General features: G+C 37.0%; 2 protein-coding genes across 4 annotated transcripts; one reads left to right on the top strand and one right to left on the bottom strand.

Moving 5' to 3' along the window:
- The first annotated feature begins 16046 nt into the window (after positions 1-16046).
- Positions 16047-19141, top strand: LOC127449487 (actin-binding Rho-activating protein-like). The gene is made up of 2 exons (XM_051712957.1): positions 16047-16701; positions 17728-19141. Exons 1-2 carry the CDS (start codon positions 16114-16116, stop codon positions 18163-18165), a joined length of 1026 nt encoding a protein of 341 aa, XP_051568917.1. The 5' UTR covers positions 16047-16113; the 3' UTR covers positions 18166-19141.
- A 142-nt stretch (positions 19142-19283) lies between these two features.
- Positions 19284-59834, bottom strand: LOC127449493 (regulating synaptic membrane exocytosis protein 4-like). Of its 3 annotated transcripts, none has more exons than XM_051712966.1 (6): positions 59183-59834; positions 35978-36116; positions 27317-27429; positions 26204-26305; positions 25761-25897; positions 19284-23074 (listed from the first exon to the last, which is right to left on the bottom strand). In XM_051712966.1, exons 1-6 carry the CDS (start codon positions 59277-59279, stop codon positions 22856-22858), a joined length of 807 nt encoding a protein of 268 aa, XP_051568926.1. In that variant the 5' UTR covers positions 59280-59834; the 3' UTR covers positions 19284-22855. The 3 variants fall into 3 exon arrangements, with proteins under 3 accessions (XP_051568926.1, XP_051568925.1, XP_051568928.1); XM_051712965.1 differs by having other exon boundaries at positions 25761-25900; XM_051712968.1 differs by lacking the exon at positions 19284-23074 and adding an exon at positions 23596-23933 and having other exon boundaries at positions 25761-25900.
- Positions 59835-72089: the final 12255 nt, after the last annotated feature.

The following is a 72089-nucleotide window of genomic DNA, read 5'->3' on the forward strand; positions in this document are numbered from 1 at the left end:
CCAGGCGTGCATCCTCTCGGCCCGGCTACACACTCCTCCTGGTCACATACCCCCACCGCCCGATTCAGGCCGGGGAAACCTCCGGCAGCAGTTCCTCCATCTCCCGCCGGACAGCAGCGGCGAGTTCTTCCGGACAGCGTGCTCTTCCTCCTTTCCCAGGTTTCGGCATCAGTGTAAAAGTTCAGGAAAGGAGGATGCGGGAACCGGAGGAACAAATAAAAAGACTTTAATTAGACAGAACATCAAACTGAAAACACAGCAGCATAAACACACACACATGTGTCTCTCTGTCTCTCTCTCTCTGGCATCCCTGTCTCCTTCTTTATCCCTCTCCTACTGATTGGGCAACTCAGTGCCGGGCGTGCATCCTCTCGGCCAGGCCACGCCCTTCTCCTCATCACATACCCCCACCGCCTGATTCAGACCTCCAGTCTGACTTACTGAACTCAAATCCCCGCCCTACATTTTTTTCTTGTTTGATAAGCTGTTTCACTTGGAAATACGTCACAATATGGAAGTGAAGTCAGTTGCAACTTCCGTTTCATGCCGACTTTAAAGTGGACATTGAGCAAGGAGGAGAATTTATAGCAAAAAATTGAATTAAATATAGATCTGTTTCTTACCCACAACTATCATATCGCTTCTGAAGACATTGATTTAACCACTGTGATATGGTGATATGGATTACTTTCATGCTGACTAATGTGATTTTTGGAGCTACAAAATTTTGGCACCCATTCACTTGCATTGTATGGACCAAAAGAGCTGAGAAATTCTTCTAAAAATCTTCATTTGTGTTCTTCAGAAGAAAGAAAGTCATAAAAATAAATGATGAGAGAATTTTCATTTTTGGGTGAACTATTCCTTTATCCTTCAAAACGTCATCTGTTTGGGAGAATGATTAACTCGCTTATAGCACCACTCAGTGGACATTTAACCTCAAAACTGCCACAATATGTGTAAAGAACAACGTAATATAATCTGCATAAAAATGTCACCAGTTCAGGCTGATTGAAACCTAGTGATAGCAACAAAATTATCTTTACATTACAGAGGTGCATTTGTGCGCTATATGTGCTGTTGTTAACACCGGTTATAGTGAGGCAAAAAAACGTGTGCATGCACGTATACTGCGGTATTCAATTCATTTGTTACATGTGGTACTTCGATGGTACATACATGGTTATTGCATTCTGTTTTGATAATGAAAAGAGCACAGTAGAGCAGACACATACAATTAAACACGAATGTTGCATACAACTATATATGTTATGTAAACCTGTTATATTGTTTAATTAAATCATGCTCTGCTGCTTTTTTTTCTGGTAGTGTTTACACGTCCCATGTTGTAACAGTAGACATGATACTGTTTTTAAATTTAGCATTTGTCTCCCTCACCTTTCATTACATGTTTCCAATCTGCCGTCCAAGAGGTTACATAGTAAATATATTCCGAGGCTATTATGGGAAGATCGATAAATCATTAGACCGACGCAGGCCCCTGTCTTGGGGGGAGCATGGCTCTGTGATCTCACATATAAACACATACAAACACACAAATGACACAAAGACAAACGTAATGGAGTCTTTCCTTTGATCGATACAACATACATCAAAGAATTCTCTGTTCCATCATCTTGCGCTGCAAAACTATTAGTTTCATGCACTGCATACAGGCCACACAGCTATGTGCTCAGGGTTTTGAGCAAAAGTGCAACACAAGTAAATGTACATGGCAATAACATACAATCAATATTGTTCCAACAGTATTGACAACATCTGTTTTAACAATCATTATGAGTGTGCATTACGCAGTGATTTTAAACAAATGTACTTAAAACAATTATATACAGTATCAGTGACAGTGGCGTTTAATCACTTTTGTTTCAAATGATAACATGTTTTAACCATTAAAATTATTTGTTACAGTCGATTTCTAATCACCCCTCAGACTGTATATACATGATAATACTGCCAGTCAATTTGTTCCGCAGGTGAAGTGAAATAGTTTGTGAAAGTGTCTCGAATGTTTTCTTTCTCGTTGAGCAAATCAACAATAAACTCTTCATCACTACAGTAGCTTGTAGAGAAATCTGTTTTCTTTTTTCGATCTGCTCACGAGAGAACTCAAACACATTTGCTTGTGTTATTTTGCTAACATGTCAAGTGGTTCTTCTCATCGTGATGGGCGAAGTAAAGACCCGCTCAAAGGTGCGTTGAGACACCTACCATACCTGAGTAAGATTGCTTGTCAATTAGCACCACCTATTGTAAAGGCATGAATGTGCTAACGGTGATCATTCGCGTCGCTTTCTATGTGAATGGGCCTTTCATCTGCAATTCAAATCTCACTATCGCATCGCCTTTGGTGTGAAAAGGTCTTTACAGAGAATTTTTGTCTTCTTTTCCAATAAAAATATCTAAACATTCTTAAAACAAGATACATTCACTTGAGAAGCAAAATGACAAGATATTTTTTCTTGTTTTCATAGAAAAGTTCATCCTGAAGTTGCATTCCAAAATGTGTCAGACCGCAATTCATAGCACGATGCAAGTACGTGTTGCATTCTCAACATTGCTGCAAGGGGCGCTATAGCGAGATTAGTGCGAACTGTGTATCTTTTAATTCAACTAGTCATGGCGAAGCAACAGTTTAAAGAGAATATTGCTAAGTAAGTTAAAGTCAATTTATTTAAAGCAAGTTACCTAAAAAAAAAACATCAAGTTTACTGGCACAAATGTTTGAAGGTAAATCTACCACCCCCTTGAGGACTGAGGCTGTTACTGCCACAGTTACTGGACCGCACATGGCAATGCGCTGGTCACGTGCTTACATGCAGTATGCGTACTCATGTTTCTGGCTTAAGTCGTTCAATATCTTAAGATTTTGCTATCACGTACACATTATTACAAGTTGTTATGAGACTTTGTTGCTCCATCCTGTTAGGTAATTCTCTTGCAATTGTGTAAATAATCAAGATTTAATTAATAAAATTATGAAGTGCATGAGCTTGACCAGAGCATATGTCTGAAAGTTAAAGGTACACACTTTTATGGAAGCACTTTCTTAAATTACTGCATGGAAGAGGAACAAACAAGTGATACTTTCCTGCTCTTTTACTTTCTTAAAAACTACTTTGAACACAAGATGCAGATTTTAAGGAAAAGAATCCATTCAGTTATACTCTGAATGAATGGTTGTGAAAAGCTGAAATTTGTTTGCAAAAGAGAAATCTTGTACCTGATAATCTGTCAAATTGTATCAGACGTGCAACAAAGCACAATCAGTGACTTCCATCTGCATGCGGTCGGGGGTCGCGACACGCACCCAATTCAGTCCTGATTGCATCTATTGATATGAGAAAGAACCAGAGAAGAACTCAAAAAATCAATAGACAAAAATGGAATCAGGATTCAAAAAGAGAAGGAGAAAGGTGGGGAGGCGAGAAGGGAAAATATAGAGCGGGTTTATTTAGGGCTGGTGCGTCTTGAGCAGGTGCGGCGGCGTGCTGAGCGTCTGAGGACAGTTTGAGGATCTGATCTGAGTCACACAGAAATGACTCACTAACCACACCAGGCTTATCAACATGCAGAGAGAGAGAAAGGTCTGAGTGTCTTGACACCTTTTGCAGTACCTAGTGACAGTCTCTTATGTAAGCTTTGCATTTCTGGATTAAGTCGAACTCACTGGATGGCTAAATTAAGTGGTCCTGATTAGATATCATGCACACAGTGCTGATTAGAGAGTGGGTGTCTCAATGTGGTAAAATGCCATCTCTTTCATGTGAGCTTGGAGAAAACTGGCACGCCCTCTTAAACAGTTCTGTATAAATGTATTTATGTACTATGGCAGAGCGATGGAGAAGGATATAGCTGCAGGCATTGCTCCACAAAGGGGCAAATCACCATTGCTCCAAACCACCATTAAAGATATAGGGAGCCCCTATACCTAACCCTTTCCGTAACCTTAACTGTGAGTGGAAGTGACACCCCTTTTGGAGTTGGCACATCCCTGTTTAGGATTAACCATGCAATATATATATATATATATATATATATATATATATATATATATATATATATATATATATATATATATATAAACATGGTATTACCATGGTATAAATTCCAAAAACATATGGAATGTCATGGTAGCATGTAAGAAAACCATGGTAATATCATAGTATTTTTTGGTATTTTTTTAGATGTGAATGATTACCACATTCATATACTATAGTATTTACATGGTATTTCAAACAATACCATATTATTACCATGGTATATATACAAAAACATGGTATTACCATGGCACCATTTCCAAAAAACAAAAAAAAAAACAAACATGAAATATCATGGTCCCATGGTAATGTCAGTGCTTTTTAAGTAAGTTTTTGTTAGTGAATGATTACCATATTCGTATACCATTAACATGGCACTTAAAAGAATACCTTATTACTATGGCACTGTACAGGTCCAAAAATGCCATGGTACCTTTTCATACTTTTTTGACATGCAAAAATAAAATGAATCTGGCTTGTAAATTGATATATTCAGTATATTTGTGTGTGTCATCTGCAAAAAGGAGAGAGAGAGAGAGAGAGAGAGAATGAAAGAAAACAAATATAGCTATTAAGGTGACGGCACAACAAGCATGTCATTCCAAAGCTACTGACAAAGCTAGGTAAAATAGTGTGCTGTGAATATACAGTTCAAGGGTGCACTTTGTAGGTTAGACCGTCCATTAATAGAACAGACATAAATACTAAGTGACTTCAACTAGCTGATGTCATTCTAATATTATCAATAAGGTGAATATGTTTAAGTCATAGTAACCCAATATTAATAGAGTAGATTGGTCATGTTTAGAAAAAAAAGAAAATATAGTCTAACTCTGCATTTATGCTGTGGAAACATTTACACATAGTAAATTAACTATTGCTAATGACAACAGAACAAACCTTACAAATTTTTTTTACTGTAAATGTTGGGGTGAATCTCACAAAAACATATAAATTTTCACCACAAAATCAAAAGAAAACATAAGACACAAGGCTATATTTCACATTAAACTCCATATAAAATCAAAATCATTAACCAGCAGCCAAATCACCCTCTAACTCTTGCCTGGTTGCCCACTATAGCTAAGCAGGGTTGAGTCTGGCCAGTACCTGGATGAGAGACTTAGTAGGGAAACTAAGGTTGCTGCTGGAAGAGGTATTAGGGAGGCCAGCAGGGGATGCTCACCCTGTGGTCTGTGTGGGTCCTAATGCGTCAGTAAAGTGATGGGGACACTATACTGTAAAAAGGCACTGTCTTTTGGATGAGATATTAAACCGAGGTCCTGACTCTCTGTGGTCATTAAAAATCCCAGGAGTCTTCTCGTAAAGAGTAGGGGTGTAACCTTGGTGTGGCCAAATTTCCCCCATTGGCCCTTCTCAATCATGGCCTCCTAATAATCCCCATCCATTAATTGGCTGTATCACTCTACTCTCCTCTCCACCAATAGCTGGTGTGTGGTGAGCGTACTGGCGCACTATGACTGCCGTCACATCATCCAGGTGGATGCTGCACACTGGTGGTAGTTGAGGAGATTCCCCCTATACTATGTAAAGCACTTTGAGTGCCTAGAAAAGTGCTATATAAATGTAAGGAATTATTATTATTATAATTAATTATTATTATATAACATTCTACTTATATAAAAGTCTGTATTTGTTTTTTTGTTTTTTCAATTGGAACCCCAAATTTTCATTGCTTTAATATATGCAGATGTTTGACTAAATGTTTTGTGTGTGTAATTATCATTCTTTTTAATAATAATTCTTATTAGATTCTCATTACTGTAAAAACAACTTTAATAATATTTTCATGTGGGGTGGGGGGTTATCTCAAAAACAAATCCAGAATCCCGATTCCAGCCTTGCTGAAGGATCGGTGATGATCTGGGGGTGCTTCAGCAAGGCTGGAATCGGACAGATTCATCTTTGTAAAGGACGCATGAATCAAGCCACGTACAAGGTTATGCTGGAAGAAAACTTGCTTCCTTCTGCTCTGACAATGTTCCCCAACTCTGAGGATTGTTTTTTCCAGCAGGACAATGCTCCATGCCGCACAGCCAGGTCAATCGAGGTGTGGATGGAGGACCACCGGATCAAGACCCTGTCATGGCCAGCCCAATCTCCTGACCTGAACCTCATTGAAAACCTCTGGAATGTGATCAAGAGGAAAATGTACGGCCACTAGCCATCAAACAAAGCCGAGCTGCTTGAATTTTTGCATAAAGTCACCCAACAGCAATGTGAAAGACTGGTAGAGAGCATGCCAAGATGCATGAAAGCTGTGATTGAAAATCAGGGCTGTTACACCAAATATTGATTTCTGAACTCTTTCTAAGTTAAAACATTAGTATTGTATTGTAAAAAATGAATATGAACTTGTTTTCTTTGCATTATTCGAGGTCTGAAAACACTGCATCTTTTTTGTTATTTTGACCAATTGTCATTTCTGCAAATAAATACTCTAAATGACAATATTATATATATATATATATATATATATATATATATATATATATATATATATATATATATATATATTGTATTAAATATTTTAAATCACCCATGTTTTCACTGGTTAGCATTAACAGAAACAATTAGCAAACCAGCTGTGTGCTAATTCTGTGCTAAAATGCATGGCTCAAACGGAGTGTGAGGACACTTAACTGTCGCATCCACGCTGGTTTCTAATGATACCCAAGCTGTAAGACCACCACTGCTGTGTGTTAAAACTAGTTTGCAGTGGCATGTAGTTCTGTCAATGAGACGATTCACTACTGTGCAGCGTTGGCATCACAGAGTAGCACAGTGTTGATTAGCCATTACTCATGGTCAGTTAATAAGATGACACCATTAAAGGAGACGAATGTGAGAGTGAGATTAAAGATGCAAATAGATTAGTAGCCAATGGAAAGAACAAGGAATGTTGAATGTCTGCTCATGCCATTTATTACAAAGAACAAATCTATGTGTTTTGCCTATTGAGAAATATTTTAAGGTGACCAGATTTCTGAAATGAAAAACGGGGACATTTCTAGTTCTGCGGTAATTAAATATGTCATTGAAATTTCACGTTACTTATGTATGAATTAAAAAAGGGGGACAATTCGGATGTTATGTATTTGGACCATGGTGAATGTAGTAATGTCATGAACTCTGTTCAATGTGTCTCAATGAAATTCTGATATGAAGGTAAAGTTGATCATTTTTAATAGTGTTACATATGAGTTCATTCTTTTCTACACTGTATACAGTAGATGACATTGTGGCAGAAATATGAACTAAACAAACATATATAAACAATGATTGAATATAAGAACTATTGCAGCTGACTCCACAGCACAGGGGTCCTGCCCTTGGTCACACTCTTTGCATCACTCTTCTTACTCTCTTCTAAAATTCCTTCTGTTCTCCTCTTTTCCTTCACATTTACCTGGAACTTTCCTAAAAGTAAGACAGTAGGCTGCTAACTTGCTTGCTGGCAAACTGGCAGAGGAATTTCAAAAGAAATGAGCTCACTTGACTACCATTTCCCTCAGTATTACAACTGAAATCATATGAAACACAAAGATTTTCAATATTGTATAATAATAATAATATTAATAATAATAATAATTACATATTATTATTATTATTAAACTGTCAATACAGTACAATACTGTACATTCTATATATATATATACTTTTTTATATATTTTTATTTTTTATTTTTATTGAATAATGTGTATCTATATAGTGCGTATTGTATACTGTACAGTGTATGTTATTATTTGTATACTGTTGAGTGTAATTATGTGTATAACAGATGTTTAAATTGTGTTGTGTTAATTTGATGTTATTGTAAATTGGTATATGTCTCATCACTGTCACGACTGCTATGTTGATCGGAACTGCACCCAAGAATTTCACACACCATTGCACTTGTGTATATGGCTGTGTGACAATAAAGTGATTTGATTTGATTTGATTTGACTATTAAACTATTTCACCCAACTGTTTCTATAAGTTATCTCATATGGTATATCCTATGGACCTGTTTTTCTTAATTCTACCTTTTATTTTGATAAACTCTTATGCATTATGATGGTTCTTTTCACTCACTTCTTTCCCAGCAAAGCGCCATGTAATCTATGCTGTAATGTGCTGACTTACATTTACTGTTGTTCTTTGCAGATTCTTTATTATACATTTCATTTATTTTTCCATGTTATTAATGTCATATTCTTATTTTAAGTGCATTAATTTTATGTAATACATAACAATATAACTTCTTTATAACATAGCTAGTATGTGCCTGACCTCGAAACTGATAACGATGATGATGATGATTCTTTTGCATTTTGCAATTAATTGCGCTTGCTCCCTGGTCCAGTTCTTAATGGCAAAACTGGTGCGAACAAGTAATCAGTAAAGTCAAAATAAACAGCACACGGTAAACCTTGTTGCGGTAGGCTTCAATAGCGGCTTTCTTGCCATGTATTTTCACTTTGCGGACTGTTTTGAATGCGCAGTAAAAACGCGGACATTTCCGGGGACAGCTCCAGTCGGGGACAGACCGTCAAAAACCGGGACTGTCCAAGCTTAATCGACAGCATTTGTGGCATAATTTTGATTACCACAAAAAATCTATCTCACAGTGAGGCACTTACTATGGAAGTAAATGTTAAAATGCTCACAAGTATAGCCACAAGACGTAAAAAAATATGCTGATAAAATCACTTACTAATCTTTTCTGTCTAAAGTTATATCCAATTTTAAGACTTTTGTTGCCATGACCACGTAACACCATTAATCCTAAAACCATAAAAATTATGATATAAACAACTTTACAGCTCAAAATATGCACAAGTTTTAACAGAAGAATTATTATAAAATTGTAAGTTTCACATGTCTGCCTTAAAACCCTTCAAAAAGTGGCCCCATTCGCTTCATTTGTAAGTGCCTCACTGTGAGACCACGATTTCTACTTTTTTAAAGAAATGGAGGGAAGAGTTGAAATTATTTTTGGTGATACAATAATTAACATTACGCCACAAATGCTATCGATTAAGCTTAAAAGAATGTTCGGGTTCAGTACAAGTTAAGCTGAACTGACAGCATTTGAAGCATTATGTTGATTACCATGAAAATTAATTTCATGAGTTCACATGTTCATGTAATCTTTGAAATAAAGAGAAGGTAAACATTTGTGGCTCGTTGTCCATAATAGAGGGCTCGACCCAAGCCCAAGGAATCCCCCATACTTCCTTGTATGATTTAGTGGTAACTAGCCATGAAGGTGGAGTTAGTGTGGCGGAGGGATGCTGGAAGAACTGTCGCAGGACTGAGGTAAGCAGTGGCATTGACTGGTTGGATTTAATGAACATGCTCCTCCCAAACCTTTGTTAAGAACTCCAGATTACAGTGAGGCACTTACAATGGAAGTGAATGTGGCCAATTTTTGGATGGTTTAAACAGAAATTAGAAGTTTATAATTTTATAAAAGCACTTACATTAATTGTTCTGTTAAATCTTGTGTATTATTTGAGCTGTAAATTTCTTTAAATTGACATTTAGGGTTTGTTGGCATTACATCATCATGGTATCGAAGTTGTAAAATTGACTATAACTTTATACAGAAAAGGTTAGTATGTGATTTTATCACACTAAAATCAACGAGACTAAATTAATTTTTGTGGTAATCAACATTATGCCACAAATTCTGTTGATTGAGCTTAACCCAGAACCCGGATTATTCCTTTATTGTTTTAATGTGTTATTTACACCTCAGAGGCCATTTTTATTGCTCAAATGTTGCTCTTTCATAGCTCGCAATTAATGTTCTCAGTTTCTTTTCAGCTTTGTCTCAGATGTTTATCCTGAAATTTAGGTGAAATACAATTAGACACAAAAGAGCCCATATACGTAGAACTGTTCATTTTGCAGTCCTAAAACTTAGAAGAGAATTAGCCTAGCATTTTCGAGCCATGGGTTCCCTCCAAATTTCCATTGATTCAGAGTACCACTTTTGATTTATGAGTACATTATGGTTAATATTTCTTTCATGAGGCTTTCATGTTTTGTTCTAATGTACTTCTTGAAGCCACTAAGTTTTTTAAATTTTTTTAATTAAGTTGTTAACTAAATTTGCTTAATTAGTGTGTTGATTAGCATTGGTCTTGGAGAAACATTTGAGATTTTAAAGATATCTCTTTTGTGATTTTGTTTTCCTTTTATGCAGGAAAACCATTTATGTCTTAGAATGAGTTGAATGTGAATTGTCTGCACATGTTGTTAATATCTTGTTTTTACAGCCACATTATAGAGATGCTGCATTGGCCAGCAACTGAGGCTTTTAATAAGCATTAAAGTGAGCGTGTTGAAGAAGCATTGTGAGCTGATAAATGCATACAGCTGGTGGTGTTATCGCTGAAATAAGTGACGGTTTCTTTCCTCGGTACACTCCTCCATATGTGAGTCACCAAAAGTCAGAGGAAGCAGCAAGAGACAACATCCAGAATGGCAGTTGTTTTATTTTTGTCCATGAAGCTTCAAGGATCTGTGTGGGAGCTAAAACATGCAAAGACATTTACGAGACGGAAATATTACCTACAGATTTTTGATAATCCTTTAGCAATTAAGGTATAGCATGCAACTTTCTCCGAAACACGTTAGCATGTTGAATAAGGCTTTTATATGCGAGCGCATCAAAAAGGCCAAAGACACCCACAGACGGTAGTAGACCACTTCAGCAATGCTGACACTCGGAGCATGTGGCAAGGCATTAGGACTATCACTGACTTCAAAAGCAACCCTGTCCCCACGGTGATGTTGCACTGTCCAACGAGCTCAACACCTTTTTCACTCGATTTGACATCGGCAATTATGTGACGAGTGCAGTAATCCCGGTTATAGAGGATGAACAGGCTCTCACACTGAGCACACATGATGTACAGCGTACACTGCGGATAAGGACGGATTAACCTCCGGGCCGAATGGGCCGTTGCCCAGGGGCCTCTAAACCCAAAATTATTTATTTATTTTTAGATATATATTATAAATCCACATAAATGTCAGCCTTATGTGAAATACCATTTGTTTGGCCGAATGTGTGCTGGACAACAGCAGCGCGAGTACAGACACAATGCGCGCTCAGGGAATCTGCATCTCACAGATGCAGCGCGTTTATTTGATGGTTTACAGAAAACAGCATCTGATTTACAAAATGCTTTCAAAGATAAGGTCTAGTTTACCCTGGCTGTGTACAAAACTGATGGTTTAAATGGTTAAAAATGGTTTAAAAGCGACAGAATTCGTGCAAGAGTATGGAGGACTTTAACATTTTTAAGTCATGCATGCATTTAATGTTTAATGATAAAGTGAAAGATGCCTTAATACCCTAAATATGTGCATGGTAAATTTTTGTAATATTTGGTTAACCGCGAGTTCACGAACGGTTATTGTGTTATTTGTTGGGAGTAAAGAACATTTATTGCCATGGATGTGTCAAACACAATCTCAGATTAGCAGGGAATAAAGTGCACAGTGAGCTATGAGCCGAAATAGCACAATACATAGATCTTCAAATGATAAGATCACATTAAAGTCGAACAAAAATAATCTCAGTCAATGCCTGCAACATAGAAGGCCTATTCTTAATCAGTGCAAAATGCGTAATTCTGCCCTGGCAAGTTCACTTTCCATGAGGCATTGGACATTGGGGGGGACATTGACTCACTGTTTAACAAGTGCTGAAAATTTGCCAGGTGAAAAACAATCTGGAATCATGTCTAACAGTCACATTAAGTCCTCTTTGCAACCTGAACTTCATCAGAATATTGATTTGTGACACCAGCGCTGAAAAAGCTTGATGCAGCGCAACAAATGGTGAAACAGAACACAGGTGTCTCGAGATGCGTAATAAATATTAAAGTTCTTTTAAATTTAAAGCAGTGTCTACAAAATGCGACGGTCCTTAGTTGTGGCATGGCACATCGATCAAAGACGTCCGTCCAGTGCGTGTTTACAAAGAAAAACTATTTAAAAACAGGGCAGACACATGTGTGAACAGTTTGTAAGTCGCCCTATAGCCTACTTTGAAAAACTGACTTGAACCTGGCCCAAAACCTGTAGGCTTGTCGGGTACCGTCGGACTCATATCGGGTTGAAGAACTCTATAAATATGCAGAATAACCCAATAGTGATTTTGATATTTGAATACCGTGCACATCCCTATTAAAACGCATGATTTTGAATCGGTTTATAATTAAAAAGTACAGATAATTGGCCATGTCAGACATTGTTACAAACTTTTCTTCCACTATTTGAAAAATCAAACCAAATCTGCCTAGTGTCCTGTAGCACATAAAGGTGAACGTAGTCACGTCATGGAGGGCCTCCACGGTGTACCTGCCCATGGGCCTCTCAGGTCCTTGACTCAATCCAAGGATCAATCCACGCATAGCTGCAGGCCCGGATATAGTTTCAGGACGGGTACTTAAAGACTGTGCTGAACAGCTAGCTGAGGTATTCACAAGTACCTTCAACCTGTCTCTATCACAGGCAAAGGTCCCCAAGTGCCTGAAATCAGCCATCATAGTGCCAGTGCTGAAAAAAACAAACATCAGCAATCTGAACAATCATCGTCCAGTTGCCCTCACACCGACAATAATGAACTGTTTTGAAAAGCTAGTCCTCTCTCACATCAAAGCCATCAACCCTGCCACCCTGGACTCACACCAGTTCGCTTACAGAGCCAACAGATCTACAGAGGATGCCATCTCTCTGGCTCTTCACACTGCCCTGTCTCACCTGGAGAGACAAGGCACATACGTGAGAATGTTATTTGTTGATTATAGCTCCGCCTTCAATACTGTTATTCCTGATAAGCTCACCTCTGAACTCCAGCAACTAGGCATCAGCTCATCACTATGCAATTGGATTCTGAATTTCCTATCAGAGCGTCCTCAGGAGGTGAGACTGGGCCCCCACCTGTCCTCCACTATAATTCTGAGCACTGGAACACCACAGGGATGTGTATTGAGTCCCATCCTCTATTCCCATTTTACACACGATTGTGTTTCTGCATTCTCCACTAATACCATCAAGTTTGCTGATGATACAACAGTGATTGGTCTGATCTCCAACAATGATGAATCAGTCTACAGAGCGGAGGTGCAGAACCTGGTGAGCTGGTGCTCTAAGAACAACATGTCACTTAATACAGCAAAGACCAAGGAGCTAATTATCAACTTTGGAACGTCACAGAATGTTGAATACGCTCCAGTCTTCATCAACGGAGACAGAGGGGAGCGAGTGTCCAGCTTCAGGTTTCTGGGCACACACATCTCAGATGACCTCACATGGTCCACTAACACCACTGCACTGGTCAAGAAAGCACAGCAACGACTGTTTTTCCTGAGGACGCTGAAGAAAGCTGGTCTGCCCCAACAGATGCTGGTGACTTTCTACCACTGCACCACAGAGAGCATCCTAACATACTGCATCTCTGTGTGGTATCTCAGCTGCACAGCAGCTGATAGGAAAGCGCTCCAGCGGGTCATCTTCAGCATGCAGAAGATCATTGGGATTCAGCTGCCAGCCATTGAGGACATCTACTGATCACACTGCCTCAGGAAAGCTATCAGTATCTGCAAGGACTACACACATCCATGCCATTACTTGTCTGAACTCCTTCCATCTGGCAGGCGCTATAAGGCCCTTTATGCCTGCACCTCCAGACTGAGAAATAGCTTCTTCCCCAGAGCTATAACTGCCCTGAGTCAATCCACCAAGTACCCCATCAAAAACTGACTGTTTGTTTACAGAACTGTCTGGTACCAATTGACTTCATATATAAACACATACTGCACAATGACACTGATAAGTCATACGGTACACAGGGATCAACTCTCATTCATTCTGTCTGGAAATGATGATTAATTGCCACAGCTGAGCTGTCTGCATTATTTATATATTACTGCTGGTCACTGTCTATATTGTTATATACTGTCTATACTGTATATACTGTGCATATCATGTATACTTTCTGTTAACTATTGACATTTGTTACTCTTCCACACTGTATTGATTCTGTTGCTGCACTACACATTTGGGTTGTTGCAATGTTTACCACTGCCGGACTTTGTTTATACTGTTCGTTATTTTATTACTACTTATAGTTTTTATCTAATTATTCTATTTTACCTTAATTATTGTTTTATGGCATCGAGTAAGGAAGTTGCAAACCTAATTTCATAGTACTTGTGCAATGATAATTGTACTTATACAATGACAATAAAGATATTCTATTCTATCTCTTGCAAATTTGCTTTATGGACCTATTGTATACTTTTTTCAGTATTTGACATTTTAGGTAACATCTTAAAAAAATCTTTTCATAAAATGCTTGTTCAGTGGATGCAATTGTTTAAATGTCATCTTTGGATATCGCTTTTATACGTGCTCAAAATGTAAAACAATTTTGTTGAGTTTTTATGGATCTGGAAATTAAATGCAAGACTGTCAATGCAACTTCATTGACTCTAATCCTTACATTACAAAGAGGAGGTGCCTTATAAAAACAACTTTTGAGCTTGCGAATGGTGATGGTTGTGTTGCACAATCAGAATCCTGCTTCACAATCTACAAGAAGAATGTAAACGAGTGTAACAGTTTGGTTCTGAAAGTAAAAATCCCATTCATTTTGAAGCTATTACTATTTTTCTGCAGGGGAGTCAATTTTTAACACTTAAAATCTAAAAACCTTCAAAGACAGACCTACCGTGAGCTTTGAGATTATTAATCGCTGGTATATGCCTCTGTTGAAGCAATCAGTCTGTGTTATTTTATCTTAATAAAAAAAAAACAAAAAAAAAAAACAAAAACAAAAATCATGTTTAATAGCAGTTTTTCTGGTGGAGGGCTACACTTCCCATGATCCACTACCTCTCTTCGGTGACGAACTGTGAATGATGCAATCGATCTCCCTACACTTACAAACTACTTATATATTTACAAATATCTGAGTATTTTGCCATAAAATCAATACGTATTGCTTCTATTCTTCAATAGTTTTATATTTTTCTATTGTTTTTAATTCAATTATGTCATTCGCAATGCTTCATGGGATTGTAGTTCATTCCCTTATTAAAGACGTTAAGTATACAGTTCTGTTTGTCTTTTTATCCATTTTTTAATACTGTATGCTTTAAATCAAAGTTTGTAATGGTGTGACTCACCTCGTAGCTGGATGGTTTGGTTCATGGCTTACAACTCTTTTATGAAGGATTTTATGAAATCCCCTTTATGAAATAGTGCAGCAATATTTATCTCTCGAATTTGTTGAAAAAAAATCATTGAAACCCTCAAGGATACTTTGCAATTCAGCAGTTTTAGTGGTTTAATGGATACATTTCTGAAAACATTTAACAGATTAATACTATAAAAATAAATCTTAATCACCATTTTATCAGCGCCATAAAAGAAACAGACTGGATGTGCAAATCCTAGGCTCATCGCAAGTTTTCTCTCAGCACGACTCCTGCTTAAAATAGCCTGGCTTGCAGTTTAAGAACAGGCCTGTGTATCAATCAACAGAAGCCAGCACATGCACAATCCAACACTCAGTCTGCAAAAATAGACCATCACACAGAGTGCTGGCACTCTGTACAAAAATATGCAACGGCAGTACAGAGCTGCATGCATTTGTAGCCATTTTCATCAGCATTTAAAGTGTGGTCTGATAACATGGATTAATTTTAATCAGGGGATACAGTCAGGTATGATGTTATGAGCTATTTTCTCTTGTTGAAAAGGTTTGACAGAGTGGTGTTGGTTGATCATATCTGGCCACCTGTTGTCACTGTTACTCTTGTGGGGAAATTCCATTAGCATGTTTGGGGTCATGGTGGACACCATGTGCACCAAAAGGAATGTCAAACCGCCCACTTTAGAGGAAACATCCTCTTCCTATTCTTATAAAAGCCCACTGTGACCACCAGTAGCATTCAAACAGATTATCAAACCTAAAACGTGGACCTTACCACCTTACCAAAGCAGCAAGAGCACAAGTAGAACTATGAGTATGGCTGCCGTCCAGCAAAATCGACCTTTCAACAGAGCCATCAGAAAGATCAAGGTGGCTTCAACGGTGACCAGCCTTGCCAAAAGCTGGCAAAGTTGGGCGAATGACCACACTGGCAAGCAAGACACGATCCCAAGTGGCTGGATGCCTGACACCATCATTGAGGACGAGAAAGAAAAACAGAAAGAGAAGAGCGAGATGAAACTCTTGGTCACACCTCGCGTGGTATCTGTGAATGGCAAAGATAGTTCAGACAACAAGATCAAGACGGGAACCGTGACTAAGGCCGTCACACCGAAACGTACCGAGTGTGGGAAAGACCTCGTGAGCACAATCAAGGAGAAGATCAACACCAATCAGTTGGTATCAGAGGACACAAAAAACTTCTTAGGCAATGAGTCTCCTACTAGGAGACGCTTCTGTGGTGGGAAAGCTGCAGTGTTGGCAAAGGCGCTAGGACAAACGGGATCCAGAAGTAGCAGTGTAGATACAGAAGACAGTGGACTTGGAGAGGAAGCGTCGTTGAGCGACAATAGTGATCAAAACGAGAATGAACCAAAGAAACACATCAGCAGGCCAAAGGTATGTTTATCAGAATGAATCAAGCTATGTTGACAGCATTTGTTAACCCTTTATTAACAGACATTCAAGACTTTAATCAAACCAGACAAAGAAAGGGAAATTTAAAAGAATATTCTGGTTAAGCTCAATTGACAGCATAATAATGATTACCACAAAAAATATTTTTTACTTCCATTGTAAGTGCCTTATTGAAATCGTGATTTTGTAAGTAAACGAGGCATGAATCAAAAATACTTTCTGTAGTAATCAACATTATGCTACAAATGCTGTCAATTGGGCTTAACTTGAATTGAACCCGGAATATTCCTTTAAAACTACAGTATATAGATTAGATTATTTTAAATTTAAATTGATTTACAACGTAATAATAATGGAAATATACAGTATACTTAGTTGTATAATAACTCTTGCAATGGCAGCGTGATGTTCCATCATAATCTCAGACATGTTTTGCAGCAATGGAATATATGTAAATAAATACAGTGATGGATCTTTCCATTTGACCTTCAAAAAGCAGCATGCATCTCAACTTGATGAGTGAGATCCATCACAGCTGTGTCACCATGGTATTTGATTCAGTCTCCGGACTGTTGGCCTCACCATCTCAAGTTTCGCAAGACGCATTTACACCGGTTCAAATGGCACCGTTGTGAAATAAGTGTCCCTTGAAGACATCTTGAGAAATATTGAGAAGTAGGCATGTTGGATAGTAGTGTAATGTGACTATATGGTGACAAGCTGGGTTGTCTACACCTTCAACAAGACCTGAATAAAATGTTGTTATAATTATGCAAGCAACCAAGTCAACATGATTACAATATATGGTTCATTGATTGAACAATTGTTGCTGTATCAGGATCGCTGGGATGCTCAAACAGAGCATTGTTTGCCACAGTGTTTATAATTTTCGGAGGTTGATTCTGCACATTACATTTAAAATAGAATAAATTATAAATGAACCATAAGTTTATATTGGGGCAATATTGTCTATAAAAACAAGTCAATCTTATTATTATTTCCTTTCAGATTAAGGTAACCACAATGGGTGACCTGAGGAGCAGGTGGCAACAGTTTGCTAAGAATCACATTGAAGGCCAGAAGCTGAACCCATTTAGTGAAGAATTCGACTACGAGCATGCAATGGCTATTCGACTCCACAAGGGCGATACGGGATACGGTCGCCCCAAAGAGGGATCGAAAACCGCCCAACGAGCCGATAGAGCCCAGAAACACATCTACCGTGAGATGGAGGAGATGTGTTTTATCATACGTGACATAGGTCAACAGGACAAGCAGGGATGCATCTATGTCACCTTCGGCCGTCTGTTTGACCGCTACGTTAAAATCTCTGATAAAGTTGTGGGAATTTTGCTGCGTTGTCGCAAACACAAGATGGTGCACTTTGAGGGCGAAATGCTCTGGAAGGGCCAGGATGATGATGTCATAATTACACTCCTGGTTTGATGCTCTGGAAAGTCAGATGATCTTAAACATATGCAACTTATGCCAAAGTATGCCATAGCTAGAATGCAGTGATGGGGAGTAACGAACTACAATTAGCAATGCTGCAAACAAAACTATGTTTCTCAGTAGTGTCATAGTAGCTCAGGGGTTTTCAAAAAAGCCATACAGTAGCTTTTCCAAAAACAAGCAACTTTTTCCAACAATTAGCATGACAAAATGCTACATAGCTGTTTTTAGCATATTGTATTGCATGTGCAACTTTATAGCCATATGAACAGTCAGTAATCAAATTGGGTTGCATTAGAACATCTGATTCATTTTAGGCCACGTCCAAACTAATATTTATTTATTTATTTATTTATTTATTTATTTTATTTTTTTGCATTTATTTGTTACGCCTCTCATCCACTTTTTTGTTAGTAACATGCATTGTAGCTAACTACTTCAAAAAGATTCGCTTTAAAATTTACTTTAAATTCTAAATAGCTTGTAGCTTGTAAACTACAGTTTCGAAGTAGCTTCCGCAACACTGCTAGAATGTCTCTGATTATTCTATTTATAAATTATTTGGAAGTATGAAATAGAAGAACCTTGAGAACGTTCCAGAAACCTGATTATAAATTAACATGTGATCTTCAGCATCCACTTTGGTGCATGACATGTTTTGAAAGTGTATGTGTATTAGGAAAGTAAATAGGGTCAATATTTATTTTTTATTGACTTTAATGCTTTTGTCACTAGTGCAATTATTTTCATGCGTACTTCGTGTTATTTTATTGTCCAGTATTTGCTGCTTGATGTAATTACCTCTTTCAAAATGAAAGCATGATAGTCTTCTCACAGAAGGATTTGTTGTAAATATTAGGAATTTTTGATTATGTGCAGTGTATAAATTTATTGTTTTAATCTGGAATTATTCTATCATGTCAGTTTAAGCTGAAATAAAAATATTGTTGTGTCACAAATACAACACTGACCTTTTGAAAGAGGATGTCTTGCTTTTTTCATAATTCAACATAGTTATGTGTTTAAATCTGGATTTAATCTTTGCATAATGTGTGTGTGTTTACTTTGTGGAGACAAATTTGTCCCCTAGAAGGTAAATAAATTTAACGAAATCTCCTCCTTGACCTCATAGGTAAAAATTATTCGTAAGTCTGTTTTAATATTAAATAAAATAATGTTTTTATTATTATTATTATTATTATTATTATTATTATTATTAAACGCAAAAAAGCTTCCTTGTAGGGTTAGGGTTTGTCTTAATATAATTGGCTTTATATAAAAACAACAGAAGTCTATGGTATGTCCTATTTTAGATAAAAGTGTTGGTATGTGCATAAAAGTGACCTGAATTGTTCTATTATAACATAAAATAGGGACAGAATTCGATGTGTCCCATAGTTAATCACAAAACAACGGCTACACACACACATCTACATACAAAAATGAAACTGTATCTCCAAAATACCAACATTCAGATCAATAGTGCTTGATCTAATTTTCCTTAGAGAAAGCAGACAGACTTTATAACTATTACATTCACGCAGTCAGTAATATCCAATTCTATCTGATATTCACAATAAGAATTGTCCAGCTCACTTTTATTTGTTTGTTGTCAAATCTTATTAAATGGTTTCTGGATACGGATACTTACACGTCTGTGACATTGAATTAAACCTATGAAACTTCAGGGAGCTCGCACAAGGTTTTGTAAATCAGAGTGAGCTATTTTATTCTTTATTACCATTTTCAACAGAGTAACAGTACATCAAATTGTGCATTAATTAACAGTGACATTTTTGATTTTACGAATTCAAATTTACATATAATGAACAGTAATAAGGAATTAAACAAGTATCTCCACAAAGAAAAATATCACAGCATCCAATTTAAGAATATGTTGATTATTTTGCCCTATCAACCTCAGCAAGGATAGTTGATATGGTTAATGGTTAATTAGTTACAAAACTAAGTGTTGAAAAATGTGACTCAAAAGGCCATAATACTCGCAATTTATATAAAATAAAAACCCTTAAAATAAAACATTTAAATAAAGACAGGCAGAAATAAAGAATGAGAAAATAATAAATACAGTACAGATAAAAACTGAATTACATTCTTGCATGCTTGTTTCTCCGCAGTACAGTTGGCATTGTGTTAAGACCTCTGGTTTACGAGTTATTAAGGCTTTACAAAAACAATTCATTTTCATTCAAAATGTTTTATAACACCTGCAGTGTAAAATTGAGGATATTTAAAGTTGAAAAGCAATAAATACAGTATATCCGTTTCAGATTTTGCCATATGAACAATAACTTTTTGCCAAATAAATATATTTCAATCTGTCATTTGTGTTACTTTGCCAAAGATTAAAGCCTAAAAATGTAATATCAATATGTGACATCGCAAATGGAGCTTTCATTTATATCATAATTTACTAACACTGATTTCGCCCACTAGGAGTCTTATTTACAATAAACAGACCAGTAATATGGAACTCGAATCAAAATTAATTTTTCCAACTGTGACACTGACATTGACTTCTAAGTGAAAACACAGATTGACCAGTGAAATTATTCTGTACTAAACTGATGTATAATAATGTACATTGTATATATGAACATACAATGTACTGTTTGATTCAATGTAATTCATTAAGCTGTTCCAAATCATTCAGTTTTATATAAACCCAACACACCTATAAAAGGTACATTTTTGGCACTATATTCCCAAGAATCCCAAACATTCAGCCATTACTGTATACTGAGAATTGCTGTGTCTTAAACCAAGTATCTACTGTATTGCTACATGGATGCAAAATTTCTAATGTAATGCGGAGACAAATTCTGGCTTTACTCCCTGTAACGCATAAAGTGAGCAAGTTATTGCTTCTTAAGACAATAAACATTTAACTTTTCAAAAAGAATGTGGCAGTGCTTCATGTATGGCCTTAACAACTTGATTATGTTGAGGGTTTTAAAAGTCGACTGAGGTATACTTTTCAGCGTTAATTTAAATATACACTCTGGAAATTCTCATAGTGGAATTAATCTTTAACAAAATCCTTTTTTCTAGTGATAAATAGTGCATTTTCTTCACAAAATGTCTGATAGTTCATATTATATTTTTAAAGTGGGCATAAAAAATTCCTGTTTATGCAGAATGCTGTTGTCTTACCCGTGGTTTTGTATTGGTGTATAAATGTCTTGCTTTTCATATGCTTTTTTGGATATATGCTAAAATAGTTTAAACGATTCATATGTCTATAAGTATTTATTAAGACCTGCCTCTTATTTTGCTTTAAGATGTCACACAGTAAAACACTGTGCAATGTAACAGTATTTGTTTGATCGTATGCTGCTACATGTTTGCTATACTGCCAGTAAAACTTTCTAATGCATCAAATAATTCCATGCAACATCTCATTAGATTGTGGGAAACTAAGATGCCTTTCATGCGTATGCCAATAATTAATGCTACATCCTTATCATTGCTACTTAAGACTCTGAATCCCAAATGTCACAATTAATAATCATTTCAATAAGAAAAGGAATGTTGGCTCATGCCAAACTAGCAGTCACTTATTAAAAAGATATTTCAGATTATAAAGTGCAAAACTAAATTATCATGTCATAATTAGTGATAGACTGATATATTGACCAGGGTGATTAATCGGACGATACCTGACAATTTTGAGATAACTGTGCCAGACTGGCTGATTAACAGAAGTGGTCACTCCGCCTAGTGTCATTTCCAACAACCTAATGCACATTTTTTGTTTTCAAATAGTTTTTACAGAATTTTGGTGTTCAAATTCAGTTTGGTGTACAATAAGTGTTCATAAAAATGTTCTGTAAAATGTTTATTAAAATTCAGCAAATTTGTGTAATTGGGGGAATAATCACAGTGACATCATGAAAAATCTACAAGAGGTCACTGTCACTTCAGAAAGTATTGTAGAAAACCAGCGTCAGTTTTTATAAATTTGTTTTGGCCTAAGTTATTGGTTAATAAAGCCTCTAGTCATATAGACACTAACCACTAAGTAAAGCCACTTGCTGGTAGCATTGGCACTGTTCAATAATGAGAAAGACAAAAATAAAATAAAAAAATATCCAAACTAAATCATGAAATCACAAACATTAACTCTTCGAACTATACATACTATATTGAATCTTTGTAAGACATGTATCTTTTCATTTATTGATAATTACGCAAGAAAATAAATGCAAACCCACACTTTTTAACCAATACATTCATCTCTCATATTGCACAAAACCCATCCCTTTTATCCATTAACAATCAACCTGTGGCAGCACTCAAAATGATGACTGCACCAAACGTTTGCCTTTTATGTGGAAATCAATTCTAAACAGAGGATTTTTCCTTTGAAAGACATACAGACCAGCACAAGCTAATGTGTCGAAAGCTAAAATAAAGCCCAAAGGTTTGGTCTGCATTCTTTGCCTTTCCTGATCTCTTTCCTTCTGAGGTTGAAAAGGAATATTTCCTTAGTACCTCTGTGGTACATTCTGGAATGTTCCAGAAGGTGTTTTGTTCTGAAGACGTCTTGGAAATTCTAGAACATTCCAGAGGGTTCTAGTGCTGCAGTCATGCACAGACAGCACTTGTATGATAGAGGGCTTCGAGAGCCCTTCCAGAGAAAAATAAAAACTAGTTATTTGTCTTAGGAACGTTCACAGCACGGTCCGACAGTGCTCTCCAGGGAGAGCTGTGACGAGTGTCGAATCAGCGGTGCCATTGTGGGATCGACCATTGACGAGGTCGGGAAAAGCTTGTACCAGCCAATCACCATGTTTGTCAAATCCAGCTCCTCCATTAGGATGCGTGCGACGCCCATAAAGCATTTGCGATCCATCCGGCCGTAGTTTCCCCAAACAATGACCTGTTGAGGAGAGATGGAGGAACTGTTTTATGTGAAAAGTAAAAGAAACATACTTTATAAATTCTTGTTAATACCAATAAATACATCTGGGTGAATCTTAAAAAAGAGTCATTCATATTTATGAGGAAAGTGATACCTGATTTGTTAAGGTTAGATTTAAGGGTAGGGGTTATAGTTTCTCCAACCAACAAGGTAGCGCTTTCCTGAAGAATAATACTAAATTGTACAATTAGGTATCGTTTTCATCATTAACATAAATTACATTATCCCCTGCCATTCTACATTTCCTAAATTCATGTTCTGGACACTTTATTCAATCAGTTTTATCCTTATAAATGTATATTTACTGTATACAGTAAATATATGTATGTATGTATGTATGTATGTACAATTGAAGTCAGAAGTTTACATACGCTTAGGTTGAAGTCATTAAAACTCTTTTTTTTTACCACTCCACAGATTTAATATTAGCAAACTATAGTTTTGGCAGGTCATTTAGGACATCTACTTTGTGCATGACACGAGTAATTTTTCCAACAATTGTTTACAGACAGATTGACTATATCACAATTCAGAAGTTTACATACAATAAGTTAACTGTGCCTTTAAGCAGCTTGAAAAATTCCAGAAAATAATGTCATTCCTTTAGACAATTAGCCAATTAGCTCCTGATAGGAGGTGTACTGAATTAGAGGTGTACCTGTGGATGTATTTTAAGGCCTACCTTCAAACTCAGTGCCCCTTTGCTTGATATCATGGGAAAATCAAAATAAATCAGCCAAGACTTCAGAAAAAAAACTGTGGACCTTTCACAAGTCTGGTTCATCCTTGGGAGCAATTTCCAAACGCCAACGTTCATCTGTACAAACAATAGTACGTAAGTATAAACAGCATGGGACCATGCAGCCATCATACCGCTCAGGAAGGAGATGCATTCTGTCTCCTAGAGATGAATGTATTTTGGTGCGAAAAGTGCAAATAAATCCCAGAACAACAGCAAAGGACCTTGTGAAGATGCTGGAGGAAACAGGTAGACAAGTATCTATATCCACAGTAAAACGAGTCCTATATCAACATAACCTGAAAGGCTGCTCAGCAAGCAAGAAGCTACTGCACCAAAACCACCATAAAAAAGCCAGACTACAGTTTGCAAGTGCACATGGGGACAAAGATCTTACATTTTGGAGAAATTTCCTCTCGTCTGATGAAACAAAAATTGAACTTTTTGGCCATAATGACCATTGTTATGTTTGGAGGAAAAAGGGTGAGGCTTGCAAGCCGAAGAACACCATCCCAACCATGAATCATGTGGGTGGCAGCATCATGTTGTGGGGGTGCTTTGCTGCAGGAGGGACTGGTGCACTTCACAAAATAGATGGCATCACGAGGAAGGAAAATTATGTAGATATATTGAAGCAACATCTCAAGACATCAGCCAGGAAGTTAAAGCTTGGTCGCAAATGGGTCTTCCAAATGGACAATGACCACAAGCATACCTCCAAAGTTGTGGCAAAATGGCTGAAGGACAAGAAAGTCCTTTGTGAGTGGCCATCACAAAGCCCTGACCTCAGTCCGATAGAAAATTTGTGGGCAGAACTGAAAAAGAGTGTGAGAGTAAGGAGGCCTACAAATCTGACTCAGTTACACCAGTTCTGTCTGGAGGAATGGGCCAAAATTCCAGCAACTTATTGTGAGAAGCTTGTGGAAGGCTACCCAAAACGTTTGATCCAAGTTAAACAATTTAAAGGCAATGCTACCAAATACTAACAAATGTATGTAAACTTCTGACCCACTGGGAATGTGATAAAAGAAATAAAAGCTGAAATAAATCATTATCTCTACTATTATTCTGACATTTCACATTCTTAAAATAAAGTAGTGATACTAACTGACCTAAGACAGGGAATTTTTTCTACGATTAAATGTCAGGAACTGTGAAAAACGTATTTGAGTTTAAATGTATTTGGCTAAGGTGTATGTAAACTTCTGACTTCAACTGTATATATATATATATATATATACTGTATATACACACACATCTATCTTTATCTGTATCTATCTACATCTATCATTATCTATCTGTCTATAAATTATTCAGATATAATTTAAATGTTTCCCCTTTTCCTTCTCCACTGCTAAAAATAAAGTATTTGTTGCATAGCTATTCCTTTGACAGTTCTCTCTGCGGTGGAACTAAATTATGGGAAAGAAGAATTATATAAGAATTGATAATTCACTAACAACACGTCAGCCTGCAGATAAATTAGAAAAAGTGCGGACAAACTTTGCTCTCTAATAAAAATTGTATTCTTTATCATTTAAATAACCAACCATTCAGATGTATTTTAAGTGTGTGCAACAACTTGAATAACCACAAGAAAATGTCATGACTTTCATTTTTCAAAAATTCTTTTCACCTGAAATTTTTTTTTTAAATAATAATTAAGATGTGTACACCTAATTATTAATAATCTTAATATAAACTATAAATAAAAAATAAAAAAAATTGGTTCAACTTTTTACTTGATGATTTTTTAACTAGATTTTAAAAATATTTTTCATTTTCTTCATCTTGACATCCTTTTTTTTTTTTTTTTTTTTTTTTTTTTTGTCGCTAACAGGACTGCATTATAGGAAATCCAAGCAAGTTTACTTTGCAGGTTTTTTTTTGCAATTTGTAATTTACCTGTACAACTTTTCCCTGTGGACTCTCTGAGAACACAAGGACTTGATTGTAAAGGGGATCTAGAGATTTCCGCACTGACTTTGTCTTCTTTTTGGCGATACACATGCCATTTTCCAGAAGGTACACTTTGATATACGCTGCTAAAAACAAGAAAGAAACATAATAATATAATATCAATTCTAACTTCATCCAAGAAGTCCACAAGATATTGAAATTGACTAATTTCTTAAAAGGCACCAATTTGGATTTTTCAATTTTTTTTTCAAACACACACATAGTCTATTCCAATAACGGATCCACAATTAAAAAGAGAAGAACAATCTCCCAAGATCACTCCCAAGATCAGGACTTTCAATCAAGTCTGCCCTCTGGTTAAATGGATCTAATATGTTCTATACGAGTCATGGATCAGTATATCAGAGAACAGGTTGATGAACAATCACCTGGAGGGCCCTTGGATCCAGGCTTCATGATGAGTCCTCGAGCCTGAATGATCTCCACCTCCAACTGTCCGTTCCTCTCCATCAGACCGATCTCCACATCTCCTGTAATACATCAACATGCAAATTAAGATGAGTCACATTTGAAAAAACAATACAAATATCAAAGTTTTATGTTTGACATTTGGAATCTTATTTTATATTATAATCTTATTTAACAATTTTGATTTTCCATAACATTATGCAACTTCCAAACTTTTGGAAAACATCCAAAACAATAGCAAATATAAACATTTATTTTGCATGATTTTGCCAAGCAAATAAGTATTGGTTAGCTTCTTTCAATGGCAATTGTCTTGAAAAGATTTTTCATATCACACTCCAAAATATTGTACCTGATTTTCTAGATTTATGCATTTCAATTTCATAATAAATTGATTTAAGTATTCTTTAACAGATTAAATAACTACAACTTAAATATATGTGTTTTATTAATTTAATTTTGTTAAAGATTACTCAATTCAATTTAGTGGATATTTTTTTATGTAACCTGCAATTGTTCCCTTAAGGAGCCTAACACCTAGTTTTGCTGGTGTAACCTAATGTATAAAAAAAAAAAGTGTATTAATAAATAACATATTAATTATAATTGTATATTTTAGTGTGTTGTAATATTAATAACCATTATGAATTATTATTAACTAAATAATTATTACTTATAAAAATGATACATATTAATAATAATATAATCTTTAATATCAATCTGAAATATTAAAATATGCAGTATATTTTTGTATTTCAATTTTATAATTAATATAAATAATATTTTTGACTTTATTATAACCAGTTAATTTAGATGTTACCACACAAAGCACATTTTTAGGTTACTTTTTAGTAGAACCCTGATTCCAGATTGTGCTTCTTAAATGATGATGTTGGTCCTTTTCAGAGGGTTTTTGAAAATCTTTTTCATTTTTATGGGACTATTTTAAGATATTAGAAATATATCACTTTTGTTATAATAAGCAAACCTGTGCATAATTAACATTTTCCAATTTTAAGATGAAACAACATCATACTGTATGTCAGATGTATCTAATAAACAAAGGCACTTACCCATTGAAGTGGTAGCTAGTGTTTGTCTTCCCACAAACTGAGCTGGTCCCATCCCATCTAGAAAGTTGCTAAACTGGGCATCTGATGCCAAGCACATACCACTGTAGTTCAGACTAATGGAGAGAGAACAGGGCAGTGTAAAAATTTCCACTCATTTTAACTGCAGTTGTTTCACACAATGTAAAGTGTATTTTGTATGCCACATGTATAATGCAGCACTGGCACATAATTATGTTGGACAGCAATAGTTCACTTCATAAATTCAGAAGTTCAGTGCAGAACTTTCTGATGTAATATTCTGGTATAGAAGAGGGTGTTCTTACAGTATGTGATATTTTCCCAAATACTTTGGATATATTTTTACTAATTTGGGAATGTAAAGCTTGGGAATTAATGGTATACCATTATTCCCTGTTATTAGCAATGTTTAAAGCTGAAGTGTCTAATTTTTCCAATGTTAAAATAGTTCTCCTATCCCCGCTTAAAATGCAGAGATCTATAAGCCATTTGTAGGTTGATTTCCCTTAAAGGTGAAACCACTGTGGCTCTGCGACACTTTAAAAGCAGCGCTGTTTGTTTTAGCACACACATACACACATTACTTTCACACTATTTATTTGAGATACATGCTGACAAATATTACACAAAAATGCTACTATTACAGTGTGTGTGTGTGTGTGTGTGTATGTGTGTGTGTGTGTGTGTGTGTGTGTGTGTGTGTGTGTGTGTGTATGCTCCATGTCAAGGCCATAACCATATCTTGAACACTGGGGGGAACCAAACCATTTTGGGGGTGGGGGGTCACGGGTGTTGAGGTCACAAATATTATGGTCCTCTTTGGTCTTTTAATAAAGGCTTGAAATGCGATAAAGGCCCAAAATTGTATCATTTTTGGTTTTAAAAGATGCATGTATTTTTAAAGTTCACACAGTACAAGACAAACACTGTCTGCATTGCTAGCAATTTGCCTGTTTCAGTCATCTTTTCTTTCTTTTTTGTGCTGCCTCAAAGAAAAGATTAATATAATTAGAATTTTTTTTCATCATTGATGTATCTGTAAAAGGACATGACTGTGTCAGCTGGCTAGCAAAAAGAAAATACACAAAATTATTTACTGCCCTCATGTTGTCCCTCATTGTGTTTTCCTCCCAGTAGTATCTTAACACAGTGTTTTCTTCAAGAATCCTAACTCTGCTCTTTTCCAAACACAAACACTTCATATTGACCACTGCTGTCAAGGTCCAAAGAGAAAAAAATCATTATAAAAATACCATAAAAGTTGTCCATATAACACAAAGCTGTTGTATATCCCCAGAAAGCTTGGAATATAATGTACTTGTCATATGGACTGTTATGACTTTATACTGAACCTTTAATAGTGCTTTATAATATTTGTTTTATACAGCTCCTGCTCACTATAAACTGTTAATCTATGGAATAGAGCTGCTTAAAATATCTATATTTATGGTCCAAGAAAAAACCCAGCATATCGGTTTTGAACAACATAAGGGTGAGTAAATGAGTGAGTAAAAGTACATTTTCCATTTTTAGGTGAACTACTTTAACTGGTGGCTCATTTTTTGAGCACAAACCTGACAAGGACATACTCAAAATAAAAACGGTCTCTTTTAAAAGAAGACTCATAGCAGATGCTGTACAAAATCCAGAATTAATTAAAGACATAAAGAAATTATTTAGAAAAACTTACAGTGATTTTAAATTATTACCTGATAATATTTGCATTAAGAATATATGACACTGTCTTTGCCAAAACCTAAAAGCACAATAGAAGTTACAAGTCACACCAGTTCTGTTCTAGTTCTGATCTGGATAATAACACTCTACTTTGTGTTTTTTATAGATAATTTTCTTAGACAATGGCAAGAGAATTTTCTAAAAAGCTCCTTCAAATGTCTGCCAGATTACCACATTCATTCAATTCCTTTATAATATACACACATTCGCTCTTTGTCTTAAGCCTGATTCGCTGAAAACTGCTCCGTTAATGTTTTCACATTCACAGTTATGAATGACATACAAATTATGTACTGTGCATGACATTTTTTTAAATTCAAAATGGCGAATTTTGCCAAATGGTGAATAGTTTGCACCCTTGGAAATTAATGTCGGTCGGTACAACAATTCAGTCATAAAACAGTGGTCAAATATTGCATGTTTAGTTAGATACTTACATCTCACATGACACAAAGACTCTTAACCTGAACTGCTTGCTGATGCGCGGCGTTGGAATAATCCACAAGGTTCCGCTCAGCTTCATAAACTTGAGTCCCACCTTCATCGATTTGATTGGCTATCTCATATGACATTGACGAGTAGTGTTAGACTACTGAGCGCGGTAAACTTTTTTAAACCATTATGTTATTCCTGCAACAACTTAATGACAGTTAGACAGCGTGCATAATGGACTGCGGCAGAACAGCAACAAGTATATAAATTATTGGGAGGGATAATCTGGCCATATCTGATTATTGGGGGGGACTTGTCCCCCTCAAAATATATTGTGGTTACAGCCCTGCTCCATGTCAAATTCAATCTCTTGACCATGCAAATGGGAGGCCTAACCTCCAGATATTTTGATAATGAACTTTAAAACACATTGGGTTTTCAATGTGTTAAACATAGCATTTTGCATGTGGTGCTCAATACTGTGACAAATCTGGTCAAAATTAAGCTTAATTATACTTAACAATGGCAGCATTGTAAAAGAAAACTGTTTTCAGTATTTTGGGAGAATTTTGCATTGATTTAATAAAAATACTATTGTACATTGATAGTTCCTGGTAGTTCATAGTGCATTAACTTATGATAACATATACAACTTTTGGGGAAAAAAATAAAAACATAAATGAGTATATGGTGAAATTAGCATTAACCAAGATTAATAAATGCTGTAAAAGTATTGTTCAATGTTAGCTCATGTTAACTAATATTGCTAACTAATGTTAACAGATGGAACCATATTGTAAAGTGTTACCGTGACTTTATATCTCACAATTTTGTGTCTGTCTCGCAATTGCAACTTTTTCCTGGCAATTTGAGTTTGTCTCGCAATTGCAAGAATACTGTATATCTCACAATTATGAGTTTATTTCTCACAATTGCGAGATTTAAACTTGCAATTAGAAGAAATTAAGTCACACATGTGAGATAAAAAAAAAAAAAAAATTATTGCTTTTTTATTTCTTTATCTCGAGGCAGTATCTGGCTTCCATGGGGACTCACACTTAAGCTCAGATGCAATTAATTAGGTCCCATTTCTGTTTTTAACGAAAGATCCTAAATGCAGAAACAGATGCTGTAAAACATGTTTTTGTCTCCTGCAGGCCAAAAAGGACACTTGTGTCAAAGAGGTCAAAGTGTGCCACCTCAGTCACCATTCACTTTCATTGTATTAAAAAAAAAAGATGCAATGAAATTATATGGTGGCTGAAGTTGCAAATCACTAACATTCTGCCTAAAATCTCATTTTGTGATAGACGCAAGAGAGAACCTCATATGTGTTTGAAACAGAGGAATTTAAATTTTTGAGTGTATTATCCCTTTAATAAAGCATTTCCAAAAGCAACATGTGAGCATGGCCCTTGACAGTCCTCTTCATCCATTCTCCTTCAAACCCCCTTCCAAACCCATCCCTCTCTCCTTCTTCGCTTCCATTCTTCCACCCCCTGCTTCCCATTCCCATCTCTCTCTGTTTGTTCTCAATAAGCCTCCTAACTAATGTAAATCGGCTTCATGATTAATTTTCTTTCTGCGTCTTGACCTCGATTCTCTCCATCGCCCCTCCACCCATTCCCAATTCTGTCTCTGTCGCTTGTCGTCTCCACAAAGGTCTATTTTTAAAATGCTTTTGGGAGGGTCCAGACAAACTCGATGCCTAATACTCAGACTGAGCCTCCCAGGAGATCTTCATTGCTTTCTCCTTCTCTCGCTCGTTTTTCACTCCATGCTGTCTCAATATCCCTCGACACACTATCCAGTTCATCATTTACTCTCTCTCGTGTCTCTATATTTACTTGTATCTCTCCTTTTAAAGGGGTAGTTCACCCGAAAATGAAAATTATGTCATTATTTACTCACCCTCACATCGTTGCAAACAGTATGCTGTTTTTTTTTTTTTTTTTTTTTTTTTATGAAACACCATTTTTTTTTATTTTTGAAGAATCTTTATGCAGTCACAACATCTGTCAAGCTCCAAAAAGAAAAAAACATAAAAGTATCATAAAAGTAGTCCATATGACTTGTGCACTAGTCTTTTGAAGCCATATGATAGTTTAATGTGAAAAACAAACCAATTTAAGTCATTATTCACTGAAAATTTCTCCTCTGCTGAAGCTGTGACTACAAAAGTTGTATGGACTACAAAAATGGTGCACTGAAGGCAAATGTCATTGGTTCTTGCATGTCACTGATGCCAGTGCAGCCATATTTGATTTGAGATTTACAGCAGAGGGAAGATTTTCAGTGTATAAAACTTAAATTTTTATGTATTCCTTATACAATATGACTTACAAAGAATATAATACATGAGTCATATGTACTACTTTTATGATCATTATAAGCTTGACAGATTCAGTCCAATGTCATTTTCATTATATGTAAAAGAGCAGTCAGGATATTTTTTTTTCTCCCCTTTTCTCCCCAATTTGGAATGCCCAATTCCCAATACACTCTAAGTCCTCGTGGTGGCACACCTCAATCCAAGTGTCAGAGGGCGAATCTCAGTTGCCTCTGCATCTGAGACCGTCAATCAGCGCATCTTATCACATGGCTTGATGAGCACATTACCGCGGAGACATAGCGCGTGTGGAGGCTTCACGCTATTCTCTGCGGCATCCACGCACAACTCACCACGCGCCCCACTGAGAGTGAGAACCACATTATAGCGACCACGAGGAGGTTACCCCATGTGACTCTACCCTCCCTAGCAACCGGGCCAATTTGCTTGGGAGACCTGGCTGGAGTCACTCAGCACGCCCTGGATTCGAACTCGCGACTCCAGGGGTGGTAGTCAGCGTCTTTACTCGCTGAGCTACCCAGGCCCCCCACAGTTAGGATATTTTTAAAAACAATGCACCTTTTCTGTTCTACGGAAGAAAGAAATTTGGGTACAGAACAACATGAGGGTGAGTAAATTATGACAAATTGGTTGAACTATTCCTTTAAATTTCAATCTGTTACTCACACAAAGCTATCATATGGCTTCAGAAGACTACAAAAATAGCACACAAGTTGTATGGACTACTTTTATGGGCCTTTATGGTGTTTTTGGTCCTTTATTGAGGCTTGACAGATGCTTATACTATATGAACTGTCATCAGAAAATAGCTGTTTCTTACGCACGAGATGAGGGTGATTAAATAATGACTTTTCATTTCTGGGTGAACTATTTACTCTCTCTCTCTCTCTCTCTCTCTCTCTCTCTCTCTCTCTCACACACACACACACACACACGCACGCGCGCGCGCACACACACAACACATCTTTTCTCTCATGTGACAATTAATCTTTCTATCCCCAAAATGGAGAGTCATTATTACTCACTGCATTTTGCATGCACTGTCAGCAGCAGCCATTAGTAAACACACATGCATTACTACAAACGCTTCTGAGCGTGACAAATACACCCATTACTGTTGTGTTGCACATATTGCACACTACATTCTTGATGTCACTTGAATAAACATTTGTCTGCATTACTTCTTCATCATGGCTTTTCAGTGCATTGCTATGAATTGCTTTAATCTATCACTGTCACAACACTTTTAGTGTTGAACTGGTATTCATATGCAAACTTTTTTACACAGATGCTAAATTCCTACAGGTGCATACAGAGTTCACCTTTGCTGGAAGAAGTTGAAAAGTTTATGGAGTCAGTCCTATCGTTGTTTGTCTGCACATGCCACTTGGTTTGATATTTTGATTTCTAACGCAATGACATTCACACATTTTAAAGCGTGACTAAAGTGGCCAACTCCTTTTCAGGGCCACTGTATGAATAGGTACTTTTTCCAAGAAAATCCTAAAGGATAAAAATACACTGTTCAACTTTATTTTGAATGTCTATAATACCGATGATCTTGCATGATTTAAATTATGTGTCAATGTTGTTGGCCTCATTCACATTTTTGTCAAAGCATTTTTTGTTTTTGTCAACATGTCTAATTTAAAGACAATGTGTCAAACATAGATTCTATCTAGGACACCTAATATGAAGAGGGGTTACAGGTAAACAATTTTAAGATTATGGATTTTGTGATTTTCATAACCTTGCAACCTTGAGGCAGTCACACAGTCCAGCCTCAATTCATTAGACTTTAAAAGAGCACTTTTAATCCATGCACCACGAGCAGTTCTGCTTTTAGATTTATAATTAGTGCATCTGTTTGCAGCTTTCTAGGGCATTTTGACAGGTCTATTACATAAATGTCAGTGATGTGACCTCTTTCAAACTTTTTGCTCTCCAAATAAGATGACTTTACAGAGAATAGTTGCTTTTCTGCAGGTCAGATATGCAAGACATTATCTGGTGCACACAGTAATGTTTTATGCATGTAGTCCTGGACTTACACTGACACCTACTGGTGTGGATGCAGCATCATTCAAACACAGAAGATTTCAGTTATCAATGCCAATGGAAATATTAACTACTCACATGTCAGCCATGATTAATTTAATGCATGAGTGAAAGTGTCCTAAATAGGGCAGTTACTAAGATTAACCATTGTATTTGGCTGATCATGTGATCCTAACATGGCAGCCCCCATGAGGGGACCCTCTCCATATAGAATAGAACAGCTTTCATAAGGTTACTGATATAAATGAACTCTTCATCTCATGGTAGCAGTCATGATTTTATACATTAGTTTCATAAACACAATTAATTTGTTTAGGAGTAAAACTTTTTTAATGAATAAAAAATTATAAAAAGTTAAAATTTCATTTGCGAAATGAATGGTATAATGCTAGTTTTTGAAGCTATTTTGAAACAAACAAAAAAAGGTTTTTAAAAGAACAATCTCAACAGATATGTTTACACTAAATACAAGTAAAAAAATGATCACAATTATTCACTAGAATGAATCAGACTTTTCAAAGCTACATGAGAGAGAGGTCTGTTTCTTCATAACATCTCTGTTGGTGTTCAACAGAATAAAGAAAGTCATAAGGTTTTGAAACAACATGCAGGTGAATAAAATCTGATTTTTTAAATTATTTTATTATTTATTTATTTGTTTGTTTGTTTGTTTGTTTGTTTGCCTGAACTATCCCTTTAAGTAAAAAAAAAAAAAAAAAGCGATACGAGCGATTCCACGCAGAACTCACAATTTAATCTAGTCTAAAATGCAAGTTACAAAAAAAGTCACTTATAGTCAGTTGAATATCTGTAGGGGGTCCATCAAAATAAAGTGTTACCAGAAGATTTGTGTACAGAAGATACTGAGTAAATATTCCTGGAACTTGCAGTGTAAACATATCCTAACCAAAAATGCCACTGCATCAAAACTGTCATACACTCTGTGCCTTCAGCAACATTGAGTGTTTATGTAAAATATGTTTTACTCAGTTACGTATTCATGAGATGCATAAGATGCAGTGAAATATGGTGAAATATCCTCTGTGGCGGCAGACAAAATTTTAATCCCCATGCTCCATAAACTACACAGTAATCCATCTGAAATGCACTGGATTTTACTCCCATGATGGAGTTGCACAGGAAGAGCATCCAACTGCATTACATAAGGTTTGTGAGGATTTTTCACTGTCTGTGAATTTCTAATGGAGCTCTGGGCATTGGACAAAGGGTTTGAAGGGAAATTTATGCAGAATAGATTGTCAGTCGCACACAACATATTGCTATAATTATGTAACAGAGCACATTCTTTTGAAAGGAAGCAAAGATTCAACTGCAAGTGCTTTTGAGAAGTTATGTTGTCATAAATGAATGGTTCTTATTTTGATTGTTTTGCATGAAAACCATTCTATTTGAAATTACAAGCCATTTAAAGTGACCATTTCAAACCTCATCCACAGTATGTATCCTATCATTCATAATTTCCAAAGCACTATATTTCCTGGTCCAGGCCTATATCAATCAAGTCATTTTCATCCCAAAACTAATCTCAAATGGTCTCATCTATGCACAAACCAGCTGCATTTATGTATCCAAACTTGTGCAAAACCTTTTGTTAGAATAGTCTTCTCACTAGGAGTTGAAGAGAAACAGCTTTTGTCATCCACAGAGCTAGTTTTTTAAAGCTGCATCATGTACCTTCCAAAATCTGCAGCTAAAGTTAACTTTGATGTGACACACCAGACATTTCCCAGCCCATACAAGATCTGACATATGTTTACAAAAGTCGATATAAATGTTTTGAACTTTGTATATTATTCAGGAGTAAAAAGCCAACAGAGGAAAGCTTTATTACCGAGCACGCAAGGTTTATTGTTGGTTATGTAACATAAGCGGACTACCAAAAACACTTTTTAAATATTGCTACTTGTTCCAGAAAATGTAAGCATAATCACCTGACAGCAAAAGTACTGTTAGTGCTTTCCTTGTGCTGTCGGATTTGAGTGAATGCCATAGTCCTAAAAAATGTATCCGAAACCAATGCAATGGGATTTATGTTTAATACTCACTTGCCCTCTGAGCCATAGCTGTTCATGCTGTCCTCTATGGACTCATGGCTGGCCTGCCGAACTGTGCGACTGGGCATCTCTACGGCCAGTCCTGTCTCTGTGCTTCGCTGAATACCTTTTAACCTGCGGCCCTCTGGGTCTGAAAGAAGGAAAGGAAAGAGAAAAAGAAAGGTTTAGTTGTTGCTGATTAAACCAAAATTTTATTCATAAGACCACTTAAAAGACACTTTCACATATGTGAGTGGTGCTTGCCCATGCAAACTCGCCACCATGATGCTTTGCTAGGGTAAAATAAGAGGGGACTGGTGACGTCAGCCAAAAAGGAATGTTGTGGAGCAAGTTATTATATATTGATGGAAGATTGCGAGCATTTTTTAAATAATTTTATTTTAATGGAGGCCTGGGTAGCTCAGTGGTAAAGACGCTGGCTACCGCCCCTGGAGTTCGCTAGTTCGCTAGTTTGAATCCCAGGGCGTGCTGAGTGACTCCAGCCAGGTCTCCTAAGCAACCAAATTGGCCAGGTTGCTAGGGAGGGTAGAGTCACATGGGGTAACCTCCTCGTGGTTGCTATAATGTGGTTAGTTCTCGGTGGGGCACGTGGTGAGTTGAGCGTGGTTGCTGCGGTGGATGGCGTGAAGCCTCCACACGCGCACAACAAGCCACGTGATAAGATGCGCGGGTTGACGATCTCAGACGCGGAGGCAAATGGGATTCATCCTCCACCACCTGGACTGAGGCAAATCACTATGCGACCACGAGGACTTAAAAGCACATTGGGAATTGGGCATTCCAAATTGGGAGAAAAAGGGGGGGGAAATAAATAAACAAATAATAATAATAATTTTATTTTAATGATGATCTGTGCATATTAAGACCAGGAACGTGTTAAGGAAGTAAATAGGGTCAAAAGAGCTGAACAGTCTGGTTCCGGAAGTAAAAACCCCATTCAGTTTTTCAATAGGTGAATACATTTTTAACGATAACTTATAAACCTTTAAATACAGACCTACTGTGAGCTCTGAGGTTGTTAATCGATGTTATATGCTTTTGATGAAGCCATCAGTCTGTGCTATTTCATCTTATTTAAAAAATAAATAAATAAAAAAAGTCTAGTAGTGGGTTTTCTGGTGAAAAACCACACTACCCGTGATCATAAAGGAAAAAAATCTACTGTACCAATCAGAGACTCGCGGATAAAAAAACTCGCAAAACAATCCCTGCAGCGACCGCCCAGTCCCATGACGCACTGCAAATGATGCAAACAAGTCGGACTTCCTACGCACTCAAACTACTTATATATTTGTAAATAACTGAATATTTTGCAATAAAAGTAAAATAATATTGTTTATATACTTATAATCTAAATTTATAATTTAAAGGGATAGTTCACCCAAAAATGAAAATTCTCTCTTCATTTACTCACCCTCATGATATCCCAGGTGTGTATGAATTTCTTTCTTCACCACAACACATTTGAAGAAAATTAGAGAAATATCTTAGCTCAGTACATCCTTAAAATGCAAGTGAATGGTGATTCGACTTTGGAAGCTCCAAAAAGTACAGACAGTCAGCATAAACGTCATCCATATGAGTCCAGCTATTAAATGAATGTCTTCTAAAGCGACATGATCGCTTTTAGTGTGAAAAAGATCAATATTTAAGTACTTTTTTTTTTAACTCTACATCATCCTTCCAGTCAGCAGCGGTATGCGCGTGACGTAATCGCTTAGGTATGTGAGACACATGAGAACTGAGGCGACACACACGGAAGAGCAGCGCTGTTTACAACTGAGTATGAGGAGCAATGTACACTAGCTTGGTTGGTTTTGGTTTAGATCTGCATTGATCTGTTTTTTACTCACAAAATTTGTGTGCTTATCCTAGATATCTCAACCGAGAGGAGAACGTGAGATTACGTCCGTAACATGGCAACGTAAATACATCACACAAGAGACCACCTGATCTCCACCCTCTTGTGAAGCTTACCGGAAGTTTTGGATTATAGTTAAAAAGTACTTAAATATTGATATTTTTCGCATCAAAAGGGATCGTATAGCTTTAGAAGACATTAATTTAACCGCTGGAGTCATATGGATGATGTTTATGCTGACTGTCTGTTCTTTTTGGAGCTTCAAAAGTCGAATCACCATCCACTTGCATTTTAAGAACCTACTGAGCTAAGATATTTTTCTTTTTTTCTTCAAATATGTTCTGGTGAAGAAAGAAAGTCAGACATGCCTGGGATATCATGAGGGTGAGTAAATAATGGAATCATTTTCATTTTTGGGTGAACTATCTCGTTCATTTTGAAAGACTTAAGCAAAGAGAAATCTCTTTTATGTGTTTTTCTATCATCAAATTGAATTTCTATAAAATAAAATTAAAATAATAATATCTTAATCCAAGAAATTAAAATTCTGGTTTTCGTAATGCAACAGAAGTAAGGTCAGTGAACTTCAGTTCCTTTTTTATCATCTTTGAAAACTGGATGTTAGCCACTGAATTGCATTGTATTAGCGCTAAAGCAGAGCACTCGCTGGAGAAATGGGAGTACAGCCATTTTCACAGCTTTTTCCTGGACTTGAAGCACATGACCTAGTTAGGCCAGTCCTAAAAATATAGCTATCTTTTGTCCCAGCATTTCTGGTGCGGTTGGCACATGCTAACTAGCATGTCACCATAACCTTCCAAAACAGAACATTGCGTATCAGAAAATGTGCTTGAAATGCCAGGGTTGCTATGGGAGACAAGACTGATGTGTTTCAATGGATCTCTCTTCTCTCTCTCTCTCTCTCTCTCTCTCTCTCTCTCTCTCTCTCTCTCTCTCTCTCTGTTTTTCTCAATTTTTTGCAACTAGATCAAAGCTTGCAAGAGTGATAGCTTTCATCTTTTCACAAAGATGCCCAGCAGGTGTGTGGACAATAACAAGATTTGGTGCTTGCCCAAGCAAACATCACCACCACAGTTCTAGGGTATTCTGGGTGGTTGCTGGGGTATTGCTAAGATTAAATTTTTACTCCATTGACAGTTAGGTTTAGGGTTGGGGTTTGGTTTAGGGGTTGAGTTAATAAAATATGCATTTATGTTGACTGTATTACATCATTTACAACTGAAAACTACTTGCTTAACAATTTGCTTTTGGCGCCACTCTGTGGACATTTCAACTGTAAACTGGGGCTCTTCCAGCTTCGGCCACTGGGGGCAGTGGACCGAATTTCGGTAAGCACAGACCAGTTTCATCTGAAGAACTTTCAATGTACTGTCGCCGAATTTTGCAGTGAGATCAGTCTGCTCCAGTGCGAGTCTAGACTAGAATTTTTTGCCTGCCTCATCCCCCAGGTGAAAACTGTAAGTCTCAGCACTCAGTAAAGTAATAACACACCTCTCCTATAAGTCATAAGATTTTAGCTATTATTCATACGTGTATCTATAGTACAAACAGTGCGGGACAAGTTCAAATAAAAGTCATGGTTTAATACAAGTAAAGCTCAATCGACAGCATTTGTTGCATAATGTTGATTACAACAAAAATAATTTTTGACTTGTCTCTGATTTTATTTATTTATTTATTTATTTTAAATCTGGGTTACAGTGAGGCACTTACAATGGAAGTGAATGGGGGCCAATCCGAAAAAGATAAATTGCTCACTGTTTCAAAAGTATAGCCACAAGACATAAACAATATGCACGTTAACATAATTTTAGTGTGATAAAATTGCTTAATAGCCTTTTCTGAGTAAAGTTATATCCAATTTTACAACTTCGTTGCCATGGCAATGTAACGCTGTAAACCCTAAACGACTGTAAAAATTACCATTTAAACAATTTTAAAGCTCAAATAATACACAAGTTTAATCAGAAGAATTAATGTACTGTAAGTGCTTTTATGAAATTATAAGCTTCACATTTCTGCCTTTAAACCTCCAAAAATTGGCCACATTCACTTCCATTGTAAATGCTTTACTGTAACCTCGATTTTTTATTTTTTTAAAGAACCTTTTCTTTGATGAGTAAAATTTGTTTTTAGTCATAATAAATATTATGCCACAAATGCTGTCGATTGAGCTTAACTTGTACTGAACCGCAAATATTCCTATTCCTATAAGTGCTGAAGTGTTATATGGAGGGTTAGGGTTTTTCAAAATTATGAGCAATAGTAAAAGTGATCCTTGCCTCAACAGTACTCAATACTAATACTAAAAAGTCATATTTTTCTCACATGGTGAAACGTATAGATGCAATATCCAATTTGACATTAAATATGTATTATGTAAGGAGTGTTATGTATTTCCATTCCCTGGATATGTCTTTCTTCAATGTGTTTCTATGCTGTCAAGTATTGTGCAACCATGGTAAGGTCTCATTGACAGGCTCCCTTGACGCTGACAACAGATAAAGTGTCTTATTTTATCAGTATGGCCTACACTCATTAATTAAAGTGACATTCATGAATTTACAGCATACAACAAAAAGAAATAAGAGGTTTTTCTAACAAGCCCTTATTTGTTATCTCAGCTTGGTAGTGGTTTATGACTCATGCATGTCACCTGTCAGGCTATTAAGATTTATTTCATAGAAATTTGATTAAATAAGAGACAGGCCTCGAACAACCATAAGGCTTTAGACCCTACATCTTAAGTAAAAGACTATTGTTATATCAGAGATTATTTAAAATTAAACTAGATTTTAACATGTGAGAAAATCTAAGGTGTGCTTGCCCATAGAAAAGTCACTGTCATGATAGGGTGGTTGTCAGGGCATTGCTCAAAATCAATCTCAAAATTAAAAATAAGGCTTCTCTTTTCAATGTTTGTGTAAACAGTAGTTAGTGTCACTAAATTACAAATGTACTGAAAAGTCACATTGCACATGATTATTATCGGTCATCATTTTCATGATTGATCATTGCTGTCATTTCCAAGTACTCAAGTACTCATACCCATCCCTAGCAGACACCAGTAATGAACGGGTGCATCTCTTTCTTAATTAGAAGTGCCATGTGCTGTTGTGTCACCAATGGACTCCGTGCATCCCGCATTCAAATGAACAGGAAAAATATGCTGTTAACTTCTGTCTGATTTAAGCATTGCTTGCTGAAGATCATTAGGGCAGTCATTGGTTGTCATCCAAATGAGGATGTCAGTTTTCTGGTTTGTGTAAGCTATCGATCACGCCATTACCTCTCATTACCCCAGCCTTCTTTAATTACCTATTAACTCTTTGATAAATCAGTAGCACTGAAGGTCTATTGATCAATAGTTACGTTGATGGATGCTTGGTTGGAGGCTGTAACCTTTGTGCTCTCCAATCTGATGCATAATCCAACACAAGTACTGTTTTTGAAGTAATAGTAAAGGTAAAGAGATTAATCCAGCCGTGAATATATTTTTCTTTCTTTCTTTCTTTCAAAACTGCTGCTTGTTAATAGAGATGGTAAATTGAACCTTAGAAAACCTGCCAGGAACATCACATTTCACCCCAAAATTAAAAATTAATATATAATACATTTATATATATGTTATACATACAGTTTAAGAAAATTACGCTTATTTTTAAACATTTGTTGTTGTTGTTGTTTACAGTACATTTTCATCAATCAAGACAATTAATAATTAATGCTTCAATGCTAATTAATACATTTCTGCCATATGAAAAAATAAAGTGCTTTGGAAAATCATAATTTTGAGATTAAGGTCAAAATAATGACACAAAAATGTGAGAGAGATATGAGAGAATTATATGAGAGAGATTAAAAAAACAACAAAAAAAACTCATAATTAAAACTTCTAATCTCCTAATTATGATTTAGGAAGGGCATCCGGCGTAAAACCTGTGCCAAGTCAAATATGCGGATAACGGACGGTCCGAGGTGGTGACCCCTAACAGGAGCAACCAGAAGAAGAAGATGAAGAAGAATCTCATAATTATGATTTAGTATCTCATAATTATGATTTTTAATCTCGTAATTATGACTAACTATCTCATAATTTTGACTTTAAATCTAATAATTATTACTTTTTATATCATAAATGTAACTTGGTATCTCATAATTATGTTTTATGATTTATTTATTTTTTCAATGTGGCGGAAATGGAAAAAAACAACAACCTCATTCTCATTTTTGTACTGCAGTAAAAACAATTAAATATTATTTCAATTGTTAAGTATTTCTACATCAGGTATTGTATACATTGTAGACACCATGTAGTATTTGTTTGTTCTGCCTTTAAATTTTGCTATTATAGACAGACAGACAGACAGACAGACAGACAGATTGATTCACATTTTGAGGTTTGATGCTCAATTCCCTTTCAGTTCTACATATTGTGTTAAAATACTATTTAAAAGCCGCAGATACAGAGGTATTTATCATGTGCTGGTCGTTAGATGAGAGCACATCTGCTTAATCACAGTAGAAGGTCTGATCATACACAGATGCGTTCTGCTGAGCCGAGAATCATGGCAGATATTTACTCGTATATCATTATAATGTGACTCCAGCATTTTGAGTACAAGCTAATGAGAGCTAAGGTGTAGGATGAGACTGTGAAGGTAAGAGCTTTGATCTGAGCTATAATTGGATGCAAGAGGAGTGAAAACGACCTCAGAAGGTCATTTGTCAGAAGCAAATATATGAGAGTTATATTAATACACCTGAGATATTTCTGGGGTTTTATGAGCTTGATTTTTCATACTGGGGCTTCAGTTACTAAGTGTAGACACCATCCCCATACACCATTCATATAGACTGCCACAAAACGTTCTTCAGTACCTATAATAGTACAAATAAGCCTCTGGTGATGTATAGATATTGTAATAAAATGTACATATACCTTTGCCTTAGCATCCATTACTGTTGCAGCTCAAACAATTTTTTCAGATTAATACTTAATATGAAACATATACTGTATATTCTACTGCTTTGCCTGTAATGAGACAGGAGTGTTTTCCATTCAAAAAGCTTTGAGTCTACCCTGCAAGGTTTTTCTCAAGGAGAGAAACAGACTAAAAGTGCTACTAAAATACCGTATAATAACATAAAGATGGTTTCAAAGGACTAAAAGTCATAAAACTCATCCGTTCAGCCTGATATAATGAAAATTGCATGACTGTGCAACATTAAAAAAAAAAATACAAATAAATAAATAAATATATATATATATATATATATATATATATATATATATATATATATATATATATATATATATATATATACTGTAATATAATATAATAATATTAATGTTATTACACTTATTGCAGCAATGCGGTGGTAAAATGTGGTGCTAAAAGTGAGCTAAATATTCCCCCAAACAAATGAGATTTTTAAGGTTAATGCTCTATCAAATTTTAAATCATCAAAATCGACCACCCTACCCTAAACATTTAACCTAAACCTAACCGATAGTGTCAGAGAAAGGAAAGTGTGAAAAACACAGTTGTGGTGCTTCTATGACACTTGCTCTTCGGGACTCGTACCCTGGTTTTTTGCATCGCAGTTGCAATTGCAATTAATTTGCATTCGAACTAGTAACTAACATGTAGTTGGTTATGCAATGCAAATGTTAAAAAAATGTAAAAATGTAGTAAAAGTGTTTAGATGTCATAAAATAGCATTGTGTGAGGAACAGGGAAAAAAGTAAGTGTTTATTAACTGATAATCTGCCATTTTATGATTTGTGTAAAAGTGAATAAAAGTCAATGTTGTTGTGACGCCTTTAGTGTTCATTTCACCAGGAAACTGCAGCAATACGTACAACAAACCACGTAAAAATAATTTTGCAAAATTGTATAGGTATAGTAACATGTTTACAGGTATTGTCAATGTTTACTATTATAATTGCTATTTTCCCACTTTTATAGCCAGTGGACAGGAAATGCATTGTCATAACAAAAAACAACTTTTCAAAGGACATGCACTAACCACTAAGTCACAGCTCTGTCATAATTGCTTTTGTCAATGAAAAGAACATTATGTTAATTCAAAATGTGGGGCACCGGATGCTTCTGTTTCAGATACTTCACTTACAATAAAATGTGTGTAGGCGGCAGTAATTCAGCAAGTGTGTGTCGTCATTGTATGCAAAGCCTTTAAAAAACCCGTCCTGCAAATCGGATCAGAGAGGCTTTTATAAATGCCATAAAACAAATTGAAATACCACTCGCTGGCCCTCGCCTTACTTTTCAAGGGGCCTGATCACGCTATGTATTTACCACACAGGTCAATTGCTACTTAAACTGATGTGCCAGGTGCACATTTAAGCATATTAAAAGCAAATCCATGTTTAGTTGGTTGGGAGCATTTTCAAAGATTATCTTAATATGTAATGTTGATGATTAATATTTGTGCATGTCTGTTTCCATAGTTGAACAGTTAAAAATTACCATTAGAGTGTGTTGGTTCTTCAAATTAATTACTCATCTAAATTATGGCATTAATTGATTACAAAACCTCATGCCTGTCTGCATGTAATGTGAATACAACAGTTTTATGGTGTTTCATCTACAGTATGATGGCGAATCTCAAGAAAGCTTCAAGAACATGTCCGCATATCTAGAACATATTTTAGGAACATTTAGATTTTCTGCATTATGCCTCATTCTTGCCACTGTAATGCAAAAGACAATGATCTATTATTTAAATTGTAAACAGCTGATACATTATGGTAGTATTTGTTAAACTACTTTTAATTTATGCTGATTTAACTTAATAAAAGGGAATTACAAAACAACTCAAAATTGAAACATCAGGATGCATTACAGTAGTAAGAATTTGCTTGGTCATTGTGTCATGAAAATAATGTCAAAATGCAAATATTTCTTAATGGTCCTATAGGCTTCTTTTTTATGCAATATATCATTTCTATTTTTTCCCTTTTGATTTTGGGGTAAAATGTATGTATTTTCGTGATATTTATCCACAACCAAAAATAACGTCATCATTATTAATGATCAAATAATTTTCATGTCCAGGCTGTAGTAAAGGATATGACAGCAGGTAATTGTGGACATTTGTGTCCAGCCATCTGTTCATGCTCGCACACGTCACTGTAACGCTGTTTTCCCACAACATATGCCAGCACAGAAGGTGCACGCCAAATGTACCTGCACACTACACTGTCAGAGTTCACTCTATGCACACTGGAGAAAGGAAACAGATCAATCAATGTGGCATTTGCAAGGCTTGTGTGTGCATAAAGTCATGGTGTTTTTGAAATGGCATAACGTATATTCAGCTGTATTTATCATAAAATAATATTAATTAAACAATGTTTTAAAATAAATTATTTTGCAATAATGACCGGCTGACTGCACATTATCCCACTTATTAGATGGCTGCTGACCAATAAATAAATAAATGGACATTAATTATTGATTTGTGTTCACATTATTTTATTATGTGTAAAGAAAGTGACTCTCTAAAAATATGCTGATGGTATTCAACATAGTTACAAATATAAAAATTAGAAATCTTTTAAAAACCTCATTTAAAACATGTGTCAATTTGTAGAAATGTAATCTTTCAGACCATGTTGGATACACAATTTTTTTTAAAAAATATTTAAAGCATTTTCCACAAAAAAAGGACTCTAAAAATGTCATGTGGTGTAACCATTAAGTAAAAAGTAATAAAATACTTTCCTTGCACCTTGAATACCTGAGTGTTTGTGACTTAATCATAACATTTAAAAAAAAAAAGCTTCTAAGTCATTTTTAAGGTGAAATACAGTATATATATATATATATATATATATATATATATATATATATATATATATGTACTGTATATTATACTAAAGGGGTCTAAAGGGGTCCTCTCTTTTCTGTTTTTAAAAATATATATATATATTTTTTATATTAATTAATTAATTTCTTTATTGTCACATGGCAACAAAATGCCTTCCTACATGTTGGTTACACACAACATGACTGATTTGGTGGACAAAAGTTGTTCAAATAGTATCATATATATTATAATTTCATATTTAAAAATAAAATTTGTCACTGCTTATTGCATTTAACTATTTGCATTTAATTGTGAATTGTGTTTTTAATGTATTTTTGAATAATTTAATAGATCTAGACCAAAGAAAGAGCATCACGACATTCATTGACCTACATATAATAATAATAATAGTAATAATAATTCATGTTTATTTACACGTATATTTAAGATTTTGAAACAGATAGGTTCACAATTCATTCGGTGGGATTAGAACAAATAATTCGGCATACAAACCTCTATGAAATATTGCAAATGAAGAAACGCTTATGAATGAAATTTGCATTACACGTCAGAATATGTTTCTGTGTGAAACAATAAAATTAATTATATGATTGGATGGATCGTTCTCTTCTGCACGCCATGTGCTCGATTTCTCACCCTGACTGACTCTTTCAACCCCTTGGGGAAAAAAGCAAAAAAACAGATTGCTTTTTCACCTGTGCATTATGGCTGGGAATCGAACAGCTCTTCACCAGCCATCGATTCAAGATCACTGCACATACACACAAACAAGCCACCTCATATGGGCAGGTGTGAATCAACCACTGCACACTTTTCACACTGACATTTTCTAAGTAATTGAACTTGTGCAGAGGACACAGACATGCAATCTGTAAGATAAAAAAAATAAAAAAATAAAAAAATGGTTCTGTGACATTTTCAAAATAACACAACATTTGATCAACTGAATAAGAAAGGAGATGCCACTATATATTTCTCATGATATCATGAATTATATGTCTTCACAAGACATATTTGACTGTGTCCTGATGTAGTCTGATGATGTTTTTGCAAAGAATGGCTTTTAGAAAATAAGAAATATAATGCTACATTTACTTAGCTTTATAGTAAATACTCAGATCACACATTTTAAAATAATAAATGGAAAAACTTACTGTGGACAGTTTTGACTTAAAGGAATATTTCAGGTTGAATAAAATTTTAAGCTCAATTATCAGCATTTTTGGCACAATATTGACTTCTACAAAAAAATTATTTTGACTCACTCCTCGCAAAAATAAATAAATAAAAACAATTTGGTTACATTGAGGCACTTACAATGGAAGTGAATAGGGCCAATCCTTAGACGTTAAAATACTCAATGATTCAAAAGTATAGCCACAATATGTAAACATTGTACGTGTTAAGATGATTTTAGTGTGATTACTGTAAATCGTTTACTAACCTTATCAGTGTAAAGTATTATTTATTATTTATTCAATATTATAACTTAATTGTCATGACAACGAAACCCTGTAATCCAAGTATTGGAGATAACTTGTACACAAATAAGGTTAGTAAGCGATTTAATCACTAAAATTGTGTTCCCTATCTGTCACTCACTCAACATTGTGTCAATGTAGTGACACTAGGGGTCACTCTTGGGAGCCCCAAACACCTCTGCTTTTTTGAAAAAAGGCCAATGAGTATTGGCCCCCGGACATACGGGTATAAAAGGAGCTGGTATGCAATCACTCATCCAGATTTTCTCTTCGGAGCCGAGCAGTTGTATTCAGTGCACTGAATTCAATTCCCTCCAAAGACGCACCTCAAAACTGCTGGATTTACGGCACATTTCAGCAGCTCCTCCTCCTTTGCACCCATGGAGTGCAGAGAATGCCCCCGGGCACTTCGGCAGAGTGAAAATAAGAGAGTATATTCTAAAAGAGTATATTTTCATTCACAAAAAGAGCGGCATACACACGGAACATCTTTTTAAAGATGCCTTTCCGTTTGTGTGTTATTCCTGGTTGCGGTCGTTATCTCTCCGCTTCTGATGGCCACGATCGCTGTCTTACGTGTCTGGGCACTGCCCACGCAGAGACATCGTTTGTGGATGAGTCATGTCCTCATTGCGAGAACATGACCATGGCAATGTTGCGGTCGCGGCTTGCTTTCGTAAGAAAGCAAGCCACCCCAGCGGCTCCCCGCACCGGTCCTTCTACCTACGGGTTTGAGGCCGGGTCGGTTAGCACTGGGGGCGATTTGGGGACATCAATGGGACAACCTCTGCCAGGTATCCCCCCACAGACCTCCCATTCCCCAGCACGCTTGCTTGCCCCGATCGGGCTCTCGTACGAGACCGCCGGCTCGTCTCAGCGGGAGTTCGACTTCTCGTTCGGAGCTCAGGAAGACGATGAGTTATCGAGCGCAGTATCGGAGAGCGGGCTCGTCCAGTCTGACACAGAGGCTTCGGCTGGGTTTCCTCCTTCGGGAACGGTCACCCAATCTCACGCCGACGCGGAAATGACAGACATGCACCGGTCCTTCTACCTACAGGTTTGACGCCGGGTCGGTTAGCACTGGGGGCGATTTGGGGACATCAGTGGGACTACCTCTGCCAGGTATCCCCCCACGGACCTCCCATTCCCCAGCACGCTCGCTTGCACATATCCGGTGCGCACGGCCATCGTCACGACGACCGTACACTGTCCCAGCTGAGGCACAAACACGCCTACACAGGATTGGTTCCAGTGGACTACGGGGACGAGATTTCTCCTCCCCCCTCCTCAGCCAATCTTATGGTGGGTGGCAGGAGCCAGGTAAGTGCTTCGATGTCCCTTGACTCAGTACGGCCACGGGGCTCGAGTCCCCTTGACGTGGCACCTCGAGCTCTGTCCCGCCGCGAGGCCCCACCCGGCGTACGTCCGACGTGATCATTCCCTTGGTACCCCTCGTCCGGAGTTTGGGCGCATGGCTCGCGCTTTCCAACCCGTCACAATGGCTGACCCGGACCGTCCGACTCGGCTACACGATTCAGTTCGCCAGGCACCCGCCCAGGTTCAGCGGCGTCCGCTTCACCTCGGCGAAGGGTGAGAATGCCGCTACCTTGCGTGCAGAAATCGCTCCCCTTCTGCGCAAGGGCGCGATAGAGCCTGTCCCTCCAGCCGAGATGAAGAAAGGGTTCTACAGCCCTTACTTCATCGTACCGAAGAAAGGCGGTGGGTTGCGACCAATCCTGGACCTGCGAGTACTGAACTGGGCTTTGCACAGACTCCCGTTCAAGATGCTGACGCAAAAACACACTCTAACGAGCGTCCGGCATCAAGATTGGTTCATGGCGGTAGACCTGAAGGACGCATACTGCCACGTCTTGGTCTTACCTCGACACAGACCCTTCCTGCGGTTTGCCTTCGAAGGCCGGGCGTACCAGTACAAGGTCCTCCCCTTCAGCCTGTCCTTGTCGCCTCTCGTCTTCATGAAGGTCGCAAAGGCAGCCCTTGCCCCGCTAAGTGAAGTGGGCATCCGCATCCTCAACTATCTCGATGACTGGCCCTGACCGAGGCACCCCTTGGTATAGATGCGCTGGCACACAGCTGGCCCTCTGGACTACGCCAATATGCGTTTCCCCCAGTGAGGCTACTTGCACAGTTCCTGTGCAAGGTCAGGGAGGACAAGGAGCAGGTCATCCTAGTAGCAACCTACTGGCCCACCCAGATGTGGTTCTCAGATCTCACGCTCCTCGCACCACCTTGAAGGTGTATGTAGCCGCTGTTCCCCTCCACCTTGAAGGTGTATGTAGCCACTATTTCGGCTCATCACTATGCAGTAGATAGTAAGTATTTGGGGAAGCATGACTTGATCATCAGGTTCCTGAGAGGCGCTAGGAGGTTGAATCCCTCCAGACCGCACCTCGTCCCCTCGTGGGACCTCTCTGTAGTCCTTCGGATTCTACAGGGAGCTCCCTTTGAGCCCTTGGAGTCAGCTGAGCTTAAGGCACTCTCTTTGAAGACTGCCCTCCTGACTGCGCTCACTTCCATCAAAAGGTAGGTATAAATATTGGGGGGGATTGTACTTGCTTGTTTTGATTATTGGGGGGTTACCTCCCCCCCATCCCCCCGGAATCTACGGCCCTGCCCCATTCACTTCCACTACACGTGCCTTATTGTAATCGTGATTTTTCCTTTTTTCTTTTTTTATAAATACGTTTAAATTATTTTTGCGGTAATGCCACAAATCTGGTGACTGAGCTTTACTTTGTATTGAACCCGGAACACTCCTTTAAAGCCAGCATGAAATGTCATTCACATGCACAGAAAATACTTTTTTCATGATACATTTTCTGAAAACAAGTATTATATTGTTTTGAGGAAGGCAGTTTCTGTAGCTCAACTAGTAGAGAATGGCACTAGTGTACATAAGTTAAATTCCCAGGTAAAACACCAAGTGATATAATGTATGCCTTGAATTTGCTGCAACACGCTTAAGCATCTTCCAAATGCATAAATGTCATGTGAAGGATGTTTCAGTGTTTGTACTGGAAAATAACACAAAGGTACTGATTATTCCCTGATTTTAATATATAAAAATAATCACCCATTCACCCGCTTTTTAAAACCTGTCTTGTCTAACGGTTAACAGTAAAGTGAAACTCTAGGATAGAACAAAAACAGTGAGCATGTTTACATGCACACCAATATGCTGATAACTACCAAAACTATAAAAATCTGACAATGCAAGAAAACCGTGTTTGCAAGAGAATTTAAAGAATTAGATTATTCACTGCTTTTGACATCAAAACATCAACAGCCATGCGCACAGCACTGCACATTGGATGAGCCGGTAAAGGTGTTTACATGCAACGTGAAATCAGGGTAATGGGCAAAAATCTACATGTGCCTAGTGGATTTTGCTTAAACCGTTTATGACCGTACACTTGTAAAAAGCCGTTTAAATGACTACACACTTTTTCGGCTTATTAAACCTAACTGGTGTAAAATTATGCATGCTATGTGTCTCAGACACACTTGCACACACGCAAACACACAGTGCATGTCGTTGCAGCACAAAAGAGAGAATGATGCTTTGAGTATCTATCATTTTGACCTCTTTCTATCTTTTCTTTCTGTCCCTGATTCACTACGCTCTTATGAAACACAGAATGTATGCCTGCCGCCGTGTGTCATCTCACTGATGGCGTGTGTGTTTGTTTGCGAGTTATTTTGAGCAGCAGCATCAATGCAGGACCTGTCAGCGTAGGAGGGTTAATAAGCCCCGAGACTTCAGAGTGTTCGCCTTTCTTCAGTACAGATTCGTTCCTGTGCTGGTGGAAGGGAGGGTGGCGCTTAGACATGTTGTGATTTGGGATTCTTAGTACACATTGCATCAAACAGCGTTAACAGAAAACAGGATATGAAAAATGAAGTCTGAATGCGCCAAGACATGCGGTGGGTGGCAAAGTTGGGTCTGATGCATGTTACAAAGGCTCCGGGCCCTTCTTGTCAACACGGTTATAGAGTGAGTGTGCTATATAGGTGTTGAACCACCTTGTGCAGATGTTAGATTTACTCTGAATACAGAATGAAGAAAGATAAACGATTTAAAGATCGTTAAACCAGTCAGAACTTTGAAATGTTGACTCGATGATTTACGTTTGAGAGATTGTGAACCAAAGAGCTTATTTAAAACAAAATGTTGTGTAATAACACACACAGCGCACAACATTGTCTACACATACTGAAAAAACAAAATTGGCTTAACGTTTTTCACCAAGAGTTAATTATGAAACAATCTAATTTGGTATGCTGGAAAGAGATGGAGTTGTAACTTGTAACACTGTCACCCCCCAAAAATCATGCCGATTTAAGCTGAAGTGTGTATTTTCTGTGCCACAAGCGTCGCCATACGGAATTACAAAAGTAAACATTGTGTTCAAACAACTTTCTGAATACGCCCCCGTCTGCCATGATCAAACAAACTGATAGTCCCGACCCCCAACTCATGCCATTGGTTGATTCAATGTTGTTGTGTCAGGCTGGATGGGTCACTCAAACCAAACAGAGGAATTTTTATAGCACCACAGAGACACAGTTTTTACAGTTTTCAAGAAAATTCACTTACATATGGCTTTCTTATAGTTGTCTCCACATATTAAGCTGGGATAAGATAGTATTTTAACACCGAAAAGTTACACACTTTAGCTTTAATGATTTAGTTTTTAATCCTACCTTTCCAGGTTAAAAAGCTAACAAAAAATGTGCCAACTAAAAAACAAAATTTTCTTTATGCAGATTTCTGGGTCAATTCAACAGGATGTTCGTTTAGGTTCATGCAGTGTCACATTTGGCGGTTTGTAAACAGATGCAACCCAGCAATTTTCAAAATATATCCATATATATATTTTTGTATTTTTTTTATTTTGTGCAAACCAACAAAACCACAACCAATCAGAACGGACTATATATGTGAATATGCCGTCATATTTTTGGGCCAATGTATATTTTAGGGTCTGTTTATTTTAGGCAACACTTCTCTACCATATATATCATTAAATGGTATAATGTTAAAGGAATATTCAGAGTTCAGTACAAGTTAAACTCAATCGACAGCATTTGTGGAATAATATTGATTATCACAAAAATTAAGTTTGACTCATCCCTCCTTCTCTTTAAAAAAAGCAAAATACAAAAATACAAAAATAAATCAGTTACAGTAAGGTTCGGTTCAGAAAACATGGAATAAATCACTTCAGTCATATGGATTACCTTCATGCTGCCTTTATGTCCTTTTTGGAGCTTAAATGTTTGGACCCCATTGACTTTGACTGGCATGGTATGGACAAACAGACATCATACATTCTTAAAAAAAACCTTTGTTTGTGTTCTACAGAAGAAACAATGTCATACGAGTTTGAGACGGCAGAAGGGTGAGTAAATGATGAGAGAATTATCATTTTGGGGTGAATTATTTCCTTAAAACGGTGCTCAACATCACCCCCTACTTGGTCACGATACACAGTGGATGCATCTGAAAAAGTAGGCAGCTGGCTTGCCGCCTTGCTGTCTAATCAGTCAATGGCTTAACCGACAGCATTTTTGAGTGAATGGAACTCTTAACAGAAACTGGTCTTAGAACAGTTTGAAAAGCACCTTATTTTCATTCTACCCTTGTATACAGCATCAAAAGGCAGCATTTTCCAGACCCTATTTGCAAAATGTTCAATTCGCAAAGCCGTCTTTGTCACGTTGCTCAGCTTTTCACTATGTCGCTGAAACTTGCTATGTTGCGCCTGGTTAGAACATGGAGTTAGTCTGGTTATAAAATGGCAGAACAGCAATAAGAACACAGCTGTCTGTTAAATAGAGAATTATAGTCATTAACGGCTCATTATTTAAAAGATGTATTTGTCTGCCGTTGCACGCCTCACTGATAGCATCGCCATTGTATGTCTGTTTCAGTAAGACCCTGTTGAGAAAGCATCATGCTGATGTGAGGCAGAGATGTTATCTGATGATCTTTAATTAATTTTAACATCAGGTCAGTAGCTGGTAACTTGTGGTTGTAAATATAACATATTCCAAATGACCTCAACAGTCTGCAGTTCTCCCCTGAAATGAGCTGACAAAGTCATTATTACCCCCAACCCCCATTTTCCTGATTAATGGATCCTTCCAAAAAAGCATTAATATCATGCGGGAGTTCATTTTTTCACAAGATAATTTTGTTTCTATATTTGTGGTCAGAAATGTCCTGGGGTTTGAGCGATGAGTAATGGCTGTTATTACGAATTCAGTGAAGCTGTGGCAAGTTCATTTATTACTGTATTAGTCTTTCTTTTTGTTGAAATCATTTTGCAGATCTTTGTTCATAAATGACCCTGCAGCAGGTTACGAGCTTGGCGATTACACCTTAAACGGTTACAAGCAAACACAAATTTGATATAAAAAGCAGAAAACAAGCCATGTTTGCCCATTAAATCACTGGTTTGAGGATTATTGCAATTGCGAATAAATCTAATAAATAAAGTAATACATGAATATTACTTATATACTAATAAATATAGGAAATACATCAGTATTTTGTTTCGTCTTGTGTGACATTCAGCAATAGGTGTTAAACTAATGCACTTGCAATGTGTTAGTCTGTGTTCTGGTAATATGCTCTCATTAGCATATTCATTAGTGTGATTTGCATTGATTAAGTTGATTTATTCAAGTATGCGTTAGCAAAGAGGAGATGTGGGAAGCCGAAAGGTAAAATAACATATAAAGTTGGGTCCAAAAGTCTGATTTTTAGTTTTCGGTAACACTAAAATACAGTTACTTTGTTAACATTAGTTAACATGAACTAACAATTAACAAACTTTTTACAGCATTTATTAATCTTGGTTAATGTACATTTCAACATAAACTAACACATTTTTAAAATCAGAAGCTGTATATGTTAATATTTTTTAATGCACTATGAACTAACATGAACTAACAATGAACAACTGTATTTTTATTAACTAACATGGACAAAGATTAATAAATACTGTTAAAAAAATACTGTTCATTGATGGTTCATATTAACATGGTAATGCATTTACTACCATATTAACAAAAGTAACCTTGTTTTAAAATGCTACCCATTTTTCTAATAATATTTATTGTCAGCAAACAAATTGATTTAATATGTTGAATACAGAATCATTTTTAGTATTTTTGTGTGCTAAGTTCAATGTAAACAATGCAATCTGACCTTTTGTATAAATGAGTTAACATAGTTAGTGTCACAAATTTGCTTACATGTGATTAGTGACCTGGAAATAATGCAAAATCTTAAAAACGTCCAATTCATTTTACGCCACCATTAACATTTTTCAAAAATCCTACAAGTTTCTGTTCATTTCCGGGTTTAAATTAGATTTTGAATGGCAGATTTTTTTCAGTGTGGACACCACTGTAACTCTAAAACCAATAGCACAGAGCACAGAACAATCAGTCCAATCATATACTACAGAGAATAACACATGCACATTCTGAATTATTCTATCATGCGCAACTAGTATGTTTAGCCTAAAGCGGAAATTGTGACTCATATGAGGACCTTTGTGTGTCATTTGATGTAAACCAGAAAGTGCTATAACATATATGTCCGTCTAGGTTGTTACCAGTGTCAGAAATTATGTTTTACATTAAGGGGCAATATTTGCCTCCTGGATTTGATTTTTAGAGGCATATTTTTACCTTTATGAGGGCGTTTTTTTTTTCATCATTTTTTTTATTTTTTTTATGTCAAATATGTAATTAACTGAATTAATTTATTAATACAAATTCTCAAAATTGAGAATGTAATACCTCTTACCCTAATAATTCATTCAACTTCAACTAATTTTTATAAGTAGGACTATAATAGAATATTAAGAACTATATCAGATGTTAAAAAAAATATTTTATTACGAGGGAACATTTTGAATTTTGGTGGCATTTTGTCTTTTTTAGTGGCATTTTTGCACCGAGCCCCCTAAATTTTGGACCCTGATCGTTACAATGGTACACATGTTGAACTGAGATGATCTTTATCAGACACAGTCTTTCAATTCCCATCTCTCTCCAGCAGAGTAGTCTGTAATCAGGCCAAGGGCAGAGAGAGAGAGAGAGAGTGTGTGTGGGTGGGTTTGGGTGGTTTACGAGGACATCTTTTTAGGTTACACACTGGTAATTACAAGGGTATTACACTATAAATATGGTTTATGAGGACATTTTTAGTGTACCCATAATTCAAATCCCTTAAAAACATACTAAACAAAGTTTTATTGAAAATGTAAAAATGCAGAAATTTTTTTGTGAGGGTTAGGTTTAGGGTTAGGGTTAGGGGATAGAATCTATAGTTCATACAGTATAAAAATCATTATGTCTATGGAGAGTCCTCATAATGATAGCTGCACCAACATGTGTGTGTGCGTGTGTGCGTGCGTGCATGCGTGCGTGCGTGCGTGTGTGTGTGTGTGGAGTGGTGGTGGCGTAGTGGGCTAAAGCACAGAACTGGTAAGCAGGTTGCCGGTTTGATCCACAGATCCACCACCATTGTGTCCTTGAGCAAGGCACTTAAATCCAGGTTGCTCCAGGGGTGTTGTCCCTGTAATTAGTGCACTGTAAGTCACTTTGGATAAAAGTGTCTGGCATATGCATAAATGTAAATGTGTGTGTGTGTTGATGTCTCGGATAGACAGTTGCTGTGTAAAAGGGTTTTTGAGAGGACAGCACAAAAAAGAAAAAGGAAATGAGGGTGAACAAGATAGAAATTGAGCATGTAGAGACAGAGGAAGAGAGAGAGCAGTCTTTTTTTGCAGTTCCATGCCTGGACTAAAAGCACTGGGAAATTATGCAAAATTGCTGCTCAAAAACACTTAGCAAGCAAACCCAGCAGTCAGGATCTTTCTAATGAGCGCTATATTATTAACACCATGATGTCTGCTGATGGATTTGAGCCAGACATTAACCTGCAATCAGACGGCGTTTGAAACGAGAGCCGCCGTCTTACCTGGAGAAAATCACAGCTAAATTAGCATTTCAGTGTCAACTCTTTGATTAAATGCCTTCATTAATAATAACAAAACGTCTGTCTAATTAGAATACTAGCTGAACGAAACGTTTTGTGAATGGGCTTGCATATTAACTGAGGATGAAATTACTTCAAATGAGCTTCATCAAAAGGATCAACTGTTTCTTTTTCAGACAGATTTTAAATGGCTCTCATGGGAGCAACAACAAGATGGACAAGTTGACCTGGTTACTTCCAAATAATGCATATTGTGGGCATATTTTTCTAAAGGTGTGGTCACACTACACTTCGTGCTTCATTCACTCCCATTCAAACGCATCTAAACGTGGGAGACCAGAAGCGCAAGCTCATGCAAAGATATTTTGCATTCCGCTGCATACAAAAGTTAAAGTTTGGTGAACTCTGACCTGCAAATCTGGACAAGACGTGACCAATAGAAGATTGAAATGTCACACACTGACCACTCGGCTTGATTGAAAGAATGCATATAAAACTGCATGTTTTATTGTTGCATGAAAGTGAGTAGATGGTATATTTAAAAATTTTGAACATTATATTACTTGTTATTTGTGATTTTTTTTTATATATATATATATATATATATATATATATATATATATATATATATATATATATATATATATATGGTGTCCAAAATATTTTGTACTCTCAAAGTCTAGAGTGACCACCCATTAAGAATTTGGGGGTTTGTAAACAAACTGAAACTGAGCAGTCGGTATGTTTACATGCACTTTAAAAGTTTGATTTAAGCTGGACTAAAATGATAATTCATCTTTTTAAAATGTTGTGAACATGCTTTAGTCCGACAGAAATCGTCCGATTTTTGCAAAGTCAGAGAAACAGATCTAGAAAATGCGGTTGTAGCTCGACTTCGTCCAGCATGCATACACGTTAACTGGACCTCAACTGGCCTTGGTGTTGTGCGTGTGCTCCGAAAGACAGTGGCAACGTGCATTGTGCATTGAATAGTTCCTCAGCTGCCGTCCTTCTCTCAAATATTCAATTATGCATTGTGTCATGTGTACTTGGACAAACACTAGCTTAAATGCTCAAAAATCGGCTTGATTTGAACATAAATCGAATTAGAAAAATGTACGATTATATTCTTTGAATATTGCAAATGTTAATAATTTTGATTAATGGAATTTACATTAAAATATTTATTTTGGCTTGCTCAGCATGCATGCCATATTCTTTTTATCAGCTACACATCCAAAAGCAAGCTGGGAACTATGTTCCTGAATGACTTTACTGATGTTTTGTACATCAGTAACTCAAGACTACTTGCCTAAATGGCCAACTTCACTTTGGTCTTCTTAGAAGCTTCTTAGAAGCATATTTTTAATACATTATACTCAGAGGCAAGCAATTGACTTGTCTGTGATTGATTTCAATGCTCAGCCGCAGCACAAAATAAAACATACGTTAAACCGAAAATTAAAGGAATAATCCGGGTTCAATTCAAGTTTAGCTCAATCAACAGCATTTGTGGCATAATGTTGATTACCACAAAAATTTAATTGTACTTGTCCCTCCTTTTCTTTAAAAAAACTCGTGACTCCAGTCAGGCTTCCTAAGCAATCAATTGGCCCGGATGCTAGGGTGGTTAGAGTCACGTTGCGTTAACCTCCTCATGGTTGTGTGTGGATGCCATGGAGAGTAGCATAAGCCTCCACATGCGCTAGGTCTCTGCGGTAACGCGCTCAACAAGTCACATGATAAGATGCGCGGATTGACGGTCTCAGACGCGGAGGCAACTGAGATTCATCCTCACTATGCCACCACAAGGACCTAGAGCGCATTGGGAATTGGGCATGCCAAATTGGGGAGAAAAGGGGAGAAAATCTACACACACAAAAAAAAGGAAAAAAAAGAAAAACTCTGGATTACAGTGAGGCACTTACAATGGAAGTGAATGGGGCCAATCTGTTAACTTTAAAATACTCACTTGTTCAAAAGTAAAGCCACAAGACATAAACAATATGTGTGATAATATGATTTTAGTGTGATAAAATCGCTTACTAACCTGTTCTATGTAAAGTTATATCCAATTTTACCACTTTGTTGTCATGAAAACGTAAACCCTCTAATCCCGGTAAACGACAATTTAAGCAACTTTACAGCTCAAATACTACACAAGTTTTAACAGAAGAATCATTGTAATTGCTTTTGTAAAATAATAAGCTTCACATTTCTGCCTTTAAACATGCCAAAAATTTGCCCCATTCAGATTCATTGCATTGTAAGTGCTTTACTGTAACCTTGATTTTTGCTTTTTTTAAATCAATTATTTTTTTGTGGTAATCAACATTATGCCACAAATGCTGTCGATTGCGCTTAAGTTGTATTAAACCAGGAATTTTCAATTTAAAAATTTGCTGCAACATGAGTAAGACCTACATGGGCTGCTATAATTGACGCTTCACAATTAGTTAATTGTGGCAGCTGTAAATGTAATCTTGATTATTTATTCGATTAATTGTGCAGTCCTATGAACTTTCGTACCAATGAAATGCATTAGACCAATGCTGCAATGATGAACCCCAAAAGCACAAGAAAGCGATTACAATTCAAAGTCACCTAACGTGTCATTTAGCAGACACATTTATCTGAAGCGACTTCCTGCACATTTGGACCAACCCTGGACCAATTTAGGCTTAAGTGTCCTACTCAAGGCTGCAATGGTGACCTTTCAGTGTTCAAACCCCATAACCTTTCAACTACCAGCCTAAGCTCCACCAAACCTCTAACCCCAATTTTTAAACCCTTGACCTGATCCCCAATATCCAAGCCTAAATCTGACCCTCTGCCCCTTTATCAAACCCAGACATGTTGCCAGTTCTGGTCCTAATCCTTTATTGTTGAGAAACCCAAACCCACATCCTCGGACACACACACATAGGTCCACTCACCGCCATCATCCTCGTCAAAGGAGTTCATGCAGGGGAAGTAGATTGCCAGGGCCTCGAAGGATGCTGACAGGCTGATGCGACTCTGCGAACGCTCCATGTACAGGCCCGCCGTTGGTGCCGGTGCCGTGTCCGCCGGCTTGGGCAGGCGAGCCTGGGCATTCTTCACGCGGAGCACAGCACGCGGCGTCTTGGCTAACTTTCACCGGCCCCTTCGCCAGCCACGAATAAAAGAGAAAAACCAAATGTCAAAACCCCCAACTGGTCAGTCTCCTGTATGTCCCAGCAGACCTGGTTTAGCTTCAAGAATCTCTTCAAGTTCCTCTGACAAGGTGATGTCCAGACTTCTCAGAGAGTGGTTACTTTCAGTCCTTTTTCTTTTTTGTCTATGTCTTCAGGAATACAGAGGAAGGCAAATTAGAATATAGAGAGTCTGTTGTGAGCTGTATCTGGTTCAGAGAACATGATCTGTTGCTTTTCCCTCTCTGGCTGTGCCCTCATTCGGCTGTGCACTGGATGGATGGATGGATGGATGTTTGGATAGCATATAACGTGGCGTGAAGGAGAGGAGGAGAGATGGAGAGAGAGGAGGGAGATGGGAGTGAAGAGAAAGACGGAGAGAGAGAGGAGAAAAGGTTCTCACCATTCTAGCAGTCTGATGCTCATTCACTTTATTCAGCGTTGAGCTCTTTGTGGAGACAAAAAGGGGGAGGATACACCCAAGAGCTGTTGCTGGGATTATGAATATTGGCCAGTCAGAGGGTGGATGTCAGGATGTGGGTGTGGCCACAGTCTACAGGCACAAAAGCTGTGAGAGAACATCTTTCATGCCTTCACCGACAGCGAGCATCCCTCTGTTACTCTCCAATAACATGGTCAAATGGAAATCTTGAAAGAGTTGGCAAGATGATGCATTTCAGACATGGTTTGACTGCATTTTTTTTCCATTTCTTCCTCTTAAATCTGATAATTTTTAAGGTGATGTGGGTCATTTTTATGTTTAAATACTTTCTCCTATCCTTGCTTAATATGCAGAGACAACTAGAAGTAAGCAACATTGGCTCATCCAATGGCTTGAGTTGGGGCAGGGCTATCTGTTTGTCCAACCAATGGCAGATGGGGCAAGTGTTGGAGAAATCTGTTAAAATAGGTCTTCATTAGTTTTTCTTTTTCATTTGGTAAACTAGCACCGCAGAAATGACAGATAAGAGTGAAACTGAGTAAAACTAGAGTAAAACTGACTCTTTAACCCAGAATAATCCTTTAAGAAGCGGAATAAGAATGACGCCTCTAGCCAAAAAAAAAGGCAGTTTCTGATAAAGATGCTCTTTGTCTTCTGTGTGTGTGTGTGTGTGTGTCTGTGTGTGTGTGTGTGTGTGTGTGTGTGTGTGTGTGTGTCTATGTGTTTCTAAGAGGGCTGCAAATGTCACCTGTGCCACCTCAATGAACAATCACAACTCTACTGCAAATAACAAATGCACAAGCATCACTCATAGTTATGAACGCCTCATAACTGATGCTGACAATTTCTGCCTCTCTCAAAGTGCATCCTGTCAGTTTTTGTATATATTCAGTCTCTAGTTTTGCCTCAGTGGGTTTGCCACAAGTAATCAGATTGTATGCTAACCTGCACTTTGATAGTATGTATCATGGAATTTAGCAAACATTAACATATGCAAGTTTTTAAAGGATTAACTAGGGGTGCAAAACCTTTGCAAGGGTGTTCTGGGTGAAAGCTAGGGTGTTCCTATGTGGTTGCTATGGGGTCTGGGTGGTAGTTAGGGTGTTCCCATGTGGTTGCTAGGGTGTTCTAGGTTGTTCCTAAGGCATTCCCATGCGGTTGCTAGGGCAATCCCTTGCAATTGCTTGGGTGTCTTGGGTAGTTACAATGCTGTTTCAATGCATTTTTGCTAGGGTGTTCTGAGTGATTGCTGAGGCATTTCTATTGGGTTGCTAGGCTTGGTTGCTAAGCCATTACTATGTGGTTGCTAGGGAGTTTCTATACATTTGCTAGGGTGTTCTGGGTTGGTTGCTAGGGTGTTTCTATGCAGTTGCTATGGCATAGTCATATGATTGCTAGGGTGTTCTTAAACATTTGCGAGGGTGTTCTGGGTGGTTGCTAGGGCATTGCATTTGCTAGGGTTTTCTGGGTGTTTGCTATTGTGTTTCTGTATGGTTGCTAGGGTGTTTTGGGTGTTTGCTAAGGCATTTCTATTGGGTTGCTAGGCTTGGTTGCTAAGGCATTACTACTTGGTTGCTAGGGTGTGCTTATGCATTTGCTAGGGTGTTCTAGGTGGTTGCTAGGGCGTTTCTATACATTTGCTAGGGTGTTCTGGTTAGTTGCTAGGGTGTTCCTATGCAGTTGCTAGGGCACTCTTATTTGTTTGCCAGGGTGTTTTTAAGCATTTGCAAGGGTGCTCTGGGTGGTTGCTATGGCGTTGCATTTGCTAGGGTTTTCTGGGTGTTTGCTAGGGCATTCCTATGCGGTTGCTAGAGTGTTCTGGGTGATTCCTAGGGCATTCACATCTGGTTGCAAGGGTGTTTTGGGGTGTTTCAAGGGTGTTTTCGGTGGTTAGAAGGCCATTTCAGTGCATTTTTTTAGGATGTTCTGGATATTTGCTAAGGCATTTCTAATGGTTACTAGGGTGTTCTTATGCATTTGTTAGGGTATTTTGGGTGGTTCCTAGGCCGTTTCTATAATTTTCGAGGGTGTTCTGGTTGGTTGCTAGGGTGTTACTATGCGGTTGCTAGGGCATTCTTATGCATTTCCCAAGGTGAAATGAGTGTGTGTGTGTGTGTGTGTGTGTGTGTGTGTGTGTGTGTGTGTGTGTGTGTGCAAATAGTGAAAAATGACAAAAACTGACTTGTGAGGAAATTTTTAGTGGTCCTCACTACTTGAAAACCAAATTGTGCCTTGTTTTCAATCTGCTTCCAAAAAGGTATGTGTCAGGGTTAGAGTAAAGAAAATATCATTACTTCTGTATAAAAACCATTAAGTCTGTGAGATGTCATTACTGAAATAGTGAAACAAACACGCGTGTGTGCATGTGTGTATTAGCCCTTTGAGTCATCTTGTTCACTGCATGGTAGCCGATGGCATTTGCACTGGTTCTGTTCAATACTTCACTGACCTTTTAACATGTTGTTGCATCTATCAGCAGAACCCTGGGGAGGGGCCCGTCTCATGGTGATGACATCGTAAGTGGGAGACTCCAATGAAACCTGACAGGTGCTGAGAGTAAAAGTGAACAGGAGTTTGTGTGTGAGTGTGTGTGAAAGAGAGAATGGGAGATGGACAGAGTCAATTTAGGGCACAATTGTTCTCATCCTTCTAGAAACAAACAACATGTACTTGCAACAGTTGACAGCCCTTCTGTTCAAAGCCCATGGCAGAAAGACATTCTCATTCTCAAATGATGCCAAGACCACTATAAAGTTTCTCTTTGATGGGAAGAGATATTACAAATAGACAGTTCAGCATTATTTAAACTCATTTTAAGGGGATCAAACATTTAGACAATGGTTCTGTTCCAAAACCTATTGAGCTGCCTATCTGGACAGCATTTGAAAGGGATAGTTCACCCAAAAATGAAAATCCTGTCAATATTTTCTCACCCTCATGTAATTCCAAACCCAAATGAATTTCTATCTGCTGTGGAATAAAAAGGTTTTTTTTAGATATAGATGAATATTCTGCTTAATTAGCTTAATTAGCAATATTAGTGGCATAATGTTGATTGCCACAAAAAAATTATTTACACACCCCTTGTTTATAAAAAAATTAATAAACAGTAACACACTTACAATGAAAATGAAAGGGGCAAGTCCTTAAATGTTAAAAAACACACATTTCAAAAGTATAGCTTCAAGACGTAAGCATTATACGTGTTAACATGATTATAATATGATAATATTGCTTACTAACCTTATCTGTGCAAATTTATTTACAATTTTACAATTTAGTTGCCATGACAACAAAACTCTGTAATCCCAGTATTGGATATAATTTTACAGATTAATATTTAAAACAAAAGTATTTTTTTTTTTTTTTTAATCTCAAATAAGAATGTAAATAAATAAATGCGTAAATACTAAACCCATAGGAAAGAAAAATCACGAATGAGATCTCTTGAATATCTCAATTGTTTCTCCTTGATAGCAATAAGATTGAATGGAGAACAAAAACAGAGACTCTTCCTTCTTAGACTTTTTTTCTCCTAAAAAAATCATTTTAGGAGAAACATCTGAGATGCGCAACACAGCCATCGGATTTAAACTCAAAATCACAGCATGCGCATTTTCATATGCAAGTTTATACTGGCTTCACAGCCTCACCATTGCATTGTCATTTTACATATGTTCATTTAAAATATTGCTCTATCCTGTGCTCATTGGATAATCAGAATAAACACATATTTTTATAATTACTCTATAAAATGTGTTATTTGTTTTGAAGTAATTATTCTTGCCTTTCCGAATAAGGTATTCAGCTTCGGACACATCCCTATTATTGATATCCATCCGTCATTTGTATTGCATAAGTACATTTGGAATGAGTAACAAAATTTGTTCAATGATGTTTCCTTTCTTAAAATAAACAACCTAGTCTCACAGAATGAAAGTTAACATATTTGCAAACTAACTTTTACGCAGTATACGCAGTTCAAGACCAGTCAGGCACGCAAACTGACACATAAGACAAAAGTGTCATAGAAGCGACGTGAGATGACTTGGTTACTTCAAAAAATGTGCTTTTCATTTCTCAGTTTGTTTTTGGACACTATTGGTTAGGTTTAGGTGTTGTTTAAGGGCAAGGATGACTGTTTTGTGTCTACCTAACCCTAACCTAACCCTTTGATTTTAGATCAGTATTGGTTAGGTTTGGGTTAAAGTTTTATGTCCATCTAATATTCACCTTATAAACCTCATCTGATAATGAAACCATTTCTCTTGCTTTTGGCAAATTATTGTACCAATCTGAAATTCTGTTTGTTGATTGGTCCCTATTCGTTTTTAGCTTTACCTTTTTGTATAAGCTAAGTTGTACGATATCTTACAATTTCACCATCTCTTATGAATTATTATGACTTGCCATGAGACTATGTTGGAATGAGAAAAAGCAAAGGATTAAAAAGAATCTGAAAGGAAAGGACACAAACAATCAACATAATTTTCTGTTTGGTGCGTTGCCCTGAATTCTATATTCATAGCTGTAACTTTGATATCAAACTGCAGTCAGGATAACATTTAAAGTGGCTGCGTTGCATTGCATCATGGAGATGTTTAAACATGTGCCTGCCTGAGACAGAGACACGTGTGGATGATGTGTTGCTGCATGCTCAGTAGCTGCAGCGAAATTCAGGGTAACGTGATTAAAGACTGGTGGGCAACCCGTTAGCAAGAAAACATCTTTAATATCTCATTTGTTTCTTCTAGATAGCAATGAGATTGCATGGAAAGCAAATTTAGACTTTTATCTGCCTCTCAGATTTTTCTCCTAAGAAAAACACCAGCCTAGTGTTCATTTCACCAGGAAACTGCCGCAATACCTACAATGAGTCACAGAAAAACCTTTTTGCAAAAATGTAGGTATAGTAACGTGGAGACCAGGTTAGATACGGCACATTTCACTCATTACTTGCTCTAACACATTCATTATTGTTCTAAGAGTGACTTGTAAAAGTGGAGCATAACTGACAACACATCCAGGTCAAGATGAAACAAACCACAGAACACATTTTCAAATGTGCAGAGTCATTCTCAGCTCAGCCAGTCTCAGTCCAGATTTGCAGCCCATGCTTTGCCAAAATTGTTCATACTTTAATTAGTTAATAGTGCTTCAATATAGGTAATTACATTAAATATATAGCTATTTTAATACAAAAAAGGCCTTACTGTTAAAAGTGGCACACACACACACCCAAATGATTGTCGGGTTCCTTTTCAGGAGGCGTTTCTTATTGAAGCTTTCCTTGATCACATCATTTTACCAAGCAAGCAAAAGCGCTCAGACTGTTGATCACAGTAGTAATGCAAAATCCACTTACCGGATTTACAAAGCGCTGTGTCCACAGGTCAATCCCTCCAACAGCTTTAAATTATCTCTCTTTCTCTTTATCTCTTTCCTATTTTCTTAATCTATGCTAACTACCCCTTAAGCCCTTTGTTTAACTATTTAGCCTCAACTGGAGCATATTTAGTGTAATGATATTTTGTGGGTCGCCACAACATTTCGGATTTACAAATGCAGGATTAATCCAACAGATTTATGCCTATCCCTGGTGAGCGACATTTGTTTTGGTCTTTTGACGTGTTAATTTGCTGAAAAAAACACAGTATGATAAATTCTGTACACTATCACTAGCAAGAACTATATTAACAATACTTCTGTGAATACCATCACAAAACAAAAACAAAAAACAAACAAAAAAACAACATTTTGATTTTTAGCCTAATATTTGTGACCAAATCTTTCATGCGTCATATTTTCCTCAATATCATGTAGCCAGACTTTTCACTTGCTGCATAAAATTTGATTGAAGATTTGATTCTGGTCAAGAACCGTCCACTTATGACTAGCCACTTCTGACATGTGTAAAGCAACCAACCACATGTTGGTTTTTGATTTGTTTCAATGTGCCATTTCAGGGTGCATTACTCAAACAATAAAGAGGAATATAGTGTTCTGCATGTGGATATATAGTTAACTTGTTACTAAAGGCAGATTTACACTTCTGTTTTGAACCTATGCTTTTGCATTTATAGTTCTGCATTGGTGTGTCTGCGTTGTTCTGCGAGTACAAAGCCAAAGTGTTTATTTCAGATAAAATGGCTTCATTTCTGAAAGAATTATACATTTTATAAATAAACAAAAGCAATGGAATTTGTGCATTCGAAAGTACATATTAAATTATTGTAGCATTAAAAACAAGTTCATCAAAGCAAATGAACCTCTTGAGATTTAGGTACATATTATTTATTATACATATTGGTTAGCACTGTCGCCTCACAGCAAGAAGGCCCCGGGTTCGAGTCCCGGCTCAACTGGGCCTTTCTGCATGGAGTTTGCATGTTCTCTCCGTGTTCGCGTGGGTTTCGTCTGGGTGTTCTGGTTTCCCCCACAAGTCCAAAAACATGCAAGTGAGGTTAAGTGAATTGGAGACTCTAAAACTGTCCCGTTGGTGTGAGTGAGAGTCCCCCAGCCACTGGGGGTTGCGTCAGGAAGGGCGTCTGGCATAAAACCTGTGTCAAGTCAAATATGTAGATCATGAATGGTCTGCTGTGGCAACCCCTAGCAGGAGCAGCTGAAAGAAGAAGAAGATACTGTATGCTTGCTCTTGAGTCACTTAAATAATAAATAACTGATGCTAACTGGTGCAAATAATGGTATATGCTATTTTTACCCTAGTGCAAATAGTGGCAAATATTATTTGCACCCCAATCCTGGTGCAAATAATGGTAGATAGTAATTGCACCCTGGTGCAAATAGTGTCAGATACTATTTGCACCCATATTTAAATACTAACACACAGTATGATCATTACTGCAGTGTGTTTATTTCATTTATTTAGAGTCCCACAGACACTCTATATTAACCCATACCCCTAAACCTAACCTTAACCTTACCTTAGAAAAAATAACCTTGGTTTTACTACAGTAACCAGTTTCAACATGGTATTTTTTGTAAATTTACAGTAATCACAAAACTAACAATGGTTACTATATTACCACCATATTACTCTACTAACACCATGGTTAATTGCATTAAAACTATGGTTTCTGCCAAAAACATGGTTACTACAATATTAGTAATACAGTGATGCAATCTACATACAAGCGATACCGAGCCACGGGAACGAATGCAATCGACAGACCCCACCTCCAGATCAAATCCTTCTCTGCACTCCCCAACATTCACCGTGACCCAAATCACTGCGATGAAATCAACATTTATATTCATTTTTATCTATTATTTTAAGTAGTATTAAAGGAAATATTAAGAGTGGAAACAGGAAATCAGATGGATTCGAACCACGGTTGCTGGGATAACAGTACACATTCACACACCATCTTTACACCCCACACCACTGCAGCAACATATATTGTTCAATTTGTCATATAGTTCTGTGGTTCCACCAGACTATTGGGGTGCAAATAGCTGCCCAGTGTGGCAGATGCTATTTACACAGGGGTGCAGATAGACACTCCGTTAAATTTATACCTACTCGCTTGACTAACACAAAATATGTGTCATTTTAAAGCTTAGAAGCTGGGCTTTACAATGCAAATAGCCACTTTAACCAACTCTTGCAGGTGCTTTTTAATTTGTTGACTAATTAAGTGGAAATGTTCAGTTTTCATAACTTATGAAATAGGATTATTTACTGTACACCACTGTCAAACATACAGTCAAAAAATCATATTGGTCAGACAGGTCCCGAGTAGAATGCAACAAATATTGCTTAACCCACATACTAAATATATATCGAGCAAAAGCCCAGAGAAAAAGCCATTTATAAGTTGTTAATAGATGTGTCTTTTTGTCAGTTTCACTTGTAACTTCATGAAACATAAACAGAATATAAATTCAGCAGATGATCCAGATTTAAAAGAGTCCAAATACAAAGTGATATGAATCACTTAAAATAATCTTGGAGCTAATCTAAGCTACTTTAGATATCTTTTTTGTGGATGAGAACACTTTGAACCAGTAAGTTGTGACTGATGTCTGTAAAAATGGGACCGATTTACACAAGATGCAAGAGGCCAACCTCGATAGACAGTCTCAGACTGTGTGACATTTTGAGCTGTTTAGTTCAATGAGTCACATGTAATTTCAGGTGTTTTCATTTATGAATATGCACTCAGCAGGAGGCGTATTGTCAAAGACCATCTCAAGAGAAAATGCTTGATTCATGGTTTCAGAATTTTTCAGTCAAAGGTACTCTTAGCCAGTCTAGGACCGAACATCTTCCAACTCAAAGCCCAGCAAAGGGACTCTAACAACATTTTTTTATATTTTTAATACCAAAGTTTCATCAGACTGAATTATTGTTAATGCTAGATGTTTTTCAAAATTCCTCAAAACTCTATGCAACACATTTGATACATTTCGACAGCTTTTAGTGTGATTACATATTTTTTCGTAAATGGACTGCCATCTTTGTGCTGTCAGCAGCTCCAGTGTCTCAATAGAAACAAATCCTTTCAGGCTGTCAGATATAAAGACTACTTAGTTTTGTACTCAACAGACTTGGAAGTATAGTGGAAGTATAGTGTCTTATAGCTCTAAACAGGGGAGGCTGGGGCTTGTTGTCACACGTTTTACTGCAATGAATATAAGGCTAAGTTTATTTTTGAAAGTCATTTTTTGTATGGGCACACACCTTAAAGTCTTGGCTAAAAAAAGCAGTTAAGCATTTCCACCGTTATTGCGCAAGAAAAAATACATTTATTTTATACCTGACCCATATGGTGGGGCATGTTGTCACTATATATGGAGTACAATAGCAACTTGAATTAAGATTAATACCTTTTTTTTAAAATATGAAGTACAAAGAAAGCCATCATCCACTACATATTATCAGTATTTAAAATGTATTACAAGCTATTTACTGAAATGGCTTTTCAGCAGAATTATAACAGTAAAACAAATAATTATTCAAGAAACTGCAAAAATTGAAAAGGCAACTTACAAAGCTAATGCTTTGGCAAGCATATTGTAAACTAAATGGGTCTACATATTATTAGACAACTAGCCCCAGTCTCTATAACAGAAAAACTGAAATGCATTTATGATTTCACTTGCTCTTTATATGCGAGTTCTGTCTGTTTATCTTTATATCTTAGTCCATCTCATTATTTTCTTCTTGTATATTTTCCAAATGCTTATGTAACAGCTTTATGTTTAAACAAGCATCTTGACAGCAATAGAAAGAATGCTTAATCCTGATCTGTTGTCTTCACCCTGATTAATTCTCTAATCTGGTTATAGTCATGGTTGTGTGAATTGAGAAACATACACAGATGTAATATCACCCTTTTACTTCTGGTGTCTGGTATTGTGTTGCCTAGGGGACTGGCAGTCTTAGTGCTAGGTGTTTCATAAACGGCATTGCAACAGTAGATACACAGATTCAGTTCATGTAGATTTGTAGCGACATTACGAGTCCCTGCTCTAAAAACGCTCTCACTTTGAGGACACTGGGTTCGGCTGCCACATGAGAGATGGAGTCCCTTTTGACTCGGCCTATTTAAACAAGTCATACACTGAGCACTAACCAGATCTCAGAATGAGTTATACACAACATGCAGATCTGGACGTTAGTCAGTTTAGATGGACGTTCTTGACACTGAAATTGTGAATTAAAGCATTACATGTTTATGTCATTCTTCTTCTTCTTTTTCTTCTTCTTCTTCTTCGTATTATTATTCAGAATTGTCCTTTTAGGAAAGTAGAATCTTTAAAGAACATTTACTGTAATGTTTTTTCTTTTTCTTTTTTGGATTCCATTAAAATATAACTTGTTTAAAATAATTGGTGGCATACTGTCGATTACCAAATAAATGCATTTACAATTAAAGTCTGTGACATTTAACTGAGATAAACATAAAAATACTGTTTCAAAAGTATAGTCACAGGACATTAAATGTGTTAACATGAGAAAAGTGTGATAAAGTTGCTTAGTAACCTTGTTTGTGCAAAGTTATATCCAATCTTTTAACTCCTGCCATGACATGACCATGTAAAGCCAGCATTAAGTTCAAGATACCAAGTTCATCCACATAGAAAAGTAGTCCCACTGCTAAAAGAGTGATTATGACAGCTTTAAAGCCCAAATAAAACAGTTTTGTACAGAATAATTAATATAAGCTAAATTTTGAAATTTAGAGTTTCACATTTTTGCTTATTAACCCTCTAATACAACTTGCCCCATAGACTTCCATAGTGCATCACTGTTACTGAACTTTACTCTGTGTGTGTGTGTGTGTGTGTGTGTGTGTGTGCAATCAGTCTGCCTCATGCAGAGATACTGTGCTCCACAGGACAACAGAAAGCTACTCACATCCTGTGGATAACAAATTTGTGAACCCAAGTGAAAAAAGAACAACATTCCTTCATTTTACTTCATATTATCTGTTGGATCATTTTTCTATCATATTATGATGCTTTGTTAGAATCCATGCCACCCACAATGTTTTAACAACATATTTGAGTGCCGTTGTACATGTACATTGTACACTGCACACCAGTCCTTTGGCAGACACTTTTCTTTTATTGTCTTTCTTCCCTTTGCACTATTTTTAACTGTTGATCTATGCACTTATGTGTCAGACGGAGTCTTTTTTTGGTTGTTTCGTCTCATTAGTTTTCAGCATCTCTAGTCATAGACGCTGTGACAATTCAAGATGCATGCTGATGCTTTGACAGATCAAGATGCATGCTGTGATTTGTTTGTCATGTGCTGCTAAATGTTGTAATCTGTGATTTAAGGAAATGACTGGACTGAAGTTGCTGACTAAATCGGACTGAATTCTCCATTTGACAATTTTTTGACCTGTCTACAGATCATTATAATCCCTTGTGGTAGCGGGGGCGTGGTCAAGTGTCCGTCCGGAGAGAGAGAAAGCGGTAAGGGTGCTTGCACCCGAGCTAGATTATTTTTAACACCTGTCTCTAATTCCAGTGAGCATGGGGAGAGCGGCATATAAGCAGCCACACTACCAGCAGAGAGAGAGAGAGAGAGAGAGAGAGAGAGAGTCTGGCACAAGGAAGGCCACGGTGCTCCTGAAGCTGTTGCGTTTAATCTGTTGTGTTTGTGAAGCTGACGTGTCTAAGTAACTACATCCCTGTGTAGCTAATGTTTTTAAAGGTCTACGTGCCTGTGAAGCTGATGAGTTTGTAAAGTTGTAAAGCATTGAAGTGGCCGATTAAAAGTCTTACCTGAGCATGGAAAACCCACTTCCCTGTGTTCTCCTTCCTTTCTTCTGTGAAGTTGTGTTACATCCCTGTTTTGATGTTGCGCTGATCGTGCTGACTTAAGCTGGCATCTGATGTACCTGTCTTCTATTCTGTCTGGTTCTGGTGCAATGGAGTGGTGTCTTTACTCCTTGTGTAACAGGGTTGTAATATTCATAATATGAATAATTCGTTTCGCTAAAATCCCTCTGATATTTTGGTGCTTATTTTCCTTTTTGTTTATGTAATCTTGTTATTTTGGCAAAGAACTGTTTTGGGGACTTTTATTTTGGTTTTTTCTGTCCCAGTGCTGGTGGACGCCATTTGAGATCTGCAAACTTCTCTCGCAAGTTCACTTATGCACGCTGGGGAGAGGAGGTTTAAACGATGTGTTTTACCATCCGGAAGATGTACTGAACTTTTGATGTTTTTACACAGTTCACACTATGCATGCTGAGGAAAGAGTGAAATGGACCAATAAACCTCCTTTGGTTAATCAGAAGTGGCAGTTGTCCAACCTCTTCTTCATACACATATACACAATGCAGAACAGGTAACAGCGGTTTAGGAGTAGACCGGTTACACTTGCAATTCTAAGTTTTAATGCTGAACTGGTCGGAAGCTGGCATTTGCTCAGTTGTGAGGCATTCTACTTTGATTTTTTTCTATCCTACCCTTTATGAAATCTTTTCTTGTATTTGAATCTGCAACAAACTTAAGAGCTGGCTTTGGCAAGATGCAATCTGTGTTTTTCTATGTTGCTCCCTTATTCGCTTGCTGGGGTGAAACACCATGATCATAAGCTTGGCAAACATTAATTATTTCGCTTGGAACATTTTCAAACCTCTTTGTTGCCTTTTACAAATTCTACCTGGACTTTTTCTTTTTCATACGTACAGTCTAAGCATTTGCAGGTTATTTTTTTGGCTCGTTCTGATTGCCTGTAAATAT

This window comes from Myxocyprinus asiaticus, chromosome 12 (assembly GCF_019703515.2).
Source record: "Myxocyprinus asiaticus isolate MX2 ecotype Aquarium Trade chromosome 12, UBuf_Myxa_2, whole genome shotgun sequence".
Taxonomy (NCBI): Eukaryota; Metazoa; Chordata; class Actinopteri; order Cypriniformes; family Catostomidae; genus Myxocyprinus; species Myxocyprinus asiaticus.

What these genes read in the sequence shown, in the direction of transcription:
- LOC127449493 (XM_051712965.1), bottom strand. Translation starts at nt 59,279, where the DNA reads ATGGAGCGTTCGCAGAGTCGCATCAGCCTGTCAGCATCCTTCGAGGCC. An exon ending in TGGATCCAAGGGCCCTCCAG is followed by an intron (nt 25,901 to 26,203) that starts GTGATTGTTCAT and finishes TCTTGTTTTTAG; the next exon opens with CAGCGTATATCAAAGTGTAC. An exon ending in CACAGGGAAAAGTTGTACAG is followed by an intron (nt 23,075 to 25,760) that starts GTAAATTACAAA and finishes TCTCCTCAACAG; the next exon opens with GTCATTGTTTGGGGAAACTA.
- LOC127449487 (XM_051712957.1), top strand. Translation starts at nt 16,114, where the DNA reads ATGAGTATGGCTGCCGTCCAGCAAAATCGACCTTTCAACAGAGCCATC. An exon ending in AACACATCAGCAGGCCAAAG is followed by an intron (nt 16,702 to 17,727) that starts GTATGTTTATCA and finishes ATTTCCTTTCAG; the next exon opens with ATTAAGGTAACCACAATGGG.